We start from the raw sequence: 65000 nt of genomic DNA, 5'->3' as shown, positions 1-65000 counted from the left end.
TGCTGGGTGCGCAGCCCATCGGGAGGACGGAGACTCCGCCGGAGCGCATGCGGGGCGGACGCGGGGAGCTTCTACGGCGGCAGGCTGATGCCTGTCATCTTGATCCGCCGTGACGTTCTTTGACGCCCAGCATGTCTATTAGTCCGCTTCATTCATTCCTTCCAGAATCACCTCTGGATCCACTTGGATCGGACATCTCTTCTAAATCCACTTAAGTCACAACACATCCCACCCCTCCCACCACCACACCCCCCTCATACTTCAAAAAGTCATTCTGAATGAAGAAAGAATTGCAAATAAAGCCACTGGTGTCCAAAGTCCAAAGTCCAGTTCTTTGGTCATTTGTGGCCCAAAGTACATTTGGTTTAGTGGTCCAGTATCCAAATAACGTACCGTATTTTTCGGTAAATCCTTTCATTTTCTCAAAACTCGACAATGCGCCTTATAACCCGGCGCACCTAATGGACGGACTAATTCTGGTTGTGCTTACCCACCTCGAAGCAATTTTATTTGATACATGGTGTAATGACAAGTGTGACCAGTAGATGGCAGTCACACATAAGAGGTACGTGTCGACTGCAATATGACGCCAGTAAACTGCGATATAGTTCAATGAAGGACACTTGTTATGTGTGTTGTTAAAGTTAAAGTACCAATGGTGAAATTGACCTCTGCATTTGACCTATCCCCTTGTTCACCCCCTTGGAGGTGAGGGGAGCAGTGAGCAGCAGCGGCGGTCACGGCGGTCACGCCCGGGAATAATTTTTGGTGATTTAACCCCCAATTCCAACCCAGTGCGTTTTATAACCCGGTGCACCTAATGATTGTGGTATTGCTTACCACCCTCGAAGCAATTTTATTTGGTACATGGTGTAATGATAAGTGTGACCAGTTGATGGCAGTCACACATAAGAGGTACGTGTAGGCTGCAATATGATGCCAGTAAACTGCGATATTGTTCAATGAAGGACACTTGTTACGTGTGTTGTTAAAGTTAAAGTACCGATGGTGAAATTGATCTCTGCATTTGACCCATCCCCTTGTTCACAACCTTGGGAGGTGAGGGGAGTAGTGAGCAGCAGCGGTGGCTGCGCTTGGGAATCATTTTGGTGATTCAACCCCCAATTCCAACCCAGTCCAGTTTATAACCCGGTGCGCCTAATGATTCTGTTTGTGCTTACCACCCTCGAAGCAATTTTATTTGGTACATGGTGTAATGCCAAGTGTGACCAGTAGATGGCAGTCACACATAAGAGGTACGTGTAGACTGCAATATGACGCCTGTAAACTACGATATTGTTCAATGAAGGACACTTGTTATGTGTGTTGTTAAAGTTAAAGTACCAATCGTGAAATTGACCTCTGCATTCGACCTATCCCCTTACTCAACCCCTGGGAGGTGAGGGGAGCAGTGAGCAGCAGCGGTGGCCGCGCCCGGGAATAGTTTTTGTGATTTAACCACCAAATCCAAGCCAGTGCGCTTTATAACCCGGTGCACCTAATGATTGTGGTATTGCTTACCACCCTCGAAGCAATTTTATTTGGTACATGGTGTAATGGTGATTGTGACCAGTAGATAGCAGTCACACATAAGAGGTACGTGTAGACTGCAATATGATGCCGGTAAACTGCAATAGTCGACGGATCGGGACACTCCAAGATCATGGATTCTTAAGCTTTCGGATCTCAGGGCCAGGGGCCCACTCAAATATTCACACTGAATTATCGTATTTTCGGACTATAAGGACAAACGGTAGAAAATGGATGGATGGAAGGCGCACTTAATTTTCTCAAAACTCGACAGTGCGCCTTATAACCCCGTGCGCCTCATGTACGGACTAATTCTGGTTGCGCTTACCCACCCTCGAAGCAATTTTATTTGGTACATGGTGTAATGATAATTGTGACCAGTAGATGGCAGTCACACATACGAGGTACGTGTAGACTGCAATATGACGCCAGTAAACTGCGATATTGTTCAATGAAGGACACTTGTTATGTGTGTTGTTAAAGTTAAAGTACCAATGGTGAAATTGACCTCTGCATTTGACCTATCCCCTTGTTCACCCCCTGTGAGGTGAGGGGAGCAGTGAGCAACAGTGGCGGCCATGCCCGCACTGTGCTAATAAACTTGAAAAAACTAGTAATAATTTGCGGCTACTTCCTGTACGTAAAAATACGACAACAACACCCGGAGCACATTGATGCTAGCAAGCGACAATCTCTACACGGAATCGTCCCAATGTGGACAAAGTGGTTTGGCTAAGCTAGCGCCACGAAAACGCTCTGCCTTCAAAATAAAAGCTCCTATTGCAATCTAGGGACGTATAGTTGACAACTACATACATTTTTAAGTCGTTTTTGATACCTGTGGTGTTCAGTGCAAAATAAGTGGCACAAATACTTCGACATGACCCAGGAAGTCTGTTACAGAAAACAATGGGGAATATTTAGGCGGGGGCACACAGGGAAACAGAAAAAGTGAACAAAAACCCACAAAAAAAAGATGACATAAGAACTAACATATCCATATTTATACCATAAAATTCATCAGCAACCACTTTGCTCTTTGATGTAGTTTTTTCCTCATTTTGTTTTAGTTTTCTTTCGAAAGGCAACATCAAAAATAGCCCAAACAACACAACAGCCCTTTTGTAACCTATTACACAACTTCACAACGGACACAGAATTTGTAACACATCAACGGAATTGCTTGAATTCCCACTTCCAAGTCACGGCTTGTTGTTGCTAGGCAGAATTCACAACTGTGACAAACAGACCAAATAAGACTGATCATATAACTTGTATTTATTTATTTTCAATATAATACATTTGTTTGTATTGTTTTGTTTGAAGTATTATGTTTGTAGGTTATTTGATTGCGTGAATTATGAGGTAACAGACACCTTCATAACAATATGTAATATGTACAATATACACACTGCAAGTATATATATATAATGTAGTAAAAGACACCTTCATAACAATATGTAATATGTACAATATACACACTGCAAGTATATATATATAATGTAGTAACAGAAACCTTCATAACAATATGTAATATGTACAATATACACACTGCAAGTGTATATATATAATGTAGTAACAGACACCTTCATAACAATATGTAATATGTACAATATACACACTGCAAGTATATATATAATGTAGTAACAGACACCTTCATAACAATATGTAATATGTTTTATATACACCCTGCAAGTATATATATCATGTAGTAACAGACACTTTCAAAACAATATGTAATATGTACAATATAAACACTGCAAGTATATATATAATGTAGTAACAGACACCTTCATAACAACATGTAATATGCTTTATATACACACTGCAAGTACATATATAATGTAGTAACAGACACCTTCATAACAATATGTAATATGTACAATATACACACTGCAAGTATATATATAATGTAGTAACAGACACCTTCATAACAATATGTACAATATACACACTGCAAGTATATATATAATGTAGTAACAGACACCTTCATAATAATATGTAATATGTACAATATACACACTGCAAGTATATATATAATGTAATAACATACACCTTCATAACAATATGTAATATGTACAATATACACACTGCAAGTATATATATAATGTAGTAAAAGACACCTTCATAACAATATGTAATATGTACAATATACACACTGCAAGTATATATATAATGTAGTAACAGACACCTTCATAACAATATGTACAATATACACACTGCAAGTGTATATATATAATGTAGTAACAGACACCTTCATAATAATATGTAATATGTACAATATACACACTGCAAGTATATATATAATGTAATAACATACACCTTCATAACAATATGTAATATGTACAATATACACACTGCAAGTATATATATATAATGTAGTAACAGACACCTTCATAACAATATGTAAAATGTACAATATACACAATGCAAATATACATATATAATGTAGTAACAGACACCTTCATAACAATATGTAATATGTACAATATACACACTGCAAGTATATATATATATATATATATATATATATATATATATAATGTAGTAGCAGACACCTTCATAACAATATGTAATATGTACAATATACACACTGCAAGTATATATATAATGTAGTAACAGACACCTTCATAACAATATGTAATATGTACAATATACACAATGCAAATATACATATATAATGTAGTAACAGACACCTTCATAACAATATGTAATATGTACAATATACACACTGCAAGTATATATATATATATATATATATATATATATATATATATATATATAATGTAGTAACAGACACCTTCATAATAATATGTAATATGTACAATATACACACTGCAAGTATATATATAATGTAATAACATACACCTTCATAACAATATGTAATATGTACAATATACACACTGCAAGTATATATATATAATGTAGTAACAGACACCTTCATAACAATATGTAATATGTACAATATACACAATGCAAATATACATATATAATGTAGTAACAGACACCTTCATAACAATATGTAATATGTACAATACACACACTGCAAGTATATATATATATATATATATATATATATATATATATATAATGTAGTAACAGACACCTTCATAACAATATGTAATATGTACAATATACACACTGCAAGTATATATATAATGTAGTAACAGACACCTTCATAACAATATGTAATATGTACAATATACACAATGCAAATATACATATATAATGTAGTAACAGACACCTTCATAACAATATGTAATATGTACAATATACACACTGCAAGTATATATATATATATATATATATATATATATATATATATATATATATATAATGTAGTAACAGACACCTTCATAACAATATGTAATATGTACAATATACACAAAGCAAGTATTTATATAATGTAGTAACATACACCTTCATAACAATGTGTAATATGTACAATATACACACTGCAAGTATATATATATATAATGTAGTAATAGACACCTTCATAACAATATGTAATATGTTCAATATACACACTGCAAGTATATATATAATGTAGTAACAGACACCTTCATAACAATATGTAATATGTACAATATACACACTGCAAGTACATATATAATGTAGTAACAGACACCTTCAAAACAATATGTAATATGTACAATATACACACTGCATGTATATATATAATGTAGTAACAGACACCTTTATAACAATGTGTAATATGTACAATATACACAATGCAAGTATTTATATAATGTAGTAACATACACCTTCATAACAATGTGTAATATGTACAATATACACACTGCAAGTGTATATATAATGTAGTAACAGACACCTTCATAATATGTAATGTTTTATATACACACTGCAAGTATATTTATAATGTAGTAACAGACACCTTCATAACAATATGTAATATGTACAATATACACACTGCAAGTATATATATATAATGTAGTAACAGACACCTTCATAACAATATGTAATATGTACAATATACACACTGCAAGTATATATATAATGTAGTAACATACACCTTCATAATATGTAATATGTACAATATACAGACTGCAAATATACATATATAATGTAGTAACAGACACCTTCATAACAATATGTAATATGTACAATATACACACTGCAAGTATATATATATATATATATATATATATATATATATATATATATATATATATATATATATATATATATATATATATATATAATGTAGTAACAGACACCTTCATAACAATATGTAATATGTACAATATACACAATGCAAGTGTATATACTGTATAATGTAGTAACAGACACCTTCATAACAATATGTAATATGTAGCAATGCACTTGCGACTTCTGGCAACAAACGTGTGTCCCCTACTTCCGGTTTTGTACATCTGCTAGAAAGTGTGACTGAACTTGTACATTCGGCTTCTGTAGTTAATGACTGCAGCTTCTCCTGTTTGTGTACGTTAAACAGTGACCTCTTGTGGCCACTCCTTGCCATGCATGTGTATTTGCTGGCACTGGTCTCGAGATGAACCTTTTTACAGTATTTTTTTTTTTTTGGTTATTACTTTTACCAAAAATAAGAAGCTTTCATATTACATATGTCTATTTTAAATATTGAAAGCAACAACTCATGTCTAACCTTTTGAGACCTTAGTCGAGTTAGCCCTACATTAAACTTGCAGAAAGTCCCCAGGTGAGTTTATGGAAGGTCATTTTTAGAACATCACATATGCACAAAACACGGATGCCAAGGATGCTTCCGTCGCGTTCAACAGGAAGTTGCAGTTCAGCCTCTTCTGCTGGCAGGATTGAGTAGCTTAGCGCGTTATGACATAAGCCTGCCTTTGTTTCCCTAAATCTGAATTATGCACGGCTGAACTGAATCCGTTTCACACACACACACACACACACACACAAACACACACACACATGCATGCATGCATACAGTACATCATATGTGTGGATATGCATAGTTTTCATGCTTGATTGGAACACCTTGCATGGGCTTGGAGTCCTTTTTGGAGGAATATTTAACACCTGAGCTAAAATATGTGCTCAGTGGTACAGTGGAACCTCGATTGACGAACTTCTTAAACATGGTTTGGGAATCGAAAAGTCCGTATAGCACAGTAAATTTCTCCACAAGAAACATGAACGAAATGAGGCAAATTCTGAAGGAATTGCGTGTGAATGCTCCAATGCTGAAGTTGAACTGAAATGCTGACCGAATGTAGTATGAATGTAGAAATGGTTTGAATGTTGAAGAGTTTGAATTTCCAGGGAAACCGGAATTTGGTTTGGAACTTGGGAACGTGTTAGTTTGAATGTCCAGGATGAGTGGAATGTGTTGATGTCAGAATGGTTTGAATAGGTTGAAAAATGTGGGAATTATGCCACTTGAAAAAAATGTCCCATTCATTCCAAAGGGAACTTCCTGGAAATTTAGGAATTTTGGGAAAAGCGTGGATTTTCTGGAAAATGATTCGGAACTTGAATGTCCTGAATGAGCTGAATTGGTTGGTGTTGGAATTTGTTTAAATCGGGCGGAAAATGTTGACGTGGTAAATGGTATTAGGGAATTTTGGGAAAATCTGGATTTTTTTTTGAAAATGGTAAAAAACGTGAAAGGTCTGAAATGGTTGGTGTTGGAATTTTTCAAAATGGGTTGAGAAATGTTGACGTAGTAACATGTTGAATTGAGAAATGGTATTACAAAGTTCCTGGAATTTCGTTAAAACCGGGAATTTTTCCAGTTCGAAAAACAACTTAGTTTTTTGTCCTGATGTTTTGACGGTGGAACGGTTGAAGTGGGTTGAAAAATGTGGGAGGAGTAGTCACCAGAAAAAAGGGTGAAAATAGGGCTTTGGAAAACCAGGAATTCTTGAAAGTCCTGGAATTTTTTTTCAACTTGGAAAAAGGGTAGTTTTGAAGGTGGAATGGTTTGAAGCGGTTGTAAAATGTGGAAATGGTGGCAGCTTGAAAAATGGCCAATTCATTTTGAATGGGAAAAATATCCCGGAAAACCTGTAATTCTGGGAAATCTGGGAATTTTGAACGTTGAACTGAAATGCTGACAGAATGTAGTATGAATGTAAAAATAGTTTGAATGTTGGAATGGTTTGAATGTTGAAAAGCTGACGCCAAAATGAAATGCTAATGCAATGTAGTATGAATGTAGAAATGGTTTGACTGTTGAAGAGTTTGAATTTCCAGGAAAACCGGAATTTGGTTTGGAACTTGGGAACATGTTAGTTTGAATGTCCAGGATGAGTGGAATGTGTTGATGTCAGAATGGTTTGAATAGGTTGAAAAATGTGGGAATTATGCCACTTGAAAAAAATGTCCCATTCATTCCAAAGGGAACTTCCTGGAAATTTGGGAATTTTAGGCAAAGCGTGGATTTTCTGGAAAATGATTCGGAGCATGAATGTCCTGAATGAGCTGAATTGGTTGGTGTTGGAATTTGTTTAAATCGGGCGGAAAATGTTGACGTGGTAAATGATATTAGAGAATTTTGGGAAAATCTGGAATTTTTTTTGAAAATGGTAAAAAAACGTGAAAGGTCTGAAATGGTTGGTGTTGGAATTTTTCAAAATGGGTTGAGAAATGTTGACGTAGTAACATGTTGAATTGAGAAATGGTATTACAAAATTCCTGGAATTTCGCTAAAACCGGGAATTTTTCCAGTTCGAAAAACAACTTAGTTTTTTGTCATGATGTTTTGACGGTGGAACGGTTGAAGTGGGTTGAAAAATGTGGGAGGAGTAGTCACCAGAAAAAAGGGTGAAAATGGGGCTTTGGAAAACCAGGAATTCTTGAAAGTCCTGGAATTTTTTTTAACTTGGAAAAAGGGTAGTTTTGAAGGTGGAATGGTTTGAATCGGTGGAAATGGTGGCAGCTTGAAAAATGGCCAATTCATTTTGAATGGGAAAAATGTCCCCGAAAACCTGTAATTCTGGGAAATCTGGGAATTTTGAACGTTGAACTGAAATACTGACAGAATGTAGTATGAATGTAAAAATAGTTTGAATGTTGGAATGGTTTGAATGTTGAAAAGCTGACGCCAAACTGAAATGCTAATGCAATGTAGTATGAATGTAGAAATGGTTTGAATGTTGAAGAGTTTGAATTTCCAGGGAAACCGGAATTTGGTTTGGAACTTGGGAACGTGTTAGTTTGAATGTCCAGGATGAGTGGAATGTGCTGATGTCGGAATGGTTTGAATAGGTTGAAAAATGTGGGAATTATGCCACTTGAAAAAATGTTCCATTCATTCCAAAGGGAACTTCCTGGAAATTTGGGAATTTTAGGAAAAGCGTGGATTTTCTGGAAAATGATTCGGAGCATGAATGTCCTGAATGGGCTGAATTGGTTGGTGTTGGAATTTGTTTAAATCGGGCGGAAAATGTTGACGTGGTAAATGGTATTAGGGAATTTCGGGAAAATCGGGAATTTTTTTGAAAATTGTAAAAAACTTGAAAGGTCTGAAATGGTTGGTGTTGGAATTTTTCAAAATCGGTTGAGAAATGTTGACGTAGTAACATGTTGAATTGAGAAATGGTAGTACAAAATTCCTGAAATTTCGCTAAAACCGGGAATTTTTCCAGTTCGAAAAACAACTTAGTTTTTTGTCCTGATGTTTTGGCGGTGGAACGGTTGAAGTGGGTTGAAAAATGTGGGAGGAGTAGTCACCAGAAAAAAGGGTGAAAATAGGGCTTTGGAAAACCAGGAATTCTTGAAAGTCCTGGAATTTTTTTCAACTTGGAAAAGGGATAGTTTTGAAGATGGAATGGTTTGAATCGGTTGTAAAATGTGGAAATGGTGGCAGCTTAAAAAATGGCCAATTCATTTTGAATGGGAAAAATGTCCCGGAAAACCTGTAATTCTGGGAAATCTGGGAATTTTGAACGTTGAACTGAAATGCTGACAGAATGTAGTATGAATGTAAAAATAGTTTGAATGTTGGAATGGTTTGAATGTTGAAAAGCTGACGCCAAACTGAAATGCTAATGCAATGTAGTATGAATGTAGAAATGGTTTGAATGTTGAAGAGTTTGAATTTCCAGGGAAACCGGAATTTGGTTTGGAACTTGGGAACATGTTAGTTTGAATGTCCAGGATGAGTGGAATGTGTTGATGTCGGAATGGTTTGAATAGGTTGAAAAATGTGGGAATTATGCCACTTGAAAAAATGTTCCATTCATTCCAAAGGGAACTTCCTGGAAATTTGGGAATTTTAGAAAAAGCGTGGATTTTCTGGAAAATGATTCGGAACTTGAATGTCCTGAATGAGCTGAATTGGTTGGTGTTGGAATTTGTTTAAATCGGGCGGAAAATGTTGACGTGGTAAATGGTATTAGGGAATTTCGGGAATTTTTTTGAAAATGGTAAAAAACTTGAAAGGTCTGAAATGGTTGGTGTTGGAATTTTTCAAATCGGTTGAGAAATGTTGACGAAGTAACATGTTGAATTGAGAAATGGTATTACAAAATTCCTGGAATTTCGCTAAAACCGGGAATTTTTCCAGTTTGAAAAACAACTTAGTTTTTTGTCCTGATGTTTTGACGGTGGAACGGTTGAAGTGGGTTGAAAAATGTGGGAGGAGTAGTCGCCAGAAAAAAGGGTGAAAATGGGGCTTTGGAAAACCAGGAATTCTTGAAAGTCCTGGAATTTTTTTTCAACTTGGAAAAAGGGTAGTTTTGAAGGTGGAATGGTTTGAATCGGCTGTAAAATGTGGAAATGGTGGCAGCTTGAAAAATGGCCAATTCATTTTGAATGGGAAAAATATCCCGGAAAACCTGTAATTCTGGGAAATCTGGGAATTTTGAACGTTGAACTGAAATGCTGACAGAATGTAGTATGGATGTAAAAATAGTTTGAATGTTGGAATGGTTTGAATGTTGAAAAGCTGAAACCAAACTGAAATGCTAATGCAATGTAGTAGGAATGTAGAAATGGTTTGAATGTTGAAGAGTTTGAATTTCCAGGGAAACCGGAATTTGGTTTGGAACTTGGGAACGTGTTAGTTTGAATGTCCAGGATGAGTGGAATGTGTTGATGTCAGAATGGTTTGAATAGGTTGAAAAATGTGGGAATTATGCCACTTGAAAAAAATGTCCCATTCATTCCAAAGGGAACTTCCTGGAAATTTGGGAATTTTAGGAAAAGCGTGGATTTTCTGGAAAATGATTCGGAGCATGAATGTCCTGAATGAGCTGAATTGGTTGGTGTTGGAATTTGTTTAAATCGGGCGGAAAATGTTGACGTGGTAAATGATATTAGAGAATTTTGGGAAAATCTGGAATTTTTTTTGAAAATGGTAAAAAACGTGAAAGGTCTGAAATGGTTGGTGTTGGAATTTTTCAAAATGGGTTGAAAAATGTTGACGTAGTAACATGTTGAATTGAGAAATGGTATTACAAAGTTCCTGGAATTTCGTTAAAACCGGGAATTTTTCCAGTTCGAAAAACAACTTAGTTTTTTGTCCTGATGTTTTGACGGTGGAACGGTTGAAGTGGGTTGAAAAATGTGGGAGGAGTAGTCACCAGAAAAAAGGGTGAAAATAGGGCTTTGGAAAACCAGGAATTCTTGAAAATCCTGGAATTTTTTTTCAACTTGGAAAAAGGGTAGTTTTGAAGGTGGAATGGTTTGAAGCGGTTGTAAAATGTGGAAATGGTGGCAGCTTGAAAAATGGCCAATTCATTTTGAATGGGAAAAATGTCCTGGAAAACCTGTAATTCTGGGAAATCTGGGAATTTTGAACGTTGAACTGAAATGCTGACAGAATGTAGTATGAATGTAAAAATAGTTTGAATGTTGGAATGGTTTGAATGTTGAAAAGCTGACACCAAACTGAAATGCTAATGCAATGTAGTATGAATGTAGAAATGGTTTGAATGTTGAAGAGTTTGAATTTCCAGGGAAACCGGAATTTGGTTTGGAACTTGGGAAAGTGTTAGTTTGAATGTCCAGGATGAGTGGAATGTGTTGATGTCGGAATGGTTTGAATAGGTTGAAAAATGTGGGAATTATGCCACTTGAAAAAATGTTCCATTCATTCCAAAGGGAACTTCCTGGAAATTTGGGAATTTTAGGAAAAGCATGGATTTTCTGGAAAATGATTCGGAGCATGAATGTCCTGAATGAGCTGAATTGGTTGGTGTTGGAATTTGTTTAAATCGGGCAGAAAATGTTGACGTGGTAAATGGTAATAGGGAATTTCAGGAAAATAGGGATTTTTTTTTGAAAATGGTAAAAAAAAACTTGAAAGGTCTGAAATGGTTGGTGTTGGAATTTTTCAAAATCGGTTGAGAAATGTTGACGTAGTAACATGTTGAATTGAGAAATGGTATTACAAAATTCCTGGAATTTTGCTAAAACCGGGAATTTTTCCAGTTCGAAAAACAACTTAGTTTTTGTCCTGATGTTTTGACGGTGGAACGGTTGAAGTGGGTAGAAAAATGTGGGAAGAGTAGTCACCAGAAAAAAGGGTGAAAATAGGGCTTTGGAAAACCAGGAATTCTTGAAAGTCCTGGAATTTTTTTTAACTTGGAAAAAGGGTAGTTTTGAAGGTGGAATGGTTTGAATCGGTTGTAAAATGTGGAAATGGTGGCAGCTTGAAAAATGGCCAATTCATTTTGAATGGGAAAAATATCCCGGAAAACCTGTAATTCTGGGAAATCTGGGAATTTTGAACGTTGAACTGAAATGCTGACAGAATGTAGTATGAATGTAAAAATAGTTTGAATGTTGGAATGGTTTGAATGTTGAAAAGCTGACGCCAAACTGAAATGCTAATGCAATGTAGTATGAATGTAGAAATGGTTTGAATGTTGAAGAGTTTGAATTTCCAGGGAAACCGGAATTTGGTTTGGAACTTGGGAACGTGTTAGTTTGAATGTCCAGGATGAGTGGAATGTGTTGATGTCAGAATGGTTTGAATAGGTTGAAAAATGTGGGAATTATGCCACTTGAAAAAAATGTCCCATTCATTCCAAAGGGAACTTCCTGGAAATTTGGGAATTTTAGGAAAAGCGTGGATTTTCTGGAAAATGATTCGGAGCATGAATGTCCTGAATGAGCTGAATTGGTTGGTGTTGGAATTTGTTTAAATCGGGCGGAAAATGTTGACGTGGTAAATGGTATTAGGGAATTTTGGGAAAATCTGGATTTTTTTTTTTAAATGGTAAAAAACGTGAAAGGTCTGAAATGGTTGGTGTTGGAATTTTTCAAAATGGGTTGAGAAATGTTGACGTAGTAACATGTTGAATTGAGAAATGGTATTACAAAGTTCCTGGAATTTCGTTAAAACCGGGAATTTTTCCAGTTCGAAAAACAACTTAGTTTTTTGTCCTGATGTTTTGACGGTGGAACGGTTGAAGTGGGTTGAAAAATGTGGGAGGAGTAGTCACCAGAAAAAAGGGTGAAAATGGGGCTTTGGAAAACCAGGAATTCTTGAAAGTCCTGGAATTTTTTTTAACTTGGAAAAAGGGTAGTTTTGAAGGTGGAATGGTTTGAATCGGTGGAAATGGTGGCAGCTTGAAAAATGGCCAATTCATTTTGAATGGGGAAAAATGTCCCGGAAAACCTGTAATTCTGGGAAATCTGGGAATTTTGAACGTTGAACTGAAATGCTGACAGAATGTAGTATGAATGTAAAAATAGTTTGAATGTTAGAATGGTTTGAATGTTGAAAAGCTGAAACCAAACTGAAATGCTAATGCAATGTAGTAGGAATGTAGAAATGGCTTGAATGTTGAAGTGTTTGAATTTCCAGGGAAACGGGAATTTGGTTTGGAACTTGGGAAAGTGTTAGTTTGAATGTCCAGGATGAGTGGAATGTGTTGATGTCGGAATGGTTTGAATAGGTTGAAAAATGTGGGAATTATGCCACTTGAAAAAAATGTCCCATTCATTCCAAAGGGAACTTCCTGGAAATTTGGGAATTTTAGGAAAAGCGTGGATTTTCTGGAAAATGATTCGGAGCATGAATGTCCTGAATGAGCTGAATTGGTTGGTGTTGGAATTTGTTTAAATCGGGCGGAAAATGTTGACGTGGTAAATGGTATTAGGGAATTTTGGGAAAATCTGGAATTTTTTTTGAAAATGGTAAAAAACGTGAAAGGTCTGAAATGGTTGGTGTTGGAATTTTTCAAAATGGGTTGAGAAATGTTGACGTAGTAACATGTTGAATTGAGAAATGGTATTACAAAATTCCTGGAATTTCGCTAAAACCGGGAATTTTTCCAGTTCGAAAAACAACTTAGTTTTTTGTCATGATGTTTTGACGGTGGAACGGTTGAAGTGGGTTGAAAAATGTGGGAGGAGTAGTCACCAGAAAAAAGGGTGAAAATGGGGCTTTGGAAAACCAGGAATTCTTGAAAGTCCTGGAATTTTTTTTAACTTGGAAAAAGGGTAGTTTTGAAGGTGGAATGGTTTGAATCGGTTGTAAAATGTGGAAATGGTGGCAGCTTGAAAAATGGCCAATTAATTTTAAATGGGAAAAATGTCCCGGAAAACCTGTAATTCTGGGAAATCTGGGAATTTTGAACGTTGAACTGAAATGCTGACAGAATGTAGTATGAATGTAAAAATAGCTTGAATGTTGGAATGGTTTGAATGTTGAAAAGCTGACACCAAACTGAAATGCTAATGAAATGTAGTATGAATGTAGAAATGGTTTGAATGTTGAAGAGTTTGAATTTCCAGGGAAACGGGAATTTGGTTTGGAACTTGGGAAATTATTAGTTTAAATGTCCAGGATGAGTGGAATGTGTTGATGTTGGAATGGTTTGAATAGGTTGAAAAATGTGGTAATTGTGCAACTTGGAAAAATGTCTCATTTATTTCAATGGAAACTTCCTGGAAATTTGGGAATTTTGGGAAAAGCGGGATTTTTTGGAAAATGATTAGGAGCATAAATGTCCTGAATGAGCTGAATTGGTTGGTGTTGGAATTTGTTTAAATCGGTCAAGAAATGTTGAATAAGTAACAGTTTTTAATTGAGAAATTCCTGGAATCTCGGGAAAACCGACAATTTTTCTAGTTCCTTAACCATCTTGGTTTTTGTCCTGAATATGAGGAGTCTTTTGACGGTGGAACGGTTGAAAAATGTGAAAGGAATAGTCGAAGGGTGGAAATAGGTTACCAAAAAACGGGAATTCCTGGAAATTTGTTGAATGTGGAAAAATGGTAGTTTGAATGTCCAGGATGATGGAATGGTTTGAATGGGTTGAAGAATGTGGGAATTGTGGAAGTTTGAAAAATGGCCAATTCATTTTGAATGCAGGAAATGCAAGAAAAAATTAATTATAAGAAATGTGGGAATTTATTTTAGAATTGTTGAAGTAGAGCATACAATTCCTGAACAGGCTGAATATTTTGAAGTTGGTACAGTTTCAATCAGATGAAAAATGTGGGAATTGTGGAACTTTGAAGAATGTCCCATTGATTTCAATGGGAATTTCGGGAAAAGCGGGAATTTTTTTGAAAATTGTAAAAACTTCAATGGTCTGAATAAGGTCAAATGATCGGTGTTGGAATTTTTCTAATCAGTCGAAAAATGTTAAAGTAGTAATATGTTGAATTGAGAAATAGTATTACGGAATTCCTGGAATTTCAGGAAAAACGGGAATTTTTGTCCCAATTAAGAGGAATGTTTTGACGGTGGAACAGTTGAAGTGGGTTTAAAAATGTGGGATGAGTAGTCACCAGAAAAAAGGGTGAAAATAGGGCTTTGGAAAATCAGGAATTCTGGAAAATCCTGGAATTTTTTGGAACTTGGAAAAAAGGTAGTTTTGAAGGTGGAATGGTTTGAATCGGTTGTAAAATGTGGAAATGGTGCAAGCTTGAAAAATGGCCAATTCATTTTGAATGGGAAAAATGTCCCGGAAAACCTGGAAATCTGGGAATTTTGAACATTGAACTGAAATGCTGATAGAATGTAGTATGAATGTTGGAATGGTTTGAATGTTGAAAAGCTGACGCGGAACTGAAATGCTCATGCAATGTAGTATGAATGTAGAAATGGTTTGAATGTTGAAGAGTTTGAATTTCCAGGGAAACCGGAATTTGGTTTGGAACTTGGGAAAGTGTTAGTTTGAATGTCCAGGATGAAATGGAATGTGTTGATGTCGGAATGGTTCGAATAGGTTGAAAAATGTGGGAATTGTGCAACTTGGAAAAATGTCTCATTTATTTTAATTGGAACTTCCTGGAAAATTGGGGAAAAGCGGGATTTTTTTGAAAATGATTAGGAGCTTGAATGTCCTGAATGAGCTGAATTGGTTGAGGTTGGAATTTATTTAAATCGGGCGAAAAATGTTGAAGTAGTAAATGGTATTAGGGAATTTCGGGAAAATCTGGAATTTTTTTGAAAATGGTAAAAAACTTTAAAGATCTGAAATGGTTGGTGTTGGAATTTTTCAAATCGTTGACGTAGTAACATGTTGAATTGAGAAACGGTATAACGGAATTCCTGGAATTTCGGGAAAACCGGGAATTTTTCCAGTTCAAAAAACAACTTTGTTTTTTTTCCTAATTAAGAGGAATGTTTTAATGGTGGAATGGTTGAAATGTGTTGAAAAATGTGGAAGAAGTAGTCACCAGGAAAAAGGGTGGACATAGAGCTTTGGAAAACAGGAATTCTGGAAAATCCGGGAATTTTTTTTTTAACTTGGAAAAAGGGTAGTTTGAATGTCTAGGATGGTGGAATGTGTTGAAAGTGGAATTGTTTGAATCAGTTGAAAATGTGGAAATGGTGGAAATTTGAAAAATGGCCAATTCATTTTGAATGAGAAAAATGTCCCGGAAAACCTGGAATTCTGGGAAATCTGGGAATTTTTGGAACTTGTCCAGGGAAAGCCCGCCAAAATCTGGAGAAGGAGGAGAGAGAGAAGGAGAAGGAGAAGGAGGAGAAGAAGAAGAAGAAAAAATGGATACATTTTGGTGTAGGAAAAAGGTCCCGGAAAATCTGGAATTCTGGGAAATATGGGAATTTTTGGAACTTGTCCAGGGAAAGCCCGCCAAAATCTGGAGGAGAAAGAGAAAGGGAAAGGAAAAGGAGAAGGAGAAGGAGGAGAAGAAGAAGAAGAAGAAGAAATAGATTAATTTTGGTGTAGGAAAAATGTCCCGGAAAACCTGGAATTCTGGGAAATCACAGATGCTGGCTTTTCAACTTTGCGCCTATAACAGTCCGGATGGTTCTTTTCCTCTTTGTTCCAGAGGACACGACGTCCACAGTTTCCAAAAACAATTTGAAATGTGGACTCGTCAGACCACAGAACACTTTTCCACTTTGCATCAGTCCATCTTAGATGAGCTCAGGCCCAGCAAAGCCGGCGGCGTTTCTGGGTGTTGTTGATAAATGGCTTTCGCCTTACATAGTAGAGTTTTCACTTGCACTTACAGATGTAGCGACCAACTGTAGTTACTGACAGTGGTTTTCTGAAGTGTTCCTGAGCCCATGTGGTGATATCCTTTACACACTGATGTTGCTTTTTGATGCAGTACCGCCTGAGGGCTCAAAGGTCCGTAATATCATGGCTTACATGCAGTGATTTCTCCAGATTCTCTGAACCTTTTGATGATATTACGTAGCGTAGATGGTGAAGTCCCTAAATTCCTTGCAATAGCTGGTTGAGAAATGTTGCTCCTAAACAATTTGCTCAGGCATTTGTTGACAAAGTGGTGACCCTCGCCCCATCCTTGTTTGTGAATGACTGAGCATTTCATGGAAGCTGCTTTTATACCCAATCATGGCACCCACCTGTTCCCAATTAGCCTGTTCACCTGTGGGATGTTCCAAATAAGTGTTTGATGAGCATTCCTCAACTTTCTCAGTCTTTTTTGCCACTTGTGCCAGCTTTTTTTGAAACATGTTGCAGGCATCAAATTCCAAATGAGCTAATTTTTTCAAAAAATAAAGTTTTCCAGTTCAAACATTAAATATCTTGTCTTTGCAGTATATTCAATTGAATATAAGTTGAAAAGTATTTGCAAATCATTGTATTCTGTTTGGCTTTGGGTTTTGTACACAAAGACCTTGGGCTCCATCTAAAAGTTTGTAAATCGAAAAAGTTTGCAAATAGAGGGTTTTGTAAGTCGAGGTTCCGCTGTATCTAAAATGCTACAGTTACAAAATGCACTTTTAAAAATGATTAAGGCTGCTAAAAAGTCTGATTATCTGTTTCCAAACATAATAGATAAACAGACTAAAAGGGAACATACTGCCACCTATGGTAGTGGAGGTGAAAGTACTTAGGCCAGTTTATTCTGTGTACAGTCATACAGGGACAATGCCATGGAACTTCAATTCATGAGTTATGTTTAGTGCATTGAAATAAAGAATTGAATGGGAGGACATTGCATTTTTCAGCCACAAGATGGCAACGAGACATTTCTTCTTCAATGCAAGCCACATTGAAGTCTGCAGTCCTCATGCACTTTCTGACCTAAAATCTGCCAAACTCCACACTAATGCTTTTGTGAGGACGATCATTTGTAGTTTTTTTTTGTGTGGACTAAAAACACTTCATCAACGTGTACATTTACTACACCGCTAAAGGATAAGGAAAGGATAGACTGTGGTTGTCAAAAAAATAAGGTAAAAACACATGACAACAAGAGGGAAACATTAAAGAAGACAAAAGGACATAAAACACATAATGCACGCAAAGCAGACCCAACAAAGCAACCAAGAGAGCCGACTCCATCCTAGGCTGCCCACTAGCTCTCGGCCAGTGTCCGGTCCGCTCAGAGCACCAAAAAGCAAGTGCAGAAAGTGCCACCCCGCGCTGCGCAGTCCCGAAGGGGCCCAAACCAAAAGGCAAAAAACACATGAAAACAAAAAGGACACACAAGAGTGCAGAGCTCCTGCAACCAGCAGCCACGACAACGGTGCTATCTTGTTTTAATGAACTGCTGAGCCCTTTAACGACAATTGTATCATAAATGATATGTATGTTTTTGAGCCCTCTACATCACCAGTGTCATTTCTTTTTTCCTTGAAAGCCTGACGTATCTGATCAGATGCATGCATTAAACATATAGTCCACATGAGGGCAGTAACTGACTAATTAGAGGGCTGTCCACAAGATTGCCACAAAGAGAGACATCTGATTTTTGAGGGGAAACTTTTACACATTTTTAAAGGGATAAGGCAAGAATTGTTTTTTTTTACTGACACATCAGTATGAACAGTTAGTTGGTTGGTGTAATGTGAAACCACTTAATATTTTATAGTAAAACCGTGTTTAAAAAATGTGTGTATCAAATTTGAAACAGCAGGTATATAAGGTCATTTAACCCTACATTAGTCAATTGGTATTTTATTGCATTTCATGCATTAAAAATACCATCAAGCAACATACATCTTTAGATTTTATAGTAAAACCGTGTTTAAAAATGTGTGTATCAAATTTGAAACAGCAGGTATATAAGGTAATTTAACTCTGCATTAGTCAATCGGTATTTTATTGCATTTCATGCATTATAAATACCATCCAGCAACATACATCATTAGATTTTTCTATATAATGTTTACATTCCCACATTTTGCTGTCTTATTTGTGGTGACCACCCAGTGTGTTGCCATCATAAATGATAGCTTTCTGATTTTTATGACAGGAAAAAAAACACATGAAAAAAATACACAAAGATGTTGACTTTTTTTTTTGAATGGCAAATAAATACAACATTGAATATGCTTTAAAAATGATAAAGGATGTGAATTAAAGTGCAGCTGGGGGAAGATGATGAATAATGTTGGGTGTTTTTTATGTTTGGAAATAACATGATATTTTGCATTATGTTTTGGTTGTTACAAATATGATACACATTGAAATCAGTATTAACAGTTAATTGGTTGATGTAATGTGAAACTACTTAATATTTCATAGTAAAACCGTGTTTAAAAAATGTGTGCATCAAATTTGAAACAGCAGGTATATAAGGTCATTTAACTCTACATTAGTCAATTGGTATTTTATTGCGCTTCATGCATTATAAATACCATCAAGCAACATACATCTTTAGATTTTTCTATATAACGTTTACATTCCGCAAAATGGTATACCCATTTTGCTGTCTTATTTGTGGTGACCACCCAGTGTGTTGCCATCATAAATGATAGCTTTCTGATTTTTATGAAAGGAAAAAAAAAACACATGAAAACAAAAGGACACACAAGAGTGCAGAGCTCCTGCAACCAGCAGCCACGACAACGGTGCCATCTTGTTTTAATGAAATGCTGAGCCCTTTAACGACAATTGTATCATAAATGATACGTATGTTTTTGAGCCCTCTACATCACCAGTGTAATGTATTTTTGCATGGAAAGCCTGACGTATCTGAGCAGATGCATGCATTAAACATATAGTCCACATGAGGGCAGTAACTGACTAATTAGAGGGCTGTCCACAAGATTGCCACAAAGATTTTCGAAGGGAAACTTTTACACATTTTTAAAGGGATAAGGCAAGAATTTTTTATTTTTTTTACTGACACATCAGTATGAACAGTTAGTTGGTTGGTGTAATGTGAAACTACTTAATATTTTATAGTAAAACCGTGTTTAAAAAATGCGTGTATCAAATTTGAAACAGCAGGTATATAAGGTCATTTAACTCTACATTAGTCAATTGGTATTTTATTGCATTTCATGCATTAAAAATACCATCAAGCAACATACAACTTTAGATTTTATAGTAAAACCGTGTTTAAAAATGTGTGTATCAAATTTGAAACAGCAGGTATATAAGGTAATTTAACTCTAGATTAGTCAATTGGTATTTTATTGCATTTCATGCATTATAAATACCATTAAGCAACATACATCTTTAGATTTTTCTATATAATGTTTACATTCCACCATTTTGCTCTTATTTGTGAGGACCACCCAGTGTGTTGCCATCATAAATGATAACTTTCTGATTTCTATGAGAGGAAAAAAAACACATGAAAAAAATACATAAAGATGTTGACTTTTTTTTTTTTTTGAATGGCAAATAAATACAACATTGAAGATGCTTTAAAAATGATAAAGGATGTGAATTCAAGTGATCTGGAGCAACTGGGGGAAGATGATGAATAATGTTGGGTGTTTTTTATGTTTGGAAATAACATGATATTTTGCATTATGTTTTGGTTGTTACAAATATGATACAAATTGAAATCAGTATTAACAGTTAATTGGTTGATGTAATGTGAAACTACTTAATATTTTATAGTAAAACCGTGTTTAAAAAATGTGTGTATCAAATTTGAAACAGCAGGCATATAAGGTAATTTAACTCTACATCAGTCAATCTGTATTTTATTGCATTTCATGCATTATAAATACCATCAAGCAACATACATCTTTAGATTTTTCTATATAACGTTTACATTCCACAAAATGGTATACCCATTTTGCTGTCTTATTTGTGGTGACCATCCAGTGTGATGCAATCATAAAAAAAACATGAAAACAAAAGGACACACAAGAGTGCAGAGCTCCTGCAACCAGCAGCCACGACAACGGTGCCATCTTGTTTTAATGAAATGCTGAGCCCTTTAACGACAATTGTATCATAAATGATACGTATGTTTTTGAGCCCTCTACATCACCAGTCTCAATACTTTTTTCCTGGAAAGCCTGACGTATCTGATCAGATGCATGCATTCAACGTATAGTCCACACGAGGGCAGTAACTGACTAATTAGAGGGCTGTCCACAAGATTGCCACAAAGAGAGACATCTGATTTTCGAGGAGAAACTTTTACACATTTTTAAAAGGGATAAGGCAATAATTTTTTTTTTTCTTACTGACACATCAGTATGAACAGTTAGTTGGTTGGTGTAATGTGAAACTACTTAATATTTTATAGTAAAACCGTGTTTAAAAAATGTGTGTATCAAATTTGAAATAGCAGGTATATAAGGTAATTTAAATCTACATTAGTCAATTGGTATTGTATTGCATTTCATGCATTATAAATATCATCAAGCAACATACATCTTTAGATTTTACAGTAAAACCATGTTTAAAAATGTGTGTATCAAATTTGAAACAGCAGGTATATAAGGTAATTTATCTCTAGATTAGTCAATTGGTATCTTATTGCATTTCATGCATTTTAAATACCATCAAGCAACATACATCTTTAGATTTTTCTATATAATGTTTACATTCCCCAATTTTGCTGTCTTATTTGTGGTGACCACACAGTGTGTTGCCATCATAAATGATAGCTTTCTGATTTTTATGACAGGAAAAAAAACACATGAAAAAAATACATAAAGATGTTGACTTTTTTTTTGAATGGCAAATAAATACAACGTTGAATATGCTTTAAAAATGATAAAGGATGTGAATTAAAGTGCAGCTGGGGGAAGATGATGAATAATGTTGGGTGTTTTTTATGTTTGGAAATAACATGATATTTTGCATTATGTTTTGGTTGTTACAAATATGATACACATTGAAATCAGTATTAACAGTTAATTGGTTGATGTAATGTGAAACTACTTAATATTTTATAGTAAAACCGTGTTTAAAAATGTGTGTATCAAATTTGAAACAGCAGGTATATAAGGTAATTTAACTCTACATTAGTCAATTGGTATTTCATTGCATTTCATGCATTATAAATACCATCAAGCAACATACATCTTTAGATTTTTCTATATAACGTTTACATTCCGCAAAATGGTATACCCATTTTGCTGTCTTATTTGTGGTGACCACCCAGTGTGTTGCCATCATAAATGATAGCTTTCTGATTTTTATGAGAGGAAAAAAAAAAACACATGAAAACAAAAGGACACACAAGAGCGCATAGCTCCTGCAACCAGCAGCCACGACAACGGTGCCATCTTGTTTTAATGAAATGCTGAGCCCTTTAACGACAATTGTATCATAAATGATACGTATGTTTTTGAGCCCTCTACATCACCAGTGTAATGTATTTTTGCATGGAAAGCCTGACGTATCTGATCAGATGCATGCATTAAACATATAGTCCACATGAGGGCAGTAACTGACTAATTAGAGGGCCGTCCACAAGATTGCCACAAAGATTTTCGAAGGGAAACTTTTACACATTTTTAAAGGGATAAGGCAAGAATTTTTTATTTTTTTTACTGACACATCAGTAAGAACAGTTAGTTGGTTGGTGTAATGTGAAACTACTTAATATTTTATAGAAAAACCGTGTTTAAAAAATGTGTGTATCAAATTTGAAACAGCAGGTATATAAGGTAATTTAACTCTACATGAGTCAATTGGTATTTTATTGCATTTCATGCATTATAAATACCATCAAGCAACATACATCTTTAGATTTTATAGTAAAACCGTGTTTAAAAATGTGTGTATCAAATTTGAAACAGCAGGTATATAAGGTAATTTAACTCTGCATTAGTCAATTGGTATTTTATTGCATTTCATGAATTATAAATACCATCAAGCAACATACATCTTTAGATTTTTTCTATATAATGTTTACATTCCACCATTTTGCTCTTATTTGTGGTGACCACCCAGTGTGTTGCCATCATAAATGATAACTTTCTGATTTTTATGAGAGGAAAAAAAACACATGAAAAAAATATATAAAGATGTTGACTTTTTTTTTTTTTTTTTTTTTTGAATGGCAAATAAATACAACATTGAAGATGCTTTAAAAATGATAAAGGATGTGAATTCAAGTGATCTGGAGCAGCTGGAGGAAGATGATGAATAATGTTGGGTGTTTTTTATGTTTGGAAATAACATGATATTTTGCATTATGTTTTGGTTGTTACAAATATGATACAAATTGAAATCAGTATTAACAGTTAACTGGTTGATGTAATGTGAAACTACTTAATATTTTATAGTAAAACCGTGTTTAAAAAATGTGTGTATCAAATTTGAAACAGCAGGTATATAAGGTCATTTAACTCTAACATTAGTCAATTGGTATTTTATTGCGCTTCATGCATTATAAATACCATCAAGCAACATACATCTTTAGATTTTTCTATATAACGTTTACATTCCGCAAAATGGTATACCCATTTTGCTGTCTTATTTGTGGTGACCATCCAGTGTGATGCAATCATAAAAAAAACATGAAAACAAAAGGACACACAAGAGTGCAGAGCTCCTGCAACCAGCAGCCACGACAACGGTGCCATCTTGTTTTAATGAAATGCTGAGCCCTTTAACGACAATTGTATCATAAATGATACGTACGTTTTTGAGCCCTCTACATCACCAGTGTCAATACTTTTTTCCTGGAAAGCCTGACGTATCTGATCAGATGCATGCATTCAACGTATAGTCCACACGAGGGCAGTAACTGACTAATTAGAGGGCTGTCCACAAGATTGCCACAAAGAGAGACATCTGATTTTCGAGGAGAAACTTTTACACATTTTTAAAGGGATAAGGCAAGAATTGTTTTTTTTTTACTGACACATCAGTATAAACAGTTAGTTGGTTGGTGTAATGTGAAACTACTTAAATTTTTTTAGTAAAACCGTGTTTGTGTGTGTATCAAATTTGAAACAGCAGGTATATAAGGTCATTTAACTCTACATTAGTCAATTGGTATTTTATTGCATTTCATGCATTAAAAATACCATCAAGCAACATACATCTTTAGATTTTATAGTAAAATCGTGTTTAAAAATGTGTGTATCAAATTTGAAACAGCAGGTATATAAGGTAATTTAACTCTGCATTAGTCAATCGGTATTTTATTGCATTTCATGCATTATAAATACCCCCCAGCAACATACATCTTTAGATTTTTCTATATAATGTTTACATTAACCCATTTTGCTGTCTTATTTGTGAGGACCACCCAGTGTGTTGCCATCATAAATGATAGCTTTCTGATTTTTATGAGAGAGAGAAAAAAAAACACATGAAAAAAATACATAAAGATGTTTTTTCTATTGGCCCTGTGGGCGTATGATAATATTTGACGGAAATTTCAAGCTTGACACACACACACACACACACACACACACACACACACACACACACACACACACACACACACACACACACACACACACACACACACACACACACACACACACACACACACACGTTTCCTTGCTACCAGCGGTGTGGATTACACTTGAATGCTCTGACCTTTGCAGGCCACCACGCTGGCTGACAAGTGTCCACTGGGAGTGAGGTCCTTGAATGCAACATTACCAATGACGCTTTGTCACCATGAGATGAGAAATCTTACCGAGTATTTCCTCAATGAGCGGACGAAACCCGCGCGAGTCTTCCATTTGTGCACCTTGTGACACCTGACCCGAGCCGCTTCACGGTGCTGGTCGGGTTTCGCCGTTCCAGCGTCACGCGGGGAAGCCTTGAAATCGGTTTGGTGCGGGTGTTGTCCAGGTGCATGTTGTGTAATTGGTTCCTGCATGGAACAAAGATGGCAAAAGTCAATGTCCAAAGAATGTGTGGCTGATTAGAATTATTCCTATGATTTGAATGTATTAAAATCTGAGGCTAGGTCACACATTCGGTCAGCAACCCGCGGCTCTAGAGCCACATGCCCTGGTGGCTCCATGGAGCTTTTTTGAAAATGTATGGAAATGGCAAAAAAAAAGGGGCTAAAAAAAATGTTTTTTGTTGTAATAAGGTTTGTGTAGGAGGACAAACACGACAGAAACCTTCCTAATTGTTCAATATGTTTGTGTTTATGCTTCACTGATGAGAGTATTTGGCGAGCGCCGTTTTGTCCTACTAATTTCAGCGGCCCGTGAACTCACCGTTGTGTGGACTGTGAGTCAGCCGTTTGTTTACACGCACGACTTTCTCCGACGCTGCCACAGAAAGACGTGTTTTATGCCGCTCCTTCTTTGTCTCATTTTGTCCACCAAACGTTTTATGCTGTGCGTGAATACGCAAAGGTGAGCTTTGTTGATGTCATTGTAAAAATGTGTAGAATAAATATTATATATAAACATTTCTGTCAACGAAGAAATGCGTCAGCCTGCGACACAGTCATTTTGATAGTAGGCTAATATAGCCACTTACATCATGTGTGGCCATCATTATAACACTTATATAAGACTTTTAAAGTAATTTTGATAGTAGGCTAATATAACTAATATAGACACATCATGTGTTGACTTCATTATTACACTTATATAAGACTTTTAAAGTCATTTTGAAAGTAGGCTAATATAGACACTTACATCATGTGTTGCCTTCATTATAACCCTTATATAAGACTTTTAAAGTCATTTCGATAGTAGGCTAATACAGACACTAACATGTGTTGACTTCATTATAACACTTATATAAGACTTTTAAAGTCATTTTGAAAGTAGGCTAATATAGACACTTACATCATGTGCTGCCTTCATTATAACCCTTATATAAGACTTTTAAAGTCATTTCGATAGTAGGCTAATATAGACACTAATATGTGTTGCCTTCATTATAACACTTATAAAATACTTTTAAAGTCATTTTGATAGTAGGCTAATATAGACACTTACACCATGTGTTGCCTTCATTATAACACTTATATAAGACTTTTAAAGTCATTTTGATAGTAGGCTAATATAGCTAATATAGACACATCATGTGTTGCCTTCATTATAACACTTATATAAGACTTTTAAAGTCATTTTGATAGTAGGCTAATATAGACACTTACATCATGTGTTGCCTTCATTATAACACTTATATAAGACTTTTAAAGTCATTTTGATAGTAGGCTAATATAGACACTTTCATCATGTGTTGCTTTCATTATAACACTTATATAAGACTTTTAAAGTCATTTTGATAGTAGGCTATAATAGCTAATATAGACACTTACATCATGTGTTGTCTTCATTATCACACTTATATAAGACTTTTAAAGTCATTTTGATAGTAGGCTAATACAGACACTTACATCATGTGTTGCCATCATTATAACACTTATATAAGACTTTTAAAGTCATTTTGATAGTAGGCTAATATAGCTAATATAGACACTTACATCATGTGTTGCCATCATTATAACACTTATATAAGACTTTTAAAGTCATTTTGATAGTAGGCTAATATAGACACTTACATCATGTGTTGCCTTCATTATAACACTTATATAAGGCTTTTAAAGTCATTTTGATAGTAGGCTAATATAGACACTTTCATCATGTGTTGCCTTCATTATAACACTTATAAAAAATGTTGAGTTGCCGACCCCTGTGGTCGATGAACAGATGAGTGACAAATATAAAAGCTTCAAACACGTTGCCGAGTTACAGCGCCTTTTAGCTATCTGCGTAAAGTTGACAAACATCCCTTTAATGGACATCTGCTTTTAGTCATAAATGTTGCCAGTTCCCAAAACAAAACCCAAATAGCTTTTTCTCCAAGTAGCTAATAGTGACCAAAGTTGCTATTCTGCCAAGCAAGAAGAGGAGATAGAATCTGAGCTAACTGACATTGTTTTGAAATTCTCAGTTGCTACGTTTTATGATGTTAATAATAATGTTTAATAATGTTCATAACAATGTTTTATAATGTTAATAATAATGTTAATGTTTTATAATGTTAATAATGTTTAATAATGATAATTTAAAAAATGTATCACGTTAATAACGTTTAATAATGTTAATAACAATGTTTTATAATGTTAATAACATTGTTTAATGTTAATAACAATGTTTTATAATGTTAATAATAATGTTTAATAATGTTAATGTTTTATAATGTAATAATGTTTAATAATGTTAATAACAATGTTTTATAAGGTTAATAATGTTTAATAGTTAATAACAATGTTTTATAATGTTAATAACAATGTTTTATAATGTTAATGTTTAATAATGTTTTATAATGTTAATAATAACGTTTAATAATGTTAATAACAATGTTTTATAATGTTAATGTTTAATAATGTTTTATAATGTTAATAATAACGTTTAATAATGTTAATAACAATGTTTTATAAAGCTAATTATGTTTAATAATGTTAATAACAATGTTTTATAATGTTAATAATAACGTTTAATAATGTTAATAACAATGTTTTATAATGTAATAATTATGTTTAATAATGTTAATAACAATGTTTTATAATGTTAATAATAATGTTTAATAATGTTAATAAAAATGTTTTATAATGTTAATGATGTTTTATTTTAATAATAACGTTTAATAATGCTAATAACAATGTTTTATAATGTTAATAATAATGTTTAATAATATTAATAACAATGTTTTATAATGTTAACAATGTTTTATAATGTTAATAATAACGTTTAATAATGTTAATAACAATGTTTTATATGTTAATAATAATGTTTAATAATGTTAATAACAATGTTTTATAATGTTACCGTCATAATGTTTAATAATGTTATTAAAAATGTTTTATAATGTTAATAACAATGTTTTAAAATGTTAATAAGAACTTTTAATAATGTTAATAACCATGTTTAATAATGTTAATAGTGTTTAATAATGTTAATAACAATGTTTTATAATGTTAATAATAACGTTTAATAATGTTAATAACAATGTTTTATAATGTTAATAATAATGTTTAATAACAATGTTTTATAATGTTAATAATGTTTTATAATGTTAATAATAATGCTTAATAATGTTGGACTGGTTGGTGCGTCACTTGGGGGCTTTAGTAAAGCCATTTAATTTCTTCTTCTGCTCCGAGAACAGTTTTCCCCCCCGACAGGATTAGTCCTCCATCACGTCTTGTGTGATCTTCTTTACGGATCATCTCCTCCCTCCTCCTCCTCCTCGTGTCACTCCTGGCCTTCGTCACAACTACGCCATCAGCGGGGGACTCGGGGGTGTCCCACATGTGTCAGGTGGTCTTCAGAGAACTTATAAAAGCTCCTCCCCGACTCGCTGCGCCTTGGACTTGCAGACATGGAGCACACTTTCCGGCAGCAGGTCTTCATCCTGCTCTTGAGTCTGAGCGTCCTCAAGGGAGACTGCAGATACCTTGAGGTATATCATCATCGTCATCATCATCATCATCATCATCATCATCGTCACGCATCTGACTCCCTCTTTTCTCCTCGGGGCAGGACAACGACATCCTGAAGGATGAACTGTATTCCTTTTTCAACTCGGAGCTGCGCGGGGAAACGCCAGCAGAGTTCCTCATGTACCAGAGACCCCTGCGTAAGTCACTATACCACTTGGAATGTAGCCATACGACACACCTGACCTGACCTGACCAGACCACTCTTTCTCACCTACTGTACCAACTCAACATCCTCAATAAGTGCTTTTGTCATCTTCTATCTCAACTTAGCTAACTTACTGTACGTGTTTTTGTAATCATCTACGACAACTTAGCTAACTTACTGTAAGTGTTTTTGTAATCATCTACACCAACTTATCAAACTTACTGTACGTATTTTTGTAATCATCTACGCAAACTTAGCAAACTTACTGTACGTGTTTTTGTAATCATCTACGACAACTTAGCTAACTTACTGTAAGTGTTTTTGTAATCATCTACACCAACTTATCAAACTTACTGTACGTATTTTTGTAATCATCTACGCAAACTTAGCAAACTTACTGTACGTGTTTTTGTAATCATCTACGACAACTTAGCTAACTTACTGTAAGTGTTTTTGTAATCATCTACACCAACTTATCAAACTTACTGTACGTATTTTTGTAATCATCTACGCAAACTTAGCAAACTTACTGTACGTGTTTTTGTAATCATCTACGACAACTTAGCTAACTTACTGTAAGTGTTTTTGTAATCATCTACACCAACTTATCAAACTTACTGTACGTATTTTTGTAATCATCTACGCAAACTTAGCAAACTTACTGTACGTGTTTTTGTAATCATCTACGTCAATTTAGCGAACTTACTGTACGTGTTTTTGTAATCATCTACCTCAACTTAGCGAACTTACTGTACGTGTTTTTGTAATCATCTACATTAACTTAGCTAACTTACTGTACGTGTTTTGTAATCATCTACGTCAACTTAGCTAACTTACTGTACGTGTTTTTGTAATCATCTACGTCAACTTAGCGAACTTACTGTACGTGCTTTTGTAATCATCCACGTCAATTTAGCTAACTTACTGTACGTGTTTTGTAATTATCTACGCCAACTTAGTGAACTTACTGTACGTGTTTTTGTAATCATCTACCTCAACTTAGCTAACGTACTGTACGTGTTTTGTAATTATCTACGTCAACTTAGCTAACTTACTGTACGTGTTTTTGTAATCATCTACGTCAACTTAGCAAACTTACTGTACATGTTTTTGCAATCACATACTCATGCATGCTACATGTTTTTGCAATCATTTCCGACAATTTTTTTAACAAACGTGGTTTTGTTATTTTGCTTTGACAATTTAGTTTTTAACAAACCTAACTTACTGTACATGTTTTTTGCAATCTACGGCAATTTAGTCTTTAACAGACCTAATTTACCGTTTGTGTTTTTGCAGTAATTTAGTCTCTAACAAATCAAATTTACTGGACGTGTTTTTACAATCATTTCTGACAATTTAGTCTCTAACAAAGCTAACTTGCGGTATGTGTTTTTGTAACTACCTACTACAATTGTGTCTTCAACTGAGCTAATTTACTGTACGTATTTTTGCAATAATTTCCGATCATTTGCTTTTTGAACAAAGTAATCTATGTGGTTTTGTAATTACCTATGACAATTTAGTTTTTAACAAAGCTAACTTACAGTATGTGTTTTTGCAATCACATACAACAATTTAGTCTTTAACAGACCTAATTTACTGTTCGTGTTTTTGCGATTCTTTCCGACAATTTAGTCTTTACCAAACCTAATTTGTGTTTTTACAATCGTTTGACAGTTACATTTTTAACAAACCTAATGCATTCTACATGTTTTTGCAATCATTTCCGACAAATTTCTAAAAAAACGTGGTTTTGTTATTTTGCTATGACAATTTAGTTTTTAACAAAGCTAAATTACTGTACGTGTTTTTTGCAATCATCTACGACAATGTAGTTTATAACAAAACACATTTTCTGTATGTGTTTTTGCAATAATTTAGTCTAACAAATAAAATGTATTGTACGTGTTCTTGCGATTCTTTGCCATAATTTAGTCTTAAACAAACCTAATTTACTATGCGTGTTTTTATAATAATTTCTGACAATTTAGTCTCTAACAAAGCTAACTTACGGTATGTGTTTTTGTAACCACCTACTACAATTGTGTCTTCAACTGAGCTAATTTACTGTACGCATTTTTGCTATCATTTCCGATCATTTGTTTTTTTAGCGAAGTAATATACAAACCCCGTTTCCATACGAGTTGGGAAATTGTGTTAGATGTAAATATAAACAGAATACAATGATTTGCACATCCTTTTCAACCCATATTCAATTGAATGCACTGCAAAGACAACATATTTGATGTTCAAACTCATAAACTTTATTTTTTTTTTGCAAATAATAATTAACTAAGAATTTCATGGCTGCAACACGTGCCAAAGTAGTTGGGAAAGGGCATGCTCACCACTGTGTTACATCACCTTTTCTTTTAACAACACTCAATAAACGATTGGGAACTGAGGAAACTAATTGTTGAAGCTTTGAAAGTGGAATTCTTTCCCATTCTTGTTTTATGTAGAGCTTCAGTTGTTCAACAGTCCGGGGTCTCCGCTGTCGTATTTTACGCTTCATAATGCGCCACACATTTTCGATGGGAGACAGGTCTGGACTGCAGGCGGACCAGGAAAGTACCCGCACTCTTTTTTTACGAAGCCACGCTGTTGTAATACGTTCTGAATGCGGCTTGGCATTGTCTTGCTGAAATAAGCAGGGGCGTCCATGAAAAAGACGGCGCTTAGATGGCAACATATGTTGTTCCAAAACCTGTATGTATCTTTCAGCATTAATGGTGCCTTCACAGATGTGTAAGTTACCCATGCCTTGGGCACTAATGCACCCCCATACCATCACACATGCTTGCTTTTGATCTTTGCGTCGATAACAGTCTGGATGGTTCGCGTCCCCTTTGGTCCGGATGACACGATGTCGAATATTTCCAAAAATAATTTGAAATGTGGACTCTTCAGACCACAGAACACTTTTCCACTTTGCATGAGTCCATCTTAGATGATCTCGGGCCCAGAGAAGCCGACGGTGTTTCTGGATGTTGTTGATGAATGGCTTTCGCTTTGCATAGTAGAGCTGTAACTTGCACTTACAGATGTAGCGACCAACTGTATTTAGTAACAGTGGTTTTCTGAAGTGTTCCTGGGCCCATGTGGTGATATCCTTTAGAGATTGATGTCGGTTTTTGATACAGTACCGTCTGAGGGATCGAAGGTCACGGTCATTCAATGTTGGTTTCCGGCCATGCCGCTTTCGTGGAGTGATTTCTCCAGATTCTCTGAACCTTTTGATGATATTATGGACCGTAGATGTTGAAATCCCTAAATTCCTTGCAATTGCACTTTGAGAAACGTTGTTCTTAAACTGTTTGACAATTTGTTCACGCAGTTGTGGACAAAGGGGTGTACCTCGCCCCATCCTTTCTTGTGAAAAGATGGGGAAGCTGTTTTTATACCCAATCATGGCACCCACCTATTCCCAATTAGCATGCACACCTGTGGGATGTTCCAAATAAGTGTTTGATGAGCATTCCTCAACTTTATCAGTATTTATTGCCACCTTTCCCAACTTCTTTGTCACGTGTTGCTGGCATCAAATTCTAAAGTTAATGATTATTTGCAAAAAAAAAAATGTTTATCAGTTTGAACATCAAATATGTTGTCTTTGTAGCATATTCAACTGAATATGGGTTGAAAAGGATTTGTAAATCATTGTATTCCGTTTATATTTACATCCAACACAATTTCCCAACTCATATGGAAACGGGGTTTGTACATGGTTTTGTAATTACCTATGACAATTCAGTCTTTAACAAAACTAACTAACTGTATGTGTTTCTCTTATATTTTCCGACCATTTTTCTGACGTACGTACGGTGTGACGCGTTAAATATTTGTCGGACAGCCACAATTGCTGTCAACACAATAGGGTGACGGAGGTGAATACCCACACACGTTACGCCTCCAAAGCGTAAAAACAAGGAGAAGCAGCTAACCGGTGTGGACGTGTGGCAGGTTGTCTGGACATGGTGTCCGTGGAGGGTCGCTTCACCTTCACGGCGGAGCAGCCCCAGCTCAGCTGCGCCGCCTTCTTCATGGCGGAGCCCCACGAGGTCATCAGCGTGGAGTACGACAGCGTGGACATCGACTGCCAGGGTGGAGACTTCATCACGGTGAGGCTGCCGCCGCCACCGCCAGGCGGTCCCCGTCGTCCTGACCTCTTCGTCCCCTGCAGGTGTTTGACGGCTGGGTGATGAAGGGGGAGAAGTTCCCCAGCTCCCAGGACCACACGCTGGCCCCGCACGAGCGCTACGTGGGCTTTTGTGACTCCGCCTCCGCCAGAAGAAGCGTGCGCTCGTCGCAAAACGTGGCCATGATCTTCTTCCGCCTGCACAACGCCGGCAGCGGCTTCACCCTGACGGTCAGGAAGCTGGCCAACCCCTTCCGTGAGTACTTTTTCCTGTCCTGATAAAAGTTCCACTTCCTTTAACTGCCTTGAATTAGGGATACCGATACGGTGCCAATTCCTGTTACCTGGGAATCGATACCGGTACCGATTTTTGTTACTTTTGTATGGGTCTTGCTTTCTTTACACATTTGAGTCTCATTTGCGATGCAGTTGCACTTCCAAGACATTAGATGGCAGTAGTGTACAGGCTATCTATTGTATGTTGTCTAACCAGGAAGTAGCTTTTTCCAGGAAGCTGAGTGTGTTATGTTGCGCCCTACAAAGTGTCTGTACTGTAAGTATTGTGCTTTTTTTTTTTTTTACACACGAGCCGTTTGATTGTAACGTTCAATCATGGTTTTCCTTACCAAATTTGGAGGGCGCCATGTAAAATCGCTAATGCTAATAGTAGCCTGTCTATGGCAAATCCAGTGTAAATGAGCATCAAGCTAGCGCATTTTGGAAGAGCGGAGCCTTAGTTTACGTTTGAGTGTTTTCTACCTGACATTACGTAGTTTGACTGAGCTGCTCGAGTGCCGCTTGACTGATTGTTTACGTTAGCCGGTGTTTAGCCTGCAACCGGATGGGACGTCACGTGCAACAAAGGTGTCAAAATATAGCAATGTTTCATTTTACGAAAACTGATACCCGGTTATACCGATGGAATTCGTTCTGTGCCTATAAAAGTACAGAATTAAGTAACCATCCCTAATAATAATTCTGAGATAGGCTAAAATATCAATCATAACATATCATAGCAATTCTAGGTAAAGGCTATCTATTGTATGTTGTCTAACCAAGAAGTAGGTTTTTCCAAGAAGCTGAATGCGTTATGTTGCGCCCTACAAAGTGTTTGCACTGTAGGTATTGTGCTTTTTACACACAAGCTGTTTGATTGTAACATTCTATCATGGTTTTTCTTACCAAATTTGGAGGTGTTGAAATCGCCATGTAAAATCGCTAATGCTAATAGTAGCCTGTCTATGGCAAATCCAGTGTAAATGAGCATCAAGCTAGCGCATTTTGGAAGAGCGGGGCCTTAGTTTACGTTAAAATGTTCTCTACCTGAACATACACCATTCAACATACTATTTATTGTATGTTGTTTAACCAGGAAGTAGCCTTTTCCAGGAAGCTGAATGTGTTATGTTGCGCCCTACAAAGTGTTTGTACTGTAAGCATTGTGCTTTTTCTACACACAAGTTGTTTGTTTGTAACATTCAATCATAGTTGTCCTTACCAAATTTGGAGGTGTTGAAATTGGCGCGCTCTACCTTTCACATTTTTCACCCGATTCAAACCGTTCCAACTTCAAAGTGCTTGACAAATTCCAAAAATTGCCAGATTTCCCAGAATTCCAGGTTTACCGGGACATTTTTCCTATTCAAAATGAAATTACATTTTTCAAACTTCCACCATTTTCAACCGATTCAAACCATTCCACCTTCAACATATTCCCCTCATCCTGTAAATTCTAACTATCCTTTTTCCAAGTTCAAATATATTCCAGGAATTCCCAGATTTCCTGTTTTTTCAAACCCTTTATTCTGGCGACTACTCCTTCCACATTTTTCAACCCACTTCAACCGTTCCACCGTCCAAACATTCCTCTTAATCAGGACAAAAAACAAAGTTGTTTTTCCAACTGGAAAAAATCCCGGTTTTCTAAACTTCCAGGAATTCCTTAATACCATTTCTCAATTAAAAATGTTGCTACTTCAACATTTCTCAACCTATTTGAAAAATTCCAACACCAACCATTTCAACCCATTCTGAACATTCAAATCTTTTAACATTTTCCAAAAAAGTCCCGCTTTTCCCGAAATTCCCAAATTTCCAGGAAGTTCCCATTGAAATGAATGGGACATTTTTCAAAGTTCCACAATTCCCATATTTTTCATCCGATTCAAATCGTTCCAACTCCAAAATATTCAGCTTGTTCAAACAATTTTTAAAAATTCCCGGTTTTCCCGAAATTCCGTAATACCATTTTTCAATTGAAAAAGTGTTGCTACTTCAACATTTCTTGACCGATTTAAACAAATCCAACACCAATCAATTCAGCTCATTCAGTACATTCATACTCCTAATAATTTTTTTTAAATCCTGCTTTTCCCGAAATTCCCAAATTTCCAGGAAGTTTCCATTGAAATGAATGGAACATTTTTCAAACTTCCACCATTTTCACATTTTTCAACCGATTCAAACCATTCCACCTTCAACATATTCCACTTATCCTGTAAATTCAAACTATCATTTTTCCAAGTTCAAATATATTCCAGGAATTCCCAGATTTCCCATTTTTTCAAACCCTTTATTCTGGCGACTACTCCTTCTACATATTTCAACCGTTCCACTGTCCAAACATTCCTCTTAATCAGGACAGAAAACAAAGTTGTTTTTCGAACTGGGAAAATTCCCGGTTTTCCCAAAATTCCAGGAATTCCTTAATACCATTTCTCAATTAAAAATGTTGCTACTTCAACATTTCTCAACTTTTTTGAAAAATTCAAACACCAACCATTTCAACCCATTCTGAATATTCAAATCTTTTAACATTTTCCCCCAAATTCCTGGTTTTCCCTAAATTCCAGGAATTCCTTAATACCATTTCTCAATTAAAAATGTTGCTACTTCAACATTTCTAAACCTATTTGAAAAGTTCCAACACCAACCATTTCAACCCATTCTGAACATTCAAATCTTTTAACATTTTCAAAAAAAATCCCGCTTTTCCAAAAATTTCCATGAAATTCCCATTGAAATGAATGGGACATTTTTCAAAGTTCCACAATTCCCACATTTTTCATCCGATTCAAACCGTTCCAACTCCAAAATATTCAGCTTGTTCAAACAATTTTTTTTTTAAATCCCGGTTTTCCCGAAATTCTGTAATACCATTTTTCAATTGAAAAAGTGTTGCTACTTCAACATTTCTTGACCGATTTAAACAAATCCAACACCAATCAATTCAGCTCATTCAGTACATTCATACTCCTAATAAATTTTTTTAAATCCTGCTTTTCCCGAAATTCCCAAATTTCCAGGAAATTTCCATTGAAATGAATGGAACATTTTTCAAACTTCCACCATTTTCACATTTTTCAACCGATTCAAACCATTCCACCTTCAACATATTCCACTCATCCTGTAAATTCAAACTATCATTTTTCCAAGTTCAAATATATTCCAGGAATTCCCAGATTTCCCGTTTTTTCAAACCCTTTATTCTGGCGACTACTCCTTCCACATTTTTCAACCCACTTCAACCGTTCCACCGTCCAAACATTCCTTTTAATCAGGACAAAAAACAAAGTTGTTTTTCGAACTGGAAAAAATCCCGGTTTTCCTAAACTTCCAGGAATTCCTTAATACCATTTCTCAATTAAAAATGTTGCTGCTTCAACATTTCTCAATCTATTTGAAAAATTCCAACACCAACCATTTCAACTCATTCTGAACATTCAAATCTTTTAACATTTTCCAAAAAAGTCCCGCTTTTCCCAGGAAGTTCCCATTGAAATGAATGGGACATTTTTCAAAGTTCCACAATTCCCACATTTTTCATCCGATTCAAACCGTTCCAACTCCAAATATTCAGCTTGTTCAAACAATTTTTAAAAATTCCCGGTTTTCCCGAAATTCCGTAATACCATTTTTCAATTGAAAAAGTGTTGCTACTTCAACATTTCTTGACCGATTTAAACAATTTCAACACCAATCAATTCAGCTCATTCAGTACATTCATGCTCCTAATCATTAAAAAAAAAAAATCCCGCTTTTCCCAAAATTCCCAAGAAGTTCCCATTGAAATGAATGGGACATTTTTCAAAGTTCCACAATTCCCACATTTGTCATCCGATTCAAACCGTTCCAACTCCAAAATATTCAGCTCGTTCAAACAATTTTTAAAAATTCCCGGTTTTCCCGAAATTCCGTAATACCATTTTTCAATTGAAAAGGTGTTGCTACTTCAACATTTCTTGACCGATTTAAACAATTCCAACACCAATCAACTCAGCTCATTCAGTACATTTATGCTCCTAATCATTTTTTTTTTTTAAATCCCGCTTTTCCCAAAATTCCCATATTTCCAGGAAGTTCCCATTGAAATCAATGGAACATTTTTCAAAGTTGCACAATTCCCACATTTTTTAACCTATTTCAACCATTCCGACATCAACACATTTCACTCATCCAACTAACACTTTCCCAAGTTCCAAACCAAATTCTGGTTTTCCTATTACTACATTCTGTCAGCATTTCACTTCAACTTCAGCATTGGAGCATTCATCTAGTTGAAATTGAACTCGAGCCATCATCTCGCAGGCCAAATTGAAGATGCCGGCGGGCCGTATTTGGACACCCCAGATTTAGGAGATTGTCTGGCCATACTCTCTCTAATTGGTCAAAATCCCCTCGCGTGGCGACAGGGCGCCATGTTGGGGACCGACTCTGAAACCGAGTTGGCCATACTCTCTCTGAACAATGGCCCTACGGTTAAAAAACGCTGCCCTATAACTGTTTTGGACCCTGGATTAAAGATGTCCCCTGGCCTCCCTTGCAGCCTGCAATGTCCTCTCCCAGTCACCAGAGGGCAGTTACACCATGGTGATCCCCCAAGAGCACAGGAACTGCAGCTTCTCCATCATCTACCCTGTGGAGGTCGACGTCTCGGAATTCACCCTGGGGCTCCGTAGCAACTTCCCAAAGGTAAGGGAGCTTCCTCTCGGGTATAAGGAATGAACGACTGAGTACTTTGAAGTATTGCTGGCCCACATTTTGGTACTTTGTCCCTAATGTGCTCATTAGTTGGGTGAGGAGATGATAATATTAGCGTTCTCTGACCCTGAGGTGAGTTTGGAGATTAAGCGGAACCTCTTAAAGGGGAACGGCACTTTTATTTTTAATTTTGCCTATCGTTTACAATCATTATGAGAGACAAGAACACTTTTTTTTTTTTTTTTTTTTAAAGATTTCAAAGATAGAAAAACGCTAGGAAAATTATATATATATATATATATATATATATATATATATATATATCCATCCATTTTCTACCGCTTGTTCCCTTCGGGGTCGCGGGGGGCGCTGGAGCCAATCTCAGCTACAATCGGGCGGAAGGCGGCGTACACCCTGGACAAGTCGCCACCTCATCGCAGGGCCAACACAGATATATATATATATATATATATATATATATATATATATATATCCATCCACATACATATATATATAGATATATATATGTGTATTAGGGTTGCAACTAACGACTAATTTGATAATCGATTAATCTGTCGATTATTACTTCGATTAATCGATTAATAACCGGATAAAAGAGACAAAATACATTTCTATCCTATCCAGTATTATATTGGGGGGGAAAACAGCATACTGGCACCATACTTATTTTGATTATTGTTTCTCAGCTGTTTGTAAATGTTGCAGCTTATAAATAAAGGCTTATAAAAAATAAAAAATAATTTAAAAAAAAAAAAAAAAAAAGCCTCTGCACATGTGCATAGCATAGATCCAACGAATCGATGACTAAATTAATCTGCAACTATTTTTATAATCCATTTAATCGATTAGTTGTTGCAGCCCTAATATGTATATGTATACATATGTATATGTATATACACACACACACACACACACACACACACACACACACACACACACACACACACACACACACACACACACACACACACACACACACACACATATATATATATACACACACACACACACACACACAAAATGCAAATATTTCAGAATGATTCCCACCAATAAAGTAATATTTGTGTAAATTAAATAATTCTGATCTACCGGTACATCCATTTTTAGTATAGCTGCACTGTCGTTCATGGATTGCTCTGTGTGCATTTCAACTTTTAACATTTTGTTTTTAAAATGAATTGAGTAGAACTGAATTTTCCACAGAGGTCCATGTTGGGATGTGCGTCCCAATCAGGGGATTTTGTGCAACTGCTGGGAGGAAATGGTCTGGACACGTCCAAGCTGATGCCCATCACGGATATATGTGTCGCCTCTCCTGGTCCCAGTGAGTACTGCAGTCATTACCCAAGTAAAAATGTAAAAAAAAAAAACAAATAAAAAAAGAAGCTTCATCAGGGCTAGTTCTAGGCAGGCAGTAACATTGCCTTCTTCATAGAATTTTGTTATTAGCCACAGTATGGTCTTGATTCACTAAGATACAAATACCACGCGCTAAAAATCTAAATACATTTTGGTACCGGTACCAAAATATTGTTATCGTGTACTATCACCATGGAGACACCCATTTACTGCACATGCATGTTTCCCTATGGCGTTTTGCTATGTTTTCAAACATGCAGGAGACATCTACCACTTTTTATGGGCATTTTAGAAGCAGTCGTGCAGTGCATCTACATTGACACCATTTCTCTTTTTTTTTTAACCGCTGAAGGTGCATGGGAGAGAGGCCGCACTGAATCTGAAGCTTTTTTCATTGAAGGAATAGTTATTTTTTGCAAATATTAGCTCATTTGGAATTTGATGCCTGCAGCATGTTTCAAAAAAGCTGGCACAAGTGGCAAAAAAGACTGAGAAAGTTGAGGAATTCTCATCAAACACTTATTTGGAACATCCCACAGGTGAACAGGCTAACTGGGAACAGGTGGGTGCCATGATTCACAAACGAGGGTTACCATTTTGTAAACAAATGCGTGAGAAAATTGTTGAACAGTTTAAGAACAACATTTCTCAACGAGCTATTGCAAGGAATTTAGGGATTTCACCATCTACGCTCTGTAATATCATCAAAAGTTTCTGAAAATCTGGAGAAATCACTGCACGTAAGCGGCATGGCCGAAAACTAACATTGAATGCCCGTGACCTTGGATCCCTCAGGCGGTACTGCATCCAAAAGCGACATCAGTGTGTAAAGAATATCACCACATGAACACTTCAGAAAACTACTGTCAGTAACTACAGTTGGTCGCTACATCTGTAAGTGCAAGTCAAAACTCTACTATGCAAAGCGAAAGCCATTTATCAACAACACCCAGAAACGCCGCCGGCATTGCTGGGCCCGAGCTCATCTAAGATAGACTAATGCAAAGTGGAAAAGTGTTCCGTGGTCTGACGAGTCCACATTTCAAAATGTTTTTGGAAATTGTGGACGTCATGTCCTCCGAAAAACAAAGAGGAAAAGAACCATCCGGATTGTTCTAGGCGCAAAGTTCAAAAGCCAGCATCTGTGATGGTATGGGGGTGTATTAGTGCCCAAGGCATGGGTAACTTACACATCTGTGAAGGCACCATTAATGCTGAAAGGTACATACAGGTTTTGATGCAACATATGTTGCCATCCAAGCAACATTATCATGGACGCCCCTGCTTATTTCAGCAAGACAATGCCAAGCCACGTGTTACATCAACGTGGCTTCATAGTAAAAGAGTGTGGGTACTAGACTGGCCTGCCTGTAGTCCAGACCTGTCTCCCATTGAAAATGTGTGGCGCATTATGAAGCCTAAAATACCACAACGGAGACCCCCGGACTGTTGAACAACTTAAGTTGTACATCAAGCAAGAATGGGAAAGAATTCCACCTGAAAAGCTTCAAAAATGTGTCTCCTCAGTTCCCAAACGTTTACTGAGTGTTGTTAAAAGGAAAGGCCATGTAACACAGTGGTAAAAATGCCCCTGTGACAACTTTTTTGCAATGTGTTGCTGCCATTAAATTCCAAGTTCATGATTATTTGCAACAAAAAAAATGAAGTTTCTTAGTTCCAAAATTAAATATCTTGTCTTTGCAGTCTATTCAATTGAATATAAGTTGAAAAGGATTAGCAAATCATTGTATTCTGTTTTTATTTACCATTTACACAACGTGACAACTTCACTGCTTTTGGGGTTTGTAGTTTATTGTCATGTCAGCTGCATCATGACTCAAAGTTTCTGCATTCTCCACTTATTTAGACACTTATTTCCACTCTTTTTTTCTCAAGTTGTGTTTTACTCTACCAACTAACAGAGAACTTTTACATTGTATTTATTTCGTTGTGTGCTCTGAGCAGTCAGCATGTACACACCTGCTAATGATGATAGATGACGTAATTGTTTTCATCAGCGTTTTAAACAGAAATGGCAACTCCTCATTTGGACAGAACGCCCGAAGCAGCTTTAACTTACAGTTGTGTCGATATCGTCACATAGCGTCGAAATAAAAAGTGTCCCATTGTCTTCATCCCAGGTGTTCACGTACGACGTAGAAACAAAATCCACACCTTTTTAGTTTTGGCGCTGCCGGTGAGACGTTCAATTTACACTTCCTGGTCTCAGAAAGAAACGCCTCTGATTGGCCCACCTTCGTCGCGAACTCCCGCCCTCTGTCAGAGTGTCGGCTATTCAAGCACTGTGATTGGATGTATTCTTTGAACTTGTCCCACCCATTTATGTGACGATTTCAAATGTGATTGGATTACAACTTTTTGTCTCGTTTTTAATTGGTCAACACTGGTTTTAGTGAGGGGGCAGGGGTGTGTTTGTGTGTGGGATCCATACTTGCCAACCCTCCCGAATTTTCCGGGAGACTCCCGAAATTCAGCGCCTCTCCCGAAAACCTCCCGGGACAAATATTCTCCCGAAAATCTCCCGATTTTCAGCCGGAGCTGGAGGCCACGCCCCCTCCAGCTCCATGCGGACCTGAGTGAGGACAGCCTTTTCTTTATGACTTACTTACATACTTTTTAGTGTTTGGTCTTCTAATGTTTGTGTAGTACAAACCCCAAAAGCAGTGAAGTTGTCACGTAACTAGTAAATAAAAACAGAATACAATGATTTGTTAATCCTTTTCAACTTATATTCAATTGAATAGACTGCAAAGACAAGATATTTAACGTTCACACTGGTAAAGTTTGCTATTTTTTTTTGCAAATATTAGCTCATTTGGAATTGGATGTGTCAGGTTCAAACACTGATGACATCTATTAAACAAGACAAGAGGCAAAGAATCAAGCAGAGACAGAATTCAATGTGGTTCAGTGAGGAGAAATGTGCACATCTGTACCATACTTGCCAACCCTCCCGAATTTTCCGGGAGACTCCCGAAATTCAGCGCCTCACCCGAAAAACCTCCCGGGACAAATATTCTCCCGAAAATCTCCCGATTTTCAGCCGGAGCTGGAGGCCACGCCCCCTCCAGCTCCATGCGGACCTGAGTGAGGACAGCCTTTTGTCATGACGGGAGGACAACAGGGTGACAAGAACTAAATCATCCAGACTAGAGATACATTGTATTATTATGTTTATCTTACCTAAAAATAAATATATTTATCAATTAAAAAAAATAAAAAATAAATACATTTTTACTATATTTTGCTAAAAACATCAAAATTAATTGTATTTTTATTTATTTTTTCTGACTCCTTATTACATCCAGCCATAGAATTATACATTAAAATAAACATATTTGAAATCATTAATTTTAAATGATCATAATAATTCATTTAAAATGACCATATTTAATTATTAAAATAATTGCTTGTTTATCAACAACTTTAGCATTTTATTCATTACATTTTGAAGATCTCAGAAGCCAAGTTATGTTATATTCCTTAAGATTTATTTATGCAAGTTTGAAGTATCAATTATCTAAACACAGTTTTGTTTGCATACTTTCAGGATGTAGATATATATATATATATATATATATATATATATATATACATATATATATATATATATATATATATATATATATATATATATATATATATATATATATATATATATATATATATATATATATATATGTATGTATGTATGTATACTTGTATACTTGACTTGGTGAATTCTAGCTGTCAATATACTCCTCCCCTCTTAACCACGCCCCCCCACCTCCCGAAATCGGAGGTCTCAAGGTTGGCAAGTATGGTGGGATCTGACAGGTTTTTATTTATTATTGCTATTTGGATTTACACTGTATGAAAAACAATTTGAAAAGGAATTTTACCTTTGCAACCTCATTATATTATTGGCTAAGTTTTATATTCATATATGTAAGTTTCTCAATACCCGACCTATTTTTTGTGCCTTTAAAAAAGAATGAGAATTCTACGTTAAAACACTCTCTACCTCTAACAACCAAAAGGCTGTGAAAAAGATTATGCTGTGCTATGGCTTTGCACTTTGTTATATATATATATATATATATATATATATGTGTGTATATATATATATATATATGTATATATATATATATATATATATATATATATATATATATATATATATATATATATATATATATATATATGTATATATATATATATATATATATATATATATATATATATATATATATATATATATATATATATATATATATATGCGCTGTTTTGTACTGTTTTTGTACTTACTTTGATTATTATTTCTCAAGTGTTTGTAAATGTTGAAATTTATAAAAAAAAAAAAGGTTTATAAAAATTAAAAAAAAAAAGTTTTTTATTATTTTTATTTTTTTATTTCTTATTATTATTATTATTTCATTTTTTTTGGGCACTCACAAAGGAACTAAAGGAAAACCCCCCAAAAAGATGTTTGCGTATAAAAAACAATCACTTTATTACAATTAGGCTGAAAAAAAAACCCCAATGAAAACACGACTACTTTACAAGTACAAATGGTCTTTTTCACTTATATTTACATTTTTTTCTTTGACATTAATAAAAAAAAAACATACATATACACATTCTGTACATATACAAGTACATATACATGCATACACTCATGCACATAATCACGTTTCATCAAACATACATTAACGTTGTTGCCCTAGGGGAAACTGGGTAACACATGGCACACTGACAAAGCTTAACCTATTGTTACTATAACAATCTACAAGGTTAATATAGGTTGCTTCTCTTTCTTCGCCTCAATTTTTCTGCATTCTTTTGTATCTCTAGTTATCATTACGTATATGTATTGTTGCATTTGAACAACTGTATTGTTGATAATAGAGGTCAATTATTGGTATTGTTCATTATCAATAGCGCTATTTCTATTGGTATTTGTATTGATCCATTTGTAGTGTAATAATGCTCATCGTCATTTCTGTATTATTTATTTCACTAATTGCTTCTTTGCTATCACTTTTACCATCATATTTGTACACATCCTATTTGCTGATGTTGCTCCGATATGGGCATCTACATCAACTATATGATTTGCGTGAGAAGCTGGACAGGACAACAACAAAAATAAAATAAAATAAAAATACGAACATGTTTACAGTGTATTTTCTGGAATAAAAAAACAAATGACTCTATATTAACGTGCACTATTCTCCATTCATGATCTCAAGACAACAAGGGAATTTGACATGTGACTATTTAAGAACACAGCTGGAAATCAACACACTTCAGATTTGTTCTCTCGTGTCATGTTGGGGGCTCGGCCGAGGGGTCGTGCTTAGTTTTTTAACACTGAACATTTCAACAATTGAATAGCAAAATTAGAATCTCACCAGGGTGAAGTGGGACCTGACAGGTGATGGACAGAAAAGAGAGAAGATGACGTCATACGAGTCCATTTTTCAGCGGATTACCGTGGATCGTTTTATCAACTTGCAATATGTACGTTTGTGGGTATTGTTGCGTCTGACCAGTCTACCTCTCAGGGAATTAAAGTCACTGGCCAAGTTCTTTCGATGACATATATGCTGAGTAAGAAGGACCATCAAGACAGAATAGGAATATTATCAAGTTTTACTGAAGCTTCAGGAGACCAGCCCATCACCAATACAGTCATACCGGCTTCTCGAATTGGTCTAACATTCAATTGGAAATAAACTACTTCTTGAATCGGAAAACAGCCCCCCACCCCCCAAAAAAAAGTAATGCCTCCCCCTTCCCCAACACTGATAAGATAAGGAGGAGGATGCATCTTTCTCACATTCCAATGCCTAAAACACTACACAGACTTCTGCAAACAAAGAGAAACTGGTATACATGGAAAAATACTAGCTGATCCAAACATGACTATGAATAAAGAAATAACTCTTAAACATATATGCATTCTCCACAGTATATTGAAAAAACTTGGAACATTTAGATTTGAGGGGGGTGTGTTTTTGTGTTTTTTGCACAGCCCGCGTGAAGGTGGGCTGCGACAACACGGTGGTGCGGATGGTGTCCAGCGGCAGGTTTGTCAACAGGGTGTCCTTCAGCTACCGCCTGCTGGACAACCAGGAGGTGCAGCAGCTGAGAGTCAACAACGTGGAGGACTTTTGTTTCAAGGACTGAGGGCCGTGCATCAGGGAGAGCATCAGTGTCAACACAACCCAAAGACCAGCTCCCGTTCTGTCTGTTCTATAAACTGTTGTGGCTTCCGTAGCCTTGGTTTGATCTTTATTGTGTGTTCGTGACCACCAGTGTGGTCATGTGACAACATGAATGGAACACATTGTCTGCTGTTACGTCCACACACAACATCCACTGCAATTTCTATACACAACTTTTTTGTAATAAAAAGACACTGCATGACCAAGCACTCCTTTCGAATGTCTTCTTGCCTCACACGAACATTCTGAACTACACAACCATCAACAACGCAACCATCAACACCAGAACCAACAACACATCCAACAACAACACATCCATCAATAATACATCCATCTAAAAGACAACCATCAACAACACAACCATCAACAGCACATCCATCAACAACACAACCATCAACAACACAACCATCAACAAAAACATCAAAAATACAACCATCAACAACACAACCATCAACAAAACCATCAACAACAGAACAATCAACACCAGAAACAACAACACAACCGTCAACAACATCCATCCATCCATTTTCTACCGCTTATTCCCTTCGAGGTCGCGGGGGGCGCTGGAGCTACAATGGGGCGGAAGGCGGGGTACACCCTGGACAAGTCGCCACCTCATCGCAGCCGTCAACAACATATCCTTCAATAATACATCCATCAGCAACACAACCATCAACACAGTAACTATCAACAACACAACCGTCAACAATGCAACCATCAAAAATAGAACCATTGACAAAGCAAACATTGACAAAGCAACCATTGACGACACAACCATCAACAAGACAACCATTGACGACACAACCATCAACAAGACAACCATTGACAACGCAACCATCAACAACACAACCATCATCAACACAACCATCAACAACACAACCATCAACAACAGAATCATCCACATCACAACCATTGACAACACATCCATCAATAATACATCCATCAACAACACAACCATCAACAACACAACCATCAACAAAACCATCAACATCAGAAACAACAACACAACCGTCAACAACATATCCTTCAATAATACATCCATCAGCAACACAACTATCAACACAGTAACTATCAAAAACACAACCATCAACATTGCAACCATCAAAAATAGAACCATTGACAAAGCAACCATTGACTACACAACCATCATCAACACAACCATTGACAACGCAACCATCAACAACACAACCATCAACAACACAACCATCAACATCACAACCATTGACAACACAACCATCAACCCCACATCCATCAACAACACATCCATCAACAACACAACCATCAACCACACATCCATCAACAACACATCCATCAACAACACAACCATTGACAACACATCCATCAATAATACATCCATATACAACACATTCATCAATAATACATAATCAACAACACAACCATCAACACAGTAACTATCAACAACACAACCATTAACAATGCAACGATCAAAAACAGAACCATCGACAATGCAACCAATGACAACACAACCATCAACAACACAATCATTGATAAAGCAACCATCAACAACACAACCATCATCAACACAACCATCGACAACACAACAATCAACAACACAACCATCGACATCACAACCATCAACAACACATCCATCAACAACAGATCCATCAATAATACAACCATCAACAACACAACCATCAACAACAGAACCATCCACATCACAACCATTGACAACACATCCATCAATAATACATCCATCAACAACACAACCATCGACAAAACCATAAACAACAGAACCATTAACAACACAAACATTAACAAAACCATCAACACCAGAAACAACAACACAACCGTCAACAACACATCCATCAATAATACACCCATCAAGAACACAACCATCGACACAGTAACTATCAACAACAGAACCATCGACATCACAACCATCGACAACACATCCATCAATAAAACATCCATCAACAACACATCCATCAACAACACAACCATCAACATCACAACCATCAACAACAGAACCATCGACATTACAACTATCAACAACAGAACTATCGACATCACATCCATCAACAACACATCCATCAACAACAGAACCATCAACATCACATCCATCAACAACACAACCATCGACAACACAACCATCGACAACACATCCATCAATGATACATCCATAAACAACACATCCATCAGCAACACAACCATCGACAACACATCCATCAATGATACATCCATCATCAACACATCCATCAGCAACACAACCATCAGCAACACAACCATCAACAACAGAACCATCAACATCACAACCATTGACAACACATCCATCAATAATACATCCATCAACAACACATCCATCAACAACACAACCATCAGCAATGCCAAATATGGTGTTATGTCTGACTATAGTGACGTATGACCTCATACATCAGAGCTGGGCAAATATTTTGACTCGGGGCCACATTGAGAGAAAAAAAGTGTCTGGGGGGCCAATGTGTATGTGTGTATAAATGATATATACACATGTAGCTGTAAAAACTTACTGTACAGTATGTGTGTTGGGGTCCCTTTTTTTCCAGGAACACTAAAACCAAAAGTCACAATGTCTGATAGAGTTCTAAAAAAGTTATGACAGACCACCTCAAAAAAACAGAATGGAATTTTACAGTTTTTTACTGAATGGGACACCCAATATGTACATGAAAATAAAGAAAGTGGGATTCACAATATTAACTACGAACAATAAAACACTGAATATTAACAACATATGAACATATTTTACTTCTCAGACCAGCTCCTCCATAGTTGTGTATCTTTTACAATCAAGCAAAACACAACAAAAATGTAAAAAAAAAACAGCAAATATGAGTGTAAAGTGTAATAAACACCGACAATATGATGTATTATCACGTAAAAATATCCTCACAGAAACGTCCAAAATGTACCAAAAGAAAGTATTTCCAGGAAAACGTACTTCCTGTTAGCAGGAAAGTGTCCCAGTACTTTTGTCCATCTTAGAAAATTACTCGAGCTCTTAAAGACACAGCTGCACATGTGGGGGGATGTTTCCTCATCCAGACCCCCCCGGCCATCTATCTGGAGGAATGATGGTTTCAAGAAAGAGGGGTAGGGGGATAATGGAGGGCAGGTGCTTTATCTATGACACACACCTGCAGCCTTTGTTACTAATAAAAAAAAAAGGTGTGTGTGTGTGTGTGTGTGTGTGTGTGTGTGAGTGTGTAATCCCTGATGGTCTTCAGCTAATTGACTTCAGGCTAGTACTTTAATCTTTTTTTTTTCTTTTTCAGTCAGGAGGATTACGCAGAGAAAACAAGTGAGGAATGGTTCGAGGAGTCCTTTCTTTATTTATCTTTGTGTATAACGACAACAAATACAATACAATAGTACAAAACCCAAAAGCAGTGAAGTTGTCACGTTGTGTAAATGCTAAATAAAAACAGAATACAATAATCTGCAAATGCTTTTCAATTTATATTCAATTTATATGCAAAGACAAGATACGTGGCTTGGTATTGTCTTGCTGAAATAAGCAGGGGCGTCCATGGTAACGTTGCTTGGATGGCAACATATGTTGCTCCAAAACCTGTATGTACCTTTCAGCATTAATGGTGCCTTCACAGATGTGTAAGTTACCCATGTCTTGGACACTAATACACCCCCATACCATCACACATGCTGGCTTTTACACTTTGCGCCTATAACAATCCGGATGGTTATTTTCCTGTTTGTTCTGGAGGACACGACGTCCACAGTTTCCAAAAACAATTTGAAATGTGGACTCGTCAGACCACGGAACACGTTTCCACTTTGCATCAGTCCATCTTAGATGAGCTCGGGCCCAGCGAAGCCGGCGGCGTTTCTGGGTGTTGTTGATAAATGGATTTCGCTTTGCATAGCTGAGTTTTAACTTGCACTTACAGATGTAGCGACCAGCTGTAGTTACTGACGGTGGTTTTCTGAAGTGTTCCTGAGCCCATGTGGTGATATCCTTTACACACTGATGTTGCTTTTTGATGCAGTACCGCCTGAAGGATCCAAGGTCACGGGTATTCAATGCTACGTGCAGTGATTTCTCCAGATTCTCTGTACCTTTTGATGATATCACGGAGCGTAGATGGTGAAATCCCTAAATTCCTTGCAATAGCTGGTTGAGAAATGTTGTTCTTAAACAATTTGCTCAGGTATTTGTTGACAAAGTGGTGACCCTCGCCCCATCCTTGTTTGTGAACGATTGAGCATTTCATGGAAGCTGCTTTTACACCCAATAATGGCACCCACCTGTTCCCTAATTAGCCTGTTCACCTGTGGGATGTTCCTAATAAGTGTTTGATGAGCATTCCTCAACTTTCTCAGTCCTTTTTGCCACTTGTGCCAGCTTTTTTTTAAACATGTTGCAGGCATCAAATTCCAAATGAGCTAATATTTGCAAAAAATAACAAAGTTTCTCAGTGTGAACATGAAATATCTTGTCTTTGCAGTCTATTCAATTGAATATAAGTTGAAAAGGTTTTGCAAATCATTGTGTTTTGTTTTTATTTACCATTTACACAACGTGACAACTTCACTGCTTTTGGGGTTTGTAAAAGCGTTTAGGTGCTAATAGCTTCCTGTACCCCATTTGACTGTTTGTTAGTGTTAAAGGCATCACAAATAGTTTTATAAAACACGCGTTTCTGCCAGCATAAAATGAATATTAAAGAGTGGAAGTCAGACACAAATGCAAGGAGTCAACACGTAGATGGGTGTTTGTCATCATGACTTCATAGCTGCCAGTAATAATAACGCCCACATTGATGCCTCGGATTGATTGTAACCTTTTCAGAGCTAACCCAGAACATGTAATTATGGCCTGGCGTAATCCCGGGGGGCGAGGTGGTGGTCTTCTTGTCTCAATCAAAGCCAATCACGCCCCCGCTGACAAGGAGACGGCACCAGCTGGGAGTATAAAAACATCCCAGCTGATGAAAATGTCATTTTACATTGAGCGTTTGTAACCAGGGAGCGGGGGGGATAAAAACTCCCGTTTCAGGGATACGGCTGGGGGGGATAAACACGTCCGACGTGATGGACCCAGGTGGTCCATGCGTCAGACTCACACGGCGTTGCTTCTCGAAATGTGCAGCCACGTTCTCGCCCTCGTCAAAATGTCAACTGACATCGAGGTGGAGTTCACACATACTTTTTAGTGTTTGGTCTTCTAATGTTTGTGTAGTACAAACCCCAAAAGCAGTGAAGTTGTCACGTAACTAGTAAATAAAAACAGAATACAATGATTTTCAACTTATATTCAATTGAATAGACTGCAAAGACAAGATATTTAACGTTCACACTGGTAAACTTTGCTATTTTTTTTTTTGCAAATATTAGCTCATTTGGAATTGGATGTGTCAGGTTCAAACACTGATGACATCTATTAAACAAGACAAGAGGCAAAGAATCAAGCAGAGACAGAATTCAATGTGGTTCAGTGAGGAGAAACGTGCACATCTGTACCATACTTGCCAACCCTCCCGAATTTTCCGGGAGACTCCCGAAATTCAGCGCCTCACCCGAAAAACCTCCCGGGACAAATATTCTCCCGAAAATCTCCCGATTTTCAGCCGGAGCTGGAGGCCACGCCCCCTCCAGCTCCATGCGGACCTGAGTGAGGACAGCCTTTTTTCAAGACGGGAGGACAACAGGGTGACAAGAACTAAATCATCCAGACTAGGGATAAATTGTATTATTATGTTTATTTTACCTAAAAATAAATATATTTATTAATTAAAAAAATAAAAACATTTTTACTATATTTTGCTAAAAACATCAAAATTAATTGTATTTTTATTTGTATTTTTTCTGACTCCTTATTACATCCAGCCATAGAATTATACATTAGAATAAACATATTTGAAATAATTAATTTTAAATTATCATAATAATTCATTTAAAATGACCATATTTAATTATTAAAATTGCTTGTTTATCAACAACTTTAGCATTTTATTCATTACATTTTGAAGCTCTCAGAAGCCAAGTTATGTAATATTCCTTAAGATTTATTTATGCAAGTTTGAAGTATCAATTATCTAAACACAGTTTTGTTTGCATATTTTCAGTATAGATATATATATACATATATATATATATATATATATATATATATATATATATATATATATATATATATATATATATATATATATATATATCCTGAAAATATACAAAAAAAATATATATATATATATATATATATATATATATATATATATATGAAATACTTGACTTAGTGAATTCTAGCAGTCAATATACTCCTCCCCTCTTAACCACGCCCCGCCCCACCCCCGGCCACGCCCCCCACCTCCCGAAATCTGAGGTCTCAAGGTTGGCAAGTATGATCTGTACCCTTGCACAGTGTCATTACGTTCTGCCAAAAGATTGCACGCCTCCTTCTTTTATTTTGGACCCTCCCCACTGTTTCCAAAGGACAAAGGTCGCGAAAAGTTCACAGAAAAGGTCGTAAACAATTCACAGGAAAGGTCAGTTCAAAAAGAGTTTGTAAAATAGTTGAAAAAGAGTTCCATAAAATAGTTCAAAAGAGTTCCTAAAATACTTCAAAAAGAGGTCGTCTGGAAATTGGGCAGATCCTGTCATCTCTCCGCTCTGAAGTCCTTGGGCCAGAACAACATCCTTCTGTTGATTACCATACATGAAAGAACACAGGAACACCTTCACCCCCCCCCCCCCCCCCCCCCCCCCCCACACACACACACAGTGGAGTTGTATGAGTCTTACTCTTGGTAGGTTTCAAAGACAGCCTTGTGTCTTTTGTCAGGAACACAATGTAATACAACGTTTTTGTGATAATTTAGAAACAATTATTCTAACAGGATGCCTGCAACATGTTTCAAAAAATCTGGCGCAAGTGGCAAAAAAGGACTGAGAACGTTGAGGAATGCTCATCAAACACTTATTTGGAACATCCCACAGGTGAACGGGCTAATTGGGAACAGGTGGGTGCCATGTGTTGCGTCCGACCAGCTTTTCCTCCCAGGAGAATTAAAGTCACTCGTCAATCCCAAGTTCTTTCAGATGACATATATGCAGAGTAAGAAGGACCATCAAGACACAATAGGAATATTAACAAGTTTTACTGAAGCTTCAAGAGACCATCTAACATCAATACAGTCATACCGTCATCTCGGGATGGTCTAACATTCAAACGGAAAGAAACTACTTCTTGAATCGGAAAGCAGTCCCCCCAGAAAGGAATGCCTCCCCCTTCCCCAACACTGATAAGATAAGGGGGGGGATGTATCCTTCTCATGTTCCAATGTCTAAAACACTACACAGACCTCTGTAGACAAAGAGAAACTGGTATACAGAGTATACATTGAAAAGTACTAGCTGATCCAAACATGACAATGAATAAAGAAAGAACTCTTAAACATATATGCATTCTCCACACATGATTGGGTATAAAAGCAGCTTCCATGAAATGCTCAGTCGTTCACTAACCAGGACGGGGCGAGGGTCACCACTTTGTCAACAAATGCCTGAGCAAATTGTTTAAGAACAACATTTCTCAACCAGCTATTGCAAGGAACTTAGAGATTTCATCATCTACGCTCCGTAATATCATCAAAAGGTCCAGAGGATCTGGAGAAATCACTGCACGTAAGCGATTATATTATGGACCTTGGATCCCTCAGGTGGTACTGCATCAAAAAGCGACATCAGTGTGTAAAGGATATCACCACATGGGCTCAGGAACACTTCAGAAAACCACTGTCAGTAACTACAGTTGGTCGCTACATCTGTAAGTGCAAGTTAAAACTCTGCTATGCAGAGCGAAAGCCATTTATCAACAACACCCGGAAACGCCGCCGGCTTCGCTGGGCCTGAGCTCATCTAAGATGGACTGATGCAAAGTGGAAAAGTGTTCTGTGGTCTGACGAGTCCACATTTCAAATTGTTTTTGGAAAATATGGACGTCGTGTCCTTTGGACCAAAGAGGAAAAGAACCATCCGGATTGTTCTAGGCGCAAAGTGTAAAAGCCAGCATGTGTGATGGTATGGGGGTGTATTAGTGCCCAAGACATGGGTAACTTACACATCTGTGAAGGAACCATTAATGCTGAAAGGTACATACAGGTTTTGGAGCAACATATGTTGCCATCCAAGCAACGTTATCATGGACGCCCCTGCTTATTTCAGCAAGACAATGCCAAGCCACGTGTTACAACAGCGTGGCTTCATAGTAAAAGAGTGCGGGTACTAGACTGGCCTGCCTGTAGTCCAGACCTGTCTCCCATTGAAAATGTGTGGCGCATTATGAAGCCTAAAATAGCACAACGGAGACCCCCGGACTGTTGAACAACTTAAGCTGTGCATCAAGCAAGAATGGGAAAGAATTCCACTTCAAAAATGTGTCTCCTCAGTTCCCAAACGTTTACTGAGTGTTGTTAAAAGGAAAGGCCATGTAACACAGTGGTAAAAAGGCCCCTGTGACAACTTTTTTGCAATGTGTTGCTGCCATTAAATTCTAAGTTCATAATTATTTGCCCAAAAAAATGTGAACATTAAATATCTTGTCTTTGCAGTCTATTCAATTGAATATAAGCTGAAAAGGATTTGCAAATCATTGTATTCTGTTTTTATTTACCATTAACGTGCCAACTTCACTGGTTTTGGGTTTTGTCGATGAAAAAAAGAAACAAAGTATAAAAAAGAAAGTACTATACAAGGTTAGAGTAGTGATGCACTTTATAACAAGAACATTTTTCCATGATTCCACACTTGCAAAGTCAAGTTTTCCTCCCCTCAGTGAAAGTTCCTAAGGGACAAAGTAAGATAAAAAATATTCCATCACGTAACAACGCCTTTTCTTCCACTAATTAGAAGGAAAGTCAAGAGCTGGGGTTGCTTGGACAAAAATAATTACAAAAGATTCAATGACAGAAAATGGCATCAAATTTATTGAATGGACTGTGCAATACAAGACTTATCAATAATTACAATGATCAAATTGATTTACAGTTGAATGGAAAAACAATGGGAAACATGTTTAGGGCTGAGGTCTACTTGGTTTTCTTCTGCTGCTCCTGGAAGAAGTCGTTGCAGGCCACGGTGAGGGCCGCCACCAGCACCACAAACTCGTTGAAGTCCACCTCGTTGTCTTTGTTGGAGTCCAGATCGTTCATGATCTTCTCCACCAGCAGCGGGTCCTTCTGGGACTGAAAGACAGGGCAACACGTGACCTGAGAGACGTTTGATGTTATTTAGTTTAGGTTCCAGTCCGCTTGCATCAGGGCCGAGTGGTCAGCCGGTGATGCAGCAGATGGGAGTTCAACTGTACGGCTTAGCTCCGCCCTTTAGACCACTATTCTTGGTACCACAACAAGGGGTTCAAAAACTGTATTTTGGTTCCATTCATAACTTTGGACCATTCAAACACAAATATTAAAAAAATAGGCTTAATCAATGTGAATTTGTACAAAATGTGGGTTATTTCGCTACAGATCACTCGTTTTTTTTAAGATCACCTATTTTTGTTATTAGTTATCAATATACGGTAACTCAAAATGTTACAGGCGGGTTTAGGATGAAGAAGAACTGGTTAGATTCAGGGGTTGAAGCAGATCTTTTATATTCAATTATGTTTCCGTTACAAGCTTCCACTTGTTTTTGTGTATGCTAGCGGCCCCGCAGAGACAAAGATAGTGTAGGCCAGGGGTGTACAAACGCTAAAACTTAGTAGGGGCCGCAGGCCGAAAGCTGACTGCATGAAAAGTAACACACTATATATATCTATATAGATATATATATATACACATACATACATATATACATATACACATATACATATATATATATATATATATATATATACACACACACACACACACACACATACATACATATACATATATATATATATATATATATATATATATATATATATATACATACACACATATATACATATACCCAAAATATATATATACACATATATATACATACATATATACATATACATGCACATATACACATATATACATATATACATATATATATATATATATATACATATACATATACATATACATATATATATATACACACACATACATATACATTCATATACATATATATATATACATATACATACATATATATATATATATACATACACACATATATACATATACCCAAAATATATATATATACACATATATATATACATACATATATACATATACATGCATATATACATATATATACATATATACATATATATATATATATATATATATATATATATATATATATATATATATATATATATACACACATTCATATATATACACATGCATACATACATATATTCATATATATACATATATTCATATATATACATACATATATTCATATATATGTATATGTATATATATATATATATATATACATTCATATATATACACATGTATACATACATATATATATACATATACACATACATACATATATACATATATACACATACATATACATACACATACATATATATATATACATATATTCATATATATATATACATACATATATATATATATACATACATATTCATATATATATACAGTATATATATATATTGACATACATATATGCATACACATATACATACATATATACATATACACATTCATATATAAAATATACACATGCATACATACATATATACATACATATATATACATATACACATTCATATATATATATATATATATACACATGCATACATACATATATATACACATATATTCATATATATACAGTATATATATATATATATATATATATATATATATATATATATATATATATATATATATATATATATATATATATATATATATATATATATACCGGTATATAAATAAACACACACACATTCATATATACATAATAATGTATATATATGTGAGAGAGAGAGAGAGAGAGAGAGAGAGAGAGAGAGAGAGAGAGAGAGAGAGAGAGAGAGAGAGAGAGAGCTTATACTCATATTTGTACATATTTATATATTTGTATGTATTATATTAATATAATGGATCTATAATTATTGATTAATATAATATTAAGATATCTTGAAAGATATGTGAAAGTTCGACTCTTACCTTGTTTACTTCAGTAATGACTTTCTTTAAGTTTTGGAATCAATATCAATCAGAAATATCAAGCAGCTAAAATGCGCCAAAAGTGTTTTGCATTTTTCCCATCATGCTTTGGGTGTCATTTTGAATCAAGTGTGGAGCTTGGACATATATTTTAGAATGTCCACAAAGTTCCGTGAGCAAGTTGACTTTGTGTGGGTTGCAGTCATCGCCATGAGGGGGACAGGTTGTTTGGATTGGGTCGTATAAGTACAATTTCATGTTAAAATGTGTGTGAGATATAAATAATATATGGTTGTGTCTGTAAAAGGTCAAATTGCCTTCAGTTAGGAAACATTAATACACCGTCTTCATTAGGACTCTGCAGGAAGACAATAGCTCGCCGCCCTCTGGGACTGTGATGACATCATGGCGTTTATATTTGGAGGCGACATGTCTCCCTGATGATGATGATGCACCAGCACCTGAGGCTCTCCATTCGCACGCCGCCGAGTAAAAATAATAATTCAAAAAACATATCTGAGGTCATCAGAGCTTTGAGTCTCAACCTCATCAGTCCAGGAAGCGGCGTCGCTATCTCACAGCCTCGGGGGGAGCTTATCTGCGATGGTATCATGTCCTGCACTGTGTACGACATCCCATAATGCTGCGAGGTGACAGCAGCGGGGACAAAGACAGGGTCGAAGGAGGCTTTTGTGGGATTGGAATCCCTAAGATGACTTTAAAGTGACCGCCATGACTCTTATAGTCGTTATTTTTATTGTGCATACTTTCAATGATAACATTGTGGAGAGAGAGTGTGGCCAGCGCGCCTGCAGGAGCAAAGGTCACCGCCTCTGTCCATGGCGCTGAAGACAGAGCACCATCAGCACCGTGTGCTGACGGCGAGACACAGCTGGCAGGCGATTAGATTCCACAGGTGGTACGTGTTAATCTAATCATCCGTTGTCTTTAACAGTAAGCAGCCGGGAGCAGAGGGGGAGAGAGAGGATACGGACGTGACTGAAAAGTCACGTTCGGGGAGAAGGAAACAGATGAGAATGAAAACTTTGTTAAAACCTGCAAGCTTGGATCCTGTGAAGTGTCTGTCAGTGGGACCGCTAGGAAGCGTCTTCCACAAACATGATTATTGCTCCCGCCTATAAGGCGCACTTAAAATCCTTTCATTTTCTCAAGAATCGACAGTGCGCCTTATAACCCGGTGCGCCTAACGTACGGAATAATTCTGGTTGTGCTCGCCGACCTCGAAGCTATTTTATTTGGCACATGGTGTAATGATAAGTGTGACCAGTAGATGGCAGTCACACACAAGAGATACATGTAGACCAGTGTTTTTCAACCACTGCGCTGTGAGATACAGTTTGGTGTGCCGTGGGAGATTATCTAATTTCACCTATTTGGGTTAAAAATATTTTTTGCAAACCAGTAATTATAGTCTGCAAATGATGTGTTGTTGTTGAGTGTCGGTGCTGTCTAGAGCTCGGCAGAGTAACCGTGTAATACTCTTCCATATCAGTAGGTGGCAGCCGGTAGCTAATTGCTTTGTAGATGTCGGAAACAGCGGGAGGCAGTGTGCAGGTAAAAAGGTGTCTAATGCTTAAACCAAAAATAAACAAAAGGTGAGTGCCCTTAAGAAAAGGCATTGAAGCTTAGGGAAGGCTATGCAGAACGAAACTAAAACTGAACTGGCTACAAAGTAAACAAAAACAGAATGCTGGACGACAGCAAAGACTTACTGTGGAGCAAAGACGGCGTCCACAAAGTACGTCCGAACATGACATGACAATCAACAATGTCCCCACAAAGAAAGATAAAAACAACCAAAATATTCTTGATGGCTGAAACAAAGTAGATGCGGGAAATATCGCTCAAAGGAAGACATGAAACTGCTACAGGAAAATACCAAAAAAAGAGAAAAAGCCACCAAAATAGGAGCGCAAGACGAGAAGTAAAACACTACACACAGGAAAACAGCAAAAAAGTCCAAATAAGTCAGGGTGTGATGTGACAGGTGGTGACAGTACACCTACTTTGAGACAAGAGCTATATTGATGCATGCTTGGTTATGCTTTAAAGTCATATCCAACAAACGACTTTTTACTGTCAACTGAGTTCCGTTTTTTAATGATTTCTGCTGGTGGTGTGCCTCCGCATTTTTTCCAACGCAAAAAATGTGCCTCGGCTCAAAAAAGGTTGGAAAACACTGGTGTAGACTGCAATATGACGCCAGTAAACAACACCGAAACTTTAAATGTTCCATTCAGTCACCAGATTTTTGCGGATAAAAAAAACAACAGCGGTACTGTTTTTCAATTTACAGTAATGCACTGTAAAAACAAAAACAAAAAAACTGGCAGCTGACTCGCCAAAATGTTACCGTAAAAATAGCAGTGGTGGCGTTTTTCAACGTACAGTAATACAATTTTAAAAAATCGCAATTGATTATACAATAATAACTGGGAGCTCAGTCGCCAGAATTTAACCTAATCTCTTATGTGTGACTGCCATCATATTGCAGTCTACATGTATCTCTTATGTGTGACTGCCATCATATTGCAGTCTACACGTATCTCTTATGTGTGACTGCCGTCATATTGCAGTCTACACGTATCTCTTATGTGTGACTGCCGTCATATTGCAGTCTACATGTATCTCTTATGTGTGACTGCCATCATATTGCAGTCTACACGTATCTCTTATGCGTGACTGCCATCATATTGCAGTCTACACGTATCTCTTATGTGTGACTACCATCATATTGCAGTCTACATGTATCTCTTATGTGTGACTACCATCATATTGCAGTCTACACGTATCTCTTATGTGTGACTGCCATCATATTGCAGTCTACACGTATCTCTTATGTGTGACTGCCATCATATTGCAGTCTACACCTCGGAGTCTTGTTCACGAGTGAGGGAAGACTGGATCATGAGATCGACAGGCGGATCGGTGCGGCGTCTTCAGTAATGCGGATGCTGTATCGATCCGTTGTGGTGAAGAAGGAGCTGAGCCGGAAGGCAAAGCTCTCAATTTACCGGTCGATCTACGTTCCCATCCTCACCTATGGTCATGAGCTTTGGGTTATGACCGAAAGGACAAGATCACGGGTACAAGCGGCCGAAATGAGTTTCCTCCGCCGGGTGGCGGGTCTCTCCCTTGGAGATAGGGTGAGAAGCTCTGTCATCCGGAAGGAGCTCAAAGTAAAGCCGCTGCTCCTCCACATGGAGAGGAGCCAGATGAGGTGGTTCGGGCATCTGATCAGGATGCCACCCAAACGCCTCCCTAGGTAGGTGTTTAGGGCACGTCCGACCGATAAGAGGCCACGGGGAAGACCCATGACACGTTGGGAAGACTATGTCTCCCAGCTGACCTGGGAACGCCTCGGGATCCCCCGGGAGGAGCTGGACGAAGTGGCTGGGGAGAGGGAAGTCTGGGCTTCCCTGCTTAGGCTGCTGCCCCCGCGACCCGACCTCGGATAAGCGGAAGAAGATGGATGGAATTAAAAAAATTACAATAAATGTGTAATTTTTTAAATTAATATTATTATTATTATTGTTTTATTTTTTTATTATTATTTCTTGTATTACATTTTTAATTTTTATTAATCAGTCCAACAAAATAATAGAATAATACAATTTTGTTTTGTTTTTACAATAAATTTGTTGGACTGATTAATAAAAATGAAAAATTTAATAAAATGAAAAAGAAAAAGAAAAATTTAAAAATATAATAACATTAATTCAAAAAATTACAAATTTAATATACTTTTTTTAATTAATATTATTATTAGATATATTTATTTTTTTTCATTTTATTAAATTTTTCATTTTTATTAATCAGTCCAACAAAATAATAGCATAATACAATTGTGTTTTTTTTACAATAAATTTGTTGGACTGATTAATACAATTAAAAATGTAATAAAATGAAAAATTAAAATTAAAATTTAAAAATATAATAATAATTCTAATTAAAACAATTACACATTTAATGTATTTTTAAAATTAATATTATTATTATATATATATTTTTTTTTCATTTTATTAAATTTTTCATTTTTATTAATCAGTCCAACAAAATAATAGCATAATACAATTTAGTTTTGTTTTTTACAATAAATTTGTTGGACTGATTGATGAAAATAAAAATGTAATAAAATGAAAAATAAAAATAAAAAGTTAAAAATATAATAATAATATTAATTTAAAAAATTACAAATTTAATGTACTTTTTTGAATTAATATTATTATTATATATTTTTTTATTTTTCATTTTATTAAATTTTTCATTTTTATTAATCAGTCCAACGAAATAATAGCATAATACAATTTTGTTTTTTTTTACAATAAATTTGTTGGACTGATTAATAAAAATTAAAAATGTAATAAAATGAAAAATAATTTTTTTTTAAAATATAGTAATAATATTAATTCCAAAAATTAAAAATGTAATATACTTTTTTGAATTAATATTATTATTATATATTTTCTTATTTTTCATTTTATTAAATTTTTCATTTTTATTAATCAGTCCAACAAAATAATAGCATAATACAATTTTTTTTTTTTTTTTACAATAAATGTGTTGGATTGATTAATAAAAAATAAAAAATTTAATAAAATGAAAAATAAAAATGTAAAAACATAATAATAATATTAATTCAAAAAATTACAAATTTTATGTACTTTTTTGAATTAATATTGATAAAATATATTTTTTTATTTTTCATTTTATTAAATTTTTAATTTTTATTAATCAGTCCAACAAAATAATACCATAATACAATTTTTATTTTTTTATTTTTTTAATCGAATTTTGAAAATGATGAATAGATTAAAAATCGGAGTAAATTAAAATGGTAATTTGGATGTGACATAAAAACCGAGATAGCACTGTATAATAATATTAGTACATATACTCTATAAAATGCTCTCAAAGTCGCTTGGTAATATTACAAGTGAAAATAAAACCACATTGCGACGTCAGAAGGTCAAAGGTAAACCTTACCGTGAGGAAGTCGGTGAGCTCGCTATGCAGCAGCTGCTTGAGCTCGCCCTTGTTCAGCTTGAACTTGTCCCCGTCGTGGCCCGAGTAGTTGTAGAAGACCGCTATCAGCGCGTCCATGGCGCCCTCCAGCTGGCTCGGCATCCTGCGGGGCCGCAGCGGATCAAGGTGGCGGGGACGATGAAAAGAGTACGAGGGTCCTACCTGTGAGGAGAGGCGGTCAGGTGTGATGGGGCGCAGCAGCTTGTTTGTGAGGAAGTGAGCGTCGGGGCCGCCCCAGCGTCTAATTAATTCCACCGCGTCCATGGCAACCGTCTTCCTTTCCAGGCTGGATGGAAAACAAAACGCTCTGATGTGACCCCGCGGCACCCGTGGGTGCTCATCAAGGCCTCGCATTCATGTCCCTATTTGACACCCGTGTGGCTCCTTTTTAACACTTCCAGTGTTTCCACGCCGCCATGTTGTTACTTTATGTCTAAGAAACTGTTTTCTTCCACCCAAAAACTCTTATTGTGGCCGTGCCCAGAGGCCAGCAGTCACACTACATCAGAGCTGTTCAACCACACAACCCAAACCCAGTGAAGTTGTCACGTTGTGGAAATGGTAAATAAAAAGAGAATACAATGATTTGCTAATCCTTTTCAACTTATATTCAATTGAATAGACTGCAAAGACAAGATATTTCATGTTCACACTGACAATTTTTTTGGCAAATAATCATTAACTTAGAATTTAATGGCACTCTTTTACTATGAAGCCACGTTGATGTAACACGTGGCTTGGCATCGTCTTGCTGAAATAAGCAGGGGCGTCCATGATAACGTTGCTTGGATGGCAACATATGTTGCTCCAAAACCTGTATGTACCTTTCAGCATTAATGGCGCCTTCACAGATGTGTAAGTTACCCATGTCTTGGGCACTAATACACCCCCATACCATATCACCGATGCTGGCTTTTACACTTTGCGCCTTGAACAATCCGGATGGTTCTTTTCCTCTTTGGTCCGGAAAACACGACGTCCACAGTATACAAAAACAATTTGAAATGTGGACTCGTCAGACCACAGAACACTTTTCCACTTTGCATCAGTCCGTCTTAGATGAGCTCGGGGCCCAGCGGGTGTTGTTGATAAATGGCTTTGGCTTTGCATAGTAGAGTTTTAACTTGCACTTACAGATGTAGCGACCAACTGTATTTACTGACAGTGGTTTATCTGAAGTGTTCCTGAGCCCATGTGGTGATATCCTTTACACACTGATGTCGCTTTTTGATGCAGTACCGCCTGAGGGATCGAAGGTCCGTAATATCATGGCTTACGTGCAGTGATTTCTCCAGATTCTCTGAACCTTGGATGGTGAAATCCCTAAATTCCTTGCAATAGCTGGTTGAGAAATTTTGTTTTGAAACAATTTTCTCATGAATTTGTTCAAAAAGTGGTCAAACCTCGCCCTATCCTTGTTTGTGAATGACTGAGCATTTCATGGAAGCTGCTTTTATACCCAATCATGGCACCCACCTGTTCCCAATTAGCCTGTTCGCCTATGGGATGTTCCAAATAAGTGTTTGATGAGTATTCCTCAACTGTCTGTCTTTTTTGCCACTTGTGCCAGCTTTTTTGAATCATGTTGCATGGCAGGCATCAAATTCCAAATGAGCTAATATTTGCAAAAAATAACAAAGTTTCTCAGTGTGAACATGAAATATCTTGTCTTTGCAGTCTATTTAATTGAATATAAGTTGAAAAAGATGCTTTCGGGGTTTGTGTAACAAAAGGTGGTTGAAAAAAAAGAGCTGCACTTTGATGAAAAGCCACTCAAGTGTGAAAGCGCCTAAAGAGGAGGTCAATGTAGCTTTTTTTCCCTCCGCACTTGTAGCGACTTGTTGCTCCATGTTGCAATCCTGCCATGTTCCTTGTCAGGGTTATTTTTAGCAGAGTTTGGTCCTTTCATCATTCTGGGCCTGCTGACGCCCGCAGGACCAGGGTTGGCATGCAGGACCAGGGTTGGCATGCAGGACCAGGGTTGGCATGCAGTCAGCTGCGCCTGCAACATTTCTCCCCTTGCAACAACTTTCCATTTATTACCTTGACGAGAGAAGCGCCTCTGGGAGGGACTGAGCATCATGGGGGGTGGATCTGTGTTTTGATACCAAATGATATCTGGTTAGTGAGGCCTGGATCAGTGTTTTGATATGAAATAAGCGAGACCTGGATCAGTGTTTTGATATCAAATAAGCGAGACCTGGACCAGTGTTTTGATATCAAATAGGCGAGACCTGGATCAGTGTTTTGATATCAAATAAGCGAAACCTGGACCAGTGTTTTGATATCAAATAAGCGAGACTTGGATCAGTGTTTCGATACCAAATGATATCAAATTAGCGAGACCTGGATCAGTGTTTTGATACCAAATGATATCAAATTAGCGAGACCTGATCAGTTTTTTTTTATATCAAATTAGCAAGACCTGGATCAGTGTTTGAATATCAAATTATATCAAATTAGCAAGAACTGGATCAGTGTTTTGATATCAAATTAGCGAGACCTGGATAAGTGTTTTGATATCAAATGATATCAAATTAGCGAGACCTGGATCAGTGCTTTGATACCAAATGATATCAAATTAGAGAGACCTGGATCAGTGTTTTGATATCAAATGATATCAAATTAGCGAGACCTGGGTCAGTGTTTTGATACCAAATGATATCAAATAAGCGAAAACTGGCTCAGTGTTTTGATATCAAATGATATCAAATTAGCATGACCTGGATCCGTTTTTTGATACCAAATGATATCAAATTAACGAGACCTGATAATTTTTTTCATATCAAATTAGCGAGACCTGATCAGTGTTTTGATACCAAATTATCTCAAATTAACGAGAATTGGATCAGTGTTTTGATACCAAATGATAACACATTAGCAAGACCTGATCAGTTTTTTTTTATTATATCAAATTAGTAAGACCTGGATCAGTGTTTGAATATCAAATTATATCAAATTAGCAAGAACTGGATCAGTGTTTTGATATCAAATTAGCAAAACCTGGATAAGTGTTTTGATATCAAATGATATCAATTTAGGGAGACCTGGATCAGTGCTTTGATATCAAATGAGTGCAACCTGTATCGGTGTTTTGATATCAAATTAGCAAGAACTGATCATTGTTTTGATATCAAATGAGTGCAACCTGTATCGGTGTTTTGATATCAAATTAGCGAGACCTGGATTAATTGTTTTGATACCAAATTATATCAAATTAGCAAGACCTGGATCAGTGTTTTGATATCAAATGATATCAAATTGCGAGACCTGGGTCAGTGTTTTGATACCAAATGATATCAAATAAGCGAGAACTGGCTCAGTGGTTTGATATCAAATTAGCAAGACCTGGATCAGTTTTTTGATACCAAATGATATCAAATTAG

General features: G+C 36.3%; 3 protein-coding genes across 6 annotated transcripts in view; 1 reads left to right on the top strand and 2 right to left on the bottom strand.

Annotated features, from left to right (window-relative positions):
- pde8b (phosphodiesterase 8B) overlaps positions 1-177 on the bottom strand; it is a 59811-nt gene extending 59634 nt beyond the window's left edge. For all 3 annotated transcript variants that reach the window (XR_009815841.2, XM_061966279.2, XM_072914163.1), the window contains exon 1: positions 1-177. This exon is cut by the window's left edge and continues 257 nt beyond it. Coding sequence is in view for 2 of the 3 variants with exons in the window: in XM_061966279.2 (XP_061822263.1) it covers positions 1-49 (49 nt within the window). In the remaining variant the exon portion in view is untranslated.
- A 28250-nt stretch (positions 178-28427) lies between these two features.
- crhbp (corticotropin releasing hormone binding protein) lies at positions 28428-45629 on the top strand. The gene is made up of 7 exons (XM_061966283.2): positions 28428-28511; positions 28592-28688; positions 32663-32820; positions 32883-33093; positions 37663-37808; positions 39042-39162; positions 45235-45629. Exons 1-7 carry the CDS (start codon positions 28431-28433, stop codon positions 45387-45389), a joined length of 969 nt encoding a protein of 322 aa, XP_061822267.1. The 5' UTR covers positions 28428-28430; the 3' UTR covers positions 45390-45629.
- Positions 45630-54367: 8738 nt separating this feature from the next.
- On the bottom strand, positions 54368-61996 carry s100z (S100 calcium binding protein Z). 2 transcript variants are annotated; one of them, XM_061966059.2, is made up of 2 exons: positions 61576-61996; positions 54368-54651 (listed from the first exon to the last, which is right to left on the bottom strand). In XM_061966059.2, the coding sequence occupies exons 1-2, from the start codon at positions 61966-61968 to the stop codon at positions 54472-54474; spliced, it is 573 nt and encodes a 190-aa protein (XP_061822043.1). In that variant the 5' UTR covers positions 61969-61996; the 3' UTR covers positions 54368-54471. The 2 variants fall into 2 exon arrangements, with proteins under 2 accessions (XP_061822043.1, XP_061822045.1); XM_061966061.2 differs by having other exon boundaries at positions 54368-54627.
- Between the last annotated feature and the right edge of the window lie 3004 nt (positions 61997-65000).

The sequence above is a fragment of the Nerophis lumbriciformis genome, linkage group LG11 (assembly GCF_033978685.3).
Source record: "Nerophis lumbriciformis linkage group LG11, RoL_Nlum_v2.1, whole genome shotgun sequence".
In the NCBI taxonomy this organism is placed as follows: Eukaryota; Metazoa; Chordata; class Actinopteri; order Syngnathiformes; family Syngnathidae; genus Nerophis; species Nerophis lumbriciformis.
Note: the sequence above shows the minus strand (reverse complement) of the source record. Positions and strands in the feature narration are given on the sequence as shown.

Excerpts from the sequence above, each read along its gene's own strand:
- crhbp (XM_061966283.2), top strand. The coding sequence starts at position 28,431 with ATGGAGCACACTTTCCGGCAGCAGGTCTTCATCCTGCTCTTGAGTCTG. Across the intron at positions 37,809-39,041 it reads TCCGTAGCAACTTCCCAAAG|AGGTCCATGTTGGGATGTGC; the intron begins GTAAGGGAGCTT and ends AATTTTCCACAG. Across the intron at positions 39,163-45,234 it reads TGTCGCCTCTCCTGGTCCCA|CCCGCGTGAAGGTGGGCTGC; the intron begins GTGAGTACTGCA and ends TTTTTTGCACAG.
- s100z (XM_061966059.2), bottom strand. The coding sequence starts at position 61,968 with ATGCGAGGCCTTGATGAGCACCCACGGGTGCCGCGGGGTCACATCAGA. Across the intron at positions 54,652-61,575 it reads AGCTCACCGACTTCCTCACG|GTCACGTGTTGCCCTGTCTT; the intron begins GTAAGGTTTACC and ends AACGTCTCTCAG.